This window comes from Odocoileus virginianus, chromosome 5, assembly GCF_023699985.2.
Source record: "Odocoileus virginianus isolate 20LAN1187 ecotype Illinois chromosome 5, Ovbor_1.2, whole genome shotgun sequence".
In the NCBI taxonomy this organism is placed as follows: Eukaryota; Metazoa; Chordata; class Mammalia; order Artiodactyla; family Cervidae; genus Odocoileus; species Odocoileus virginianus.
Window position 1 is genome coordinate 17,752,646 of NC_069678.1, and position 72,089 is coordinate 17,824,734.

General features: G+C 41.6%; 1 protein-coding gene and 1 pseudogene across 2 annotated transcripts; one reads left to right on the forward strand and one right to left on the reverse strand.

Moving 5' to 3' along the window:
- Window positions 1-14,554: 14,554 nt before the first annotated feature.
- On the reverse strand, window positions 14,555-54,981 carry SLAMF1 (signaling lymphocytic activation molecule family member 1). 2 transcript variants are annotated; one of them, XM_020915661.2, is made up of 7 exons: window positions 54,661-54,981; window positions 45,755-46,096; window positions 43,551-43,835; window positions 29,423-29,521; window positions 24,904-24,977; window positions 16,814-16,906; window positions 14,555-15,231 (listed from the first exon to the last, which is right to left on the reverse strand). In XM_020915661.2, exons 1-7 carry the CDS (start codon window positions 54,854-54,856, stop codon window positions 15,181-15,183), a joined length of 1,140 nt encoding a protein of 379 aa, XP_020771320.1. In that variant the 5' UTR covers window positions 54,857-54,981; the 3' UTR covers window positions 14,555-15,180. The 2 variants fall into 2 exon arrangements, with proteins under 2 accessions (XP_020771320.1, XP_020771321.1); XM_020915662.2 differs by lacking the exon at window positions 54,661-54,981 and adding an exon at window positions 54,299-54,479.
- Window positions 54,982-55,534: 553 nt separating this feature from the next.
- LOC139035336 (U6 spliceosomal RNA) lies at window positions 55,535-55,632 on the forward strand (annotated as a pseudogene).
- The last annotated feature ends 16,457 nt before the right edge of the window (window positions 55,633-72,089 follow it).

Below are 72,089 nucleotides of genomic sequence, written 5' to 3' on the forward strand. Positions count from 1 at the left end.
CACGATGGTGTGATTATCTGGTGTGACCCAGATAATCACTCACCTAGAGACAGACATCCTGGAATGTGAAGTCAAGTGGGCCTTAGAAAACATCACTATGAACAAAGCTAGTGGAGGTGATGGAATTCCAGTTGAGCTATTTCAAATCCTGAAAGATGGTGCTGTGAAGGTGCTGCACTCAATATGCCAGCAAATTTGGAAAACTCAGCAGTGGCCACAGAACTGGAAAAGGTCAGTTTTCATTCCAATCCCAAAGAAAGGCAATGCCGAAGAATGCTCAAACTACCGCATGATTGCACTCATCTCACACGCTAGTAAAGTAATGCTCAAAATTCTCAAAGTCTTCAGCAATACATGTACCATGTACTTCCAGATGTTTAAGCTGGTTTTAGAATAGGCAGAGGAACCAGAGATCAAATTGCCAACATCCATTGGATCATCAAAAAAGCAAGAGATTTCCAGAAACAAATCTATTTCTGCTTTATTAACTATGCCAAAGCCTTTGACTGTGTGGATCACAACAAACTGTAGAAAATTCTGAAAGAGATGGGAATACCGGACCACCTGACCTGCCTCTTGAGAAACCTATATGCAGGTCAGGAAGCAACAGTTAGAACTGGACATGGACCAACAGACTGGTTCCAAATAGGAAAAGGAGTACGTCAAGGCTGTCACCCTGCTTATTTAACTTATATGCAGAGTACATCATGAGAAACACTGGGCTGGAAGAAGCACAAGCTGGAATTAAGATTGCCAGGAGAAATATCAATAACTTCAGATATGCAGATGACACCACCCTTATGGCAGAAAGTGAAGAGGAACTAAAAAGCCTCCTGATGAAAGTGAAAGATGAGAGTGAAAAAGTTGGCTTAAAGCTCAACATTCAGAAAACTAAGATCATGGCATCTGGTCCCATCACTTCATGGGAAATAGATGGGGAAACAGTGGAAACGGTGTCAGATTTTATTTTGGGGGGCTCCAAAATCACTGCAGATAATGATTGCAGCCATGAAATTAAAAGACGCTTACTCCTTGAAAGGAAAGTTATGACCAACCTAGACAGCATATTAAAAAACAGAGACATTACTTTGCCAACAAAGGTCCCTCTAGTCAAGGCTATGGTTTTCCCAGTGGTCATGTATGGATGTGAGAGTTGGACTATGAAGAAAGCTGAGCACTGAAAAATTGATGCTTTTGAACTCTGGTGTTGGAGAAGACTCTTGAGAGTCCTTTGGACTGCAAGGAGATCCAACCAGTCCATCCTAAAGGAGACCAGGCCTGGGTGTTCATTGGAAGGACTGATGCTGAACCTGAAACTCCAATACTTTGGCCACCTCATGCAAAGAGCTGACTCATAGGAAAAGACCCTGATGCTGGGAGGGATTGGGGTCATGAGGAGAAGGGGACGACAGAGGATGAGATGGCTGGATGGCATTACCAACTTGATGGGCATGAGTCTGAGTAAACTCTGGGAGTTGGTGATAGACAGGTAAGCCTGGCGTGCTGCGATTCATGGGGTCGCAAAGAGTCGGACACGACTGAGCGACTGAACTGAACTCATTCAGGGACGTGAAGGTGGGAAAGAGAACAGGGTTGTGGTAGAAGGGGGAAAATAAGAAAAAAGTTAAAACAAGATATAAGAGATGTGGTACACGGACCATTGATGATTATCCACCATAAACTGAGGAATATGCTTAGTTATATTAACCCATTTCTGTAGACTTGAGTCCGACTTCAAAACCAAAAGATTGTATATTGCTCCTATCATGGAGGATAACAGTTCTTAGTCTACATTGGTATATTTACGTCTGAAGCAGAGTTCAATTTTGAGCAGCAAATTTTAAGAGCATTGAGAAATCTGACTGTGTTCAGGAGACCAGTCAGAACAGTGAGAAGGGCATGTCAGGGGCTTGTGTCATGCAACAGATAACTGAAGAAATGGAGACTTAGACAATAGAATTTTAGGAGAAGGAGACCTTTAATCTTCATTGTTACTTAAAATTTCTAAACTAAAATAAGCTTACTCTCCTCGCTGCTGAAGTCTGAGATTTGGGCCTCTCCTCTGTGCTCACTGTACAGCCCTGACCCTCTCTGTCATCAGGGTGACTACAGACTCTAATTTGCCTAGCCATTGCCACAGTATAATTATTAATAGCACTTCCTTTTACTTTTGAGTGGTCCCAGGAGATCAGGTGGCTGCCTACCTGTGGCAATATTTTATTCATTTATTTTAATTTTATTGCAGTATAGTTGGTTTGGATTGTTGGTTTCAGGTGTAGAGCGAAGTGACTCAGCTATACATATATTTATTCTTTTTTAGATTATTTTCTCACATAGGTTATCACAGAATATTGAGTAGAGTTCCCTGTGCTATACAGTAGGTCCTTGTTGATTATCGATCTTATAGGTAGTCGTCATACCAAGCTTCCAGTTTATCCCTCCTCCTCACAATGTTTCCCTTTTGGTAACCATTAAGTTTGTTTTCAATATTTGTAAGTCTATTTCTGTTTTGTAAATAAATTATTTGTATCTTTTTAAAATATTAATTCCACTTATGAGTGATATCATATGACATTTGTCATATGACATTTGACATTTGTCATATGACATTTGACATAAGTCAGAGAACTGTCTGACTTACTTAGTATGAAAACCTTTAGGTCCACATTGCAACAAATGGCATTATTTATTCTTTTTTATGGCTGAGCAATATTCCACTGTATATATGTACCACAGAGGCTTCTCCAGTGGCTCAGAGGTAAAGAACCCACCTGCAATGCAGGAGATGCGGGTTCAATCCCTGGGTCAGGAAAGCCCTCTGGAGAAGGCAATGACAATTCCCTCTAGTATTCTTGCCTGGAAAATCTTGTGGTCAGAGGAACTTGGTGGGCTACAGTCCATAAAATTGCAAAGAGTCGGAGTGGCTGAGCACACATGCACTGGATGACAATCCCTAACACTTAGTAGAAGCTTAATTTTGTGTGTGTTTTTAAAAAATTACTTTATTTTTGGCTGCGCTGGGTCTTTGTTGCTGCGCAGGCTTTTCCTCTAGCTGCGGTGAGCAGGGGCAACTCTCTATTGCAGGGCTTCTCGTTGTGGGGGCTTCCCTTGTTGCAGGAGCGCCGCTTCCAAAGATGCAGGCTTCAGCAGTTGCAGCACTTGGCTTAGTAGTTATGGCTCCCAGGCTCTAGAACACAGGCTTAGAAGTTGTGGGATCTTCCCAGACCAAGGATCGAACCCACGTCTCCAGAATTGGCAGGCAGGTAGATTCTTTGCCACTGAGCCACCAGGGAAGCCCAGAAACTATTTGCTGAATGAGTCCGGCACTGAGGAGAATTAGGAGTTCTGTGAGATAAACTTTTGGCAGTCAACTTTGATTAAAGTCTGTCACAAACCCACACTGTATCTCATTATCTCTAAGGGAACGGATCAACTCTCCCTCCAGCAGGTAAATGTTGTGAACTGGTGAGAATTCAGCCACAGTTTCAGCCAGTCCATGATTGCATCCTTCAAATACTGGCAAAGTGTTGTTGGGGATGCAGGTGTAGGGTGGATTGAATTGCTCTATCTCCCTCTAGTGGCTGCTCTGTGGAACTCTTCACAAAATCCTTCCTGGCTATAATCATAGCCTGTTAAGTTCTACAGATCTTCTACAGATCTTCACCCAGACATCATTCAGGTTTGAGGTAGGGTTTGGGCAAGGAGCTCGATGTAGATAACCATCATAATACCGGCAGATGTGGGTCATTCTTTTTTTTTTTATTCTTTTTTTTTTATGATTTTTTTTCCATTTATTTTTATTAGTTGGAGGCTAATTACTTTACATCATTACAGTAGTTTTTGTTATACATTGAAATGAATTAGCCATGGATTTACATGTATTCCCCATCCCAGTCCCCCCTCACACCTCGCTCTCCACCCGATGCCTCTGGGTCTTCCCAGTGCACCAGGCCCGAGCACTTGTCTCATGTACCCAACCTGGGCTGGTTATCTGTTTCACCCTAGATAATATACATGTTTCAATGCTGTTCTCTTGAAACATCCCACCCTCGCCTTCTCCCAGAGTCCACAAGTCTGTTCTATACATCTGAGTCTCTTTTTCTGTTTTGCATATAAGGTTATCGTTACAATCTTTCTAAAGTCCATATATATGTGTCAGTATACTGTAATGGTCTTTATCTTTCTGGCTTACTTCGCTCTGTATAATGGGCTCCAGTTTCATCCATCTCATTAGAACTGATTCAAATGAATTCTTTTTAATGGCTGAGTAATATTCCATGGTGTATATGTACCACAGCTTCCTCATCCATTCATCTGCTGATGGGCATCTGGGTTGCTTCCATGTCCTGGCTATTATAAACAGTGCTGTGATGAACATTGGGGTGCACGTGTCTCTTTCAGATCTGGTTTCCTTGGTGTGTATGCCCAGAAGTGGGATTGCTGGGTCATATGGCAGTTCTATTTCCAGCTTTTTAAGAAATCTCCACACTGTTTTCCATAGTGGCTGTACTAATTTGCATTCCCACCAACAGTGTAAGAGGGTTCCCTTTTCTCCACACCCTCTCCAGCATTTATTGCTTGTAGACTTTTGGATAGCAGCCATCCTGACTGGCATATAATGGTACCTCATTGTGGTTTTGATTTGCATTTCTCTGATGATGAGTGATGTTGAGCATCTTTTCATGTGTTTGTTAGCCATCTGTATGTCTTCCTTGGAGAAATGTCTATTGAGTTCTTTGGCCCATTTTTTGATTGGGTCATTTATTTTTCTGGAGTTGAGCTGGAGGAGTTGCTTGTATATTTTTGAGATTAATCCTTTGTCTGTTGCTTCGTTTGCTATTATTTTCTCCCAATCTGAGGGCTGTCTTTTCACCTTGCTTATAGTTTCCTTTGTTGTGCAAAAGCTTTTAAGTTTCATTAGGTCCCATTTGTTTATTTTTGCTTTTATTTCTAAAATTCTGGGATGTGGGTCATAGAGGATCCTGCTGTGATTTATGTCGGAGAGTGTTTTGCCTATGTTCTCCTCTAGGAGTTTTATAGTTTCTGGTCTTACATTTAGATCTTTAATCCATTTTGAGTTTATTTTTGTGTATGGTGTTAGAAAGTGTTCTAGTTTCATTCTTTTACAGGTGGTTGACCAGTTTTCCCAGCACCACTTGTTAAAGAGGTTATCTTTTTTCCATTGTATATCCTTGCCTCCTTTGTCGAAGATAAGGTGACCATAGGTTCGTGGACTTATCTCTGGGCTTTCTATTCTGTTCCATTGATCTATATTTCTGTCTTTGTGCCAGTACCATACTGTCTTGATGACTGTGGCTTTGTAGTAGAGCCTGAAGTTAGGCAGATTGATTCCTCCAGTTCCATTCTTCTTTCTCAGGATTACTTTGGCTATTCGAGGTTTTTTGTATTTCCATACAAATTGTGAAATTATTTGTTCTAGTTCTGTGAAAAATACCGTTGGTAGTTTGATAGGGATTGCATTGAATCTATAGATTACTTTGGGTAGTATAGCCATTTTGACAATATTGATTCTTTCAATCCATGAACATGATATATTTCTCCATCTGTTTGTGTCCTCTTTGATTTCTTTCATCAGTGTTTTATAGTTTTCTATGTATAGGTCTTTTGTTTCTTTAGGTAGATATACTCCTAAGTATTTTATTCTTTTTGTTGCAATGGTGAATGATATTGTTTCCTTAATTTCTCTTTCTGTTTTCTCATTGTTAGTGTATAGGAATGCAAGAGATTTCTGTGTGTTAATTTTATATCCTGCAACTTTACTGTATTCATTGATTAGCTCTAGTAATTTTCTGGTAGAGTCTTTAGGGTTTTCTATGTAGAGGATCATGTCATCTGCAAACAGAGAGAGTTTCACTTCTTCTTTTCCTATCTGGATTCCTTTTACTTCTTTTTCTGCCCTGATTGCTGTGGCCAAAACTTCCAAAACTATGTTGAATAGTAGTGGTGAGAGTGGGCACCCTTGTCTTGTTCCTGATTTCAGGGGAAATGCTTTCAATTTTTCACCATTGAGGGTGATGCTTGCTGTGGGTTTGTCATATATAGCTTTTATTATGTTGAGGTATGTTCCTTCTATTCCTGCTTTCTGGAGAGTTTTAATCATAAATGGATGTTGAATTTTGTCAAAGGCTTTTTCTGCATCTATTGAGATAATCATATGGTTTTTATCTTTCAATTTGTTAATGTGGTGTATTACATTGATTGACTTGCGGATATTAAAGAATCCTTGCATTCCTGGGATAAAGCCCACTTGGTCATGATGAATGATTTTTTTAATATGTTGTTGGATTCTGTTTGCTAGAATTTTGTTAAGGATTTTTGCATCTATGTTCATCAGTGATATTGGCCTGTAGTTTTCTTTTTTTGTGGCATCTTTGTCTGGTTTTGGAATTAGGGTGATGGTGGCCTCATAGAATGAGTTTGGAAGTTTCCCTTCTTCTGCAATTTTCTGGAAGAGTTTGAGTAAGATAGGTGTTAGCTCTTCTCTAAATTTTTGGTAGAATTCAGCTGTGAAGCCATCTGGTCCTGGGCTTTTGTTTGCTGGAAGATTTCTGATTACAGTTTCGATTTCCTTGCTTGTGATTGTTTTGTTAAGATCTTCTATTTCTTCCTGGTTCAGTTTTGGAAAGTTATACTTCTCTAAGAACTTGTCCATTTCTTCCAAGTTGTCCATTTTATTGGCATAGAGCTGCTGGTAGTAGTCTCTTATGATCCTTTGTATTTCAGTGTTGTCTGTTGTGATCTCTCCATTTTCATTTCTAATTTTGTTAGTTTGGTTCTTCTCCCTTTGTTTCTTAATGAGTCTTGCTAATGGTTTGTCAATTTTGTTTATTTTTTCAAAAAACCAGCTTTTAGCTTTGTTAATTTTTGCTATGATCTCTTTAGTTTCTTTTGCATTTATTTCTGCCCTAATTTTTAAGATTTCTTTCCTTCTGCTAACCCTGGGGTTTTTCATTTCTTCTTCCTCTAGTTGCTTTAGGTGTAGAGTTAGGTTATTTATTTGGCTTTTTTCTTGTTTCTTGAGGTAGGCCTGTAATGCTATGAATCTTCCCCTTAGCACTGCTTTTACAGTGTCCCATAGGTTTTGGGTTGTTGTGTTTTCATTTTCATTCATTTCTATGCATATTTTGATTTCTTTTTTGATTTCTTCTATGATTTGTTGGTTATTCAGAAGCGTGTTGTTTAGCCTCCATATGTTTGAATTTTTAATAATTTTTTTCCTGTAACTGAGATCTAATCTTACTGCACTGTGGTCAGAAAAGATGACTGGAATGATTTCAATCTTTTTGAATTTACCAAGACTAGATTTATGGCCCAGGACGTGATCTATTCTGGAGAAGGTTCCGTGTGCACTTGAGAAAAAGGTGAAGTTGATTGTTTTGGGGTGAATCGTCCTATAGATGTCAATTAGGTCTAGCTGGTCCATTGTGTCTGTTAAAGTTTGTGTTTCCTTGTTCATTTTCTGTTTAGTTGATATATCCATAGTTGTGAGTGGGGTATTAAAGTCTCCTACTATTATTGTGTTACTATTAATTTCCTCTTTCATACTCTTTAGCGTTTGCCTTACATATTGCGGTGCTCCTATGTTGGGTGCATATATATTTATAATTGTTATATCTTCTTCTTGGATTGATCCTTTGATCATTATGTAGTGTCCATCTTTGTCTCTTTTCACAGACTTAATTTGAAAGTCTATTTTATCTGATATGAGTATTGCGACTCCTGCTTTCTTTTGGTCTCCGTTTGCGTGGAATATTTTTTTCCAGCCCTTCACTTTTAGTCTGTATGTGTCCCTTGCTTTGAGGTGGGTCTCTTGTAGACAGCATATATAGGGGTCTTGTTTTTGTATCCATTCAGCCAGCCTTTGTCTTTTGGTTGGGGCATTCAACCCATTTACATTTAAGGTAATTATTGATAGGTATGGTCCCGTTGCCATTTATTTTGTTGTTTGGGGTTCACTTTTATACCACCTTTCTGTGTTTCCTGTCTAGAGAAGATCCTTTAGTATTTGTTGAAGAGCTGGTTTGGTGGTGCTGAATTCTCTCAGCTTTTGCTTGTCTGTAAAGCTTTTGAGTTCTCCTTCATATCTGAATGAGATCCTTGCTGGGTACAGTAGTCTAGGTTGTAGGTTATTCTCTTTCATTACTTTAAGTATGTCCTGCCATTCCCTTCTGGCCTGAAGGGTTTCTATTGATAGATCAGCTGTTATCCTTATGGGAATCCCTTTGTGTGTTATTTGTTGTTTCTCCCTTGCTGCTTTTAATATTTGTTCTTTGTGTTTGATCTTTGTTAATTTGATTAATATGTGTCTTGGGGTGTTTCGCCTTGGGTTTATCCTGTTTGGGACTCTCTGGGTTTCTTGGACTTGGTTGGCTATTTCCTTCCCCATTTTAGGGAAGTTTTCAGCTATTATCTCCTCGAGTATCTTCTCATGGCCTTTCTTTTTGTCTTCTTCTTCTGGGACTCCTATGATTCGAATGTTGGGGCGTTTCACATTGTCCCAGAGGTCCCTGAGGTTGTCCTCATTTTTTTTGATTCTTTTTTCTTTTTTCCTCTCTGCTTCATTTATTTCCACCATTTTATCTTGTAACTCACTTATCCTATCTTCTGTCTCTGTTATTCTACTCATGGTTCCCTCCAGAGTGTTTTTGATCTCATTTATTTCATTATTAATTTTTAATTGATTTTTTAAAATTTCTTCTAGGTCCTTGTTAAACATTTCTTGCATCTTCTCAATCTTTGTCTCCAGGCTATTTATTTGTATCTCCATTTTGTTTTCAAGATTTTGGATCATTTTTATTATCATTATTCTAAATTCTTTTTCAGGTAGATTCCCTATTTCCTCCTCTTTTGTTTGACTTGGTGGGCTTTTTTCATGTTCCTTTAGCTGTTGGGTATTTCTCTGCCTTTTCATGTTTAGATTGCTGTGTCTGGAGTGGGCTTTCTGTATTCTTGTGGTCTGAGGTTCCTTTTTATTGTGGAGGTTTCACCCAGTGGGTAGGGTTGGACGATTGGTTTGTCAAGGTTTCCTGGTTAGGGAAGCTTGTGTCAGTGTTCTGGTGTGTGGAATTGGATTTCTTCTCTCTGGAGTGCAATGGAGTGTCCAGTAATGAGTTTTGTGATGGGTCTCTGTGTTAGGTGTGACTTTGGAGAGCCTGTATGTTGAAACTCAGGTCTATGTTCCTGCGTTGCTAAAGAATTTGCGTGGTATGTCTTGTACTGGAGCTTATTGGCTCTTGGGTGGTGGTTGGTTTTGGTGTAGGTATGGAAGCTTTTGGATGGTCTCTTATTCCTTAATGTTCCGTGTAGTCAGGAGTTTTCTGGTTTTCTCAGGATTTGGGCTCAAGTCTCCTGCCTCTGGATTTCAGTTTTATTCTTCCAATAGTCTCAAGGCTTCTCCAACTATACAGCACTGACAATAAAACTTCTAGGTTAATGGTGAAAAGATTCTCCACCGTGAGGGACAACCAGAGAGGTTCACAGAGTTACATGAAGAATAGGAAAGGGAGGAAGGAGATAGAGGTGAGCAGGAGGAGAAAAAGGGGACTCAAGGGGAGAGAGACAGATCTACGCAGTTATCTGTTCCCAAAGTGTTCTCCATAGCCCAGACACCCACAAAGATTCACAGAGTTGGATTGGGAAGAGAAGGGGAATGGAGGAAATAGAGGTGTTCTGAGGTAGAAAACAGAGAGTCAAAAGTGGGAGAGTATCATCACACTCCTGAATAGAAATGGGAACTGAATTTTGGATTCTTAAATGACCAAAATTTATATCACATACTACTGAAAAACAAAGATTGAAAATCTAGTGTAGAGGTTAGACTCTTTGAAATACAATATTTAAAAACAAAAACACAAAAAAAATTTAGAACTGTATATGAGGTTCAGTTTAAAAATAGGGTTTCTCTCTCTCTCTTTTTTTTTTTTGGCAAGGTTATAGTGAAATGAAAATGAAAGTTAAGGAATAATAGAGGAGTATTAGAGGACTCTAAAAGGAAATAGGAGAGAAAAACAAGAAAAAGAAAAAAAAAAGAAAAAAATTTTTTTTCTCCTAATTAAAAAAATCATAAAAATATATGAAAATGAAAGTTGAGGAGTAATGGGGGAGTAATAGGGAATTATAAAAGAAAATAAAAGAGAAAAAATAAAAAAATTTAAAAAAAAAGGAAAGAAAAAAAATTTTTTTTTTAATTAAAAAAAAAATGTACATATATATCTAGGAATTTCTCTGAGGTTGTTGCGGTCGGCGTAGGTTCAGTTCAATTTCAGATAGCTTCTTTTCTTTCCAGCTTACACTTCTCGTTATCTGTAGGCCCCTTTCCCGTGTAGTCGGTGTTACCTTCAGGGATTTTAATCTGTTGCACCGGTCCTTTCTGAAGCGGTTCCCTTTGTTTATTTGGCTTCTGTTTGCCGTCTCTTCGGTGTCTAATTTCCGCCCTGACACAGGCGGGCGGAGCTGATCTCTTATTTAGGTTCTCTAGTTCAGTTCAGTCCTGCTACGGGGAGGGCGGGGCGCTGCAGACAGATACCGCTCCGTGTGGATAGCACTCACCGTGTTCCGGCCACACTGGGTTTGCCCCGCTCACGGGTGTCTGTGCTTTCGCCGTCTACACTGCTCAGGCTCCCGGCTGCTCTATATGGAGCGGGCCCTGCGTTGAGTGCGGTTCCAGTTTTCGTGTACTCCAGAAAAGCGCAGATTCGGTTGCTCCTGCGTTTTGTGCCTTCCCCGGCCTGAGCGGTTCAGGCAGCCAGAGGCTTGGGCGCACTCTCCCGGGTGCAGCACGCCTTTTCCCTCCGCGGCGAGCGGCCCAGGCAGCCAGAGGCTTGGGCGCCCTCTCTCCCCGGGTACGGCGCGCTTTTTCCCTCCGCGGCCCCAGCACGCACCGCCAGTCGGGTCTCAGGAAGTCTTTAGCTAGAACCCGGAGGCCTGTTTGCAGTGTGGGAGGGGGTGGCTTCTCAGGGGCTAAGTTTGCCCTTTTCCCCTCCCCCGTGCCTCCTACCTCCAGCGGGGATGGGCCGGCTCTTCTCTGGAGATTCTCAGTCCCTTTGTTTTTCGAACCACCGGCAGTGTGTTCGGGCCGGTTAATTTTGACCCTTGCTATCCCACAGTTTAAAAAAGCTCCCTCCGATTGCTCTCAGGGTCTTCGGGCCGGTCCTCACCCTAAGCAATGCCGCCCGCTCCTCTCCGTTCCGCCCCGCTTGTTGCTGGCGGTTACGGGCGTCTGGGGTACTTTTCTGCTGGGAGTTGCTTTTAGGCACGTAATCTGTGGGCCTTGTTTAATTTTTCCTCCCAGTTAGAATGCAGAAAACTTCCCCTAGTCCCGCCAGTGAGAGGGTTTCCTGGTGATTGGAAACTTCCTCTATTACTCCCTTCCCGGGACGGGTCTCCGTCCGTAGCTCTTTTGACTCCCTTATTATCGTTTATATTTTGTCCTACCTCCCTTCGAAGACAATGGGCTGCTTTTCTGGGCGCCTGATGTCCTCTGCTAGCGATCAGAAGTTGTTTTGTGAAATTTGCTCAGCGTTCAAATGTTCTTTCGATGAATTTGTAGGAGAGAAAGTGGTCTCTCCGTCCTATTCCTCCGCCATCTTGGCTCCTCCTCTCTGGGTCATTCTTAAGTGACTAGGTGGCCACTTTCAAAATATGATTTTTTAAAAAATTTATTTTCTTATTGAAGGATAATTGCTTTACAGAGTTTTGCTGTTTTCTGTCAAACCTCAACATAAATCAGCCATAGGTATACATATATCCCCTCCCTTTTGAAGCTCCCTCCCATCTCCCTCCCCATTCTACCCGTCTAGGATGATACAGTGCCCCTGTTTGAGTTTCCTGAGCCATACAGCAAATTCCTGTTGACTATCCTTCATTTGCCTTTCCTACTGTTCTTTTCCCCTTGTAGTTAATCTTTAATGTATATAGAAAATATGATTTTTGATAGATCCACTTCTTGGTATATTCATGTATATTTAGTCTAAGCAAAGATGACTAGATGGCCAGTATGTTTCTAGATCAGTTGTTCTCAATTTGGGGGTTCTCAGTCAGTAGGAAGATTTTTCCCTGCAAAAATATCTGGTAATGTCAGGAAGCATCTTTGATTGTCGTGACCAGGGACAGGGAATGTGCTACTGGCATCTAATGGGCAGAGGCCAGGGATGCTGCTAAACATCATACGATGTACAGAACAGTCCGCCATATCAAGCAGTTATCTGAACCAAAATGTCAATAGTGCTGCAGTTGAGAAACCCAATCTAGATTTGCTCCACAAGGGGAAGTTGAAGAAATTCAGGGGAGGCAATAACTTTGGCAGTGACACAAATTAATCCTTTAAAAATTGTTTCTTCTCTGTGTGGAGTGTGACTCCTGACTTTTCCCCTAGGAAAAGGACAACCTCGCAGTTCATCAAATCAAACCAGCCACCTTCAAGCTTTACAACTATAGCGATAGAGACACAAGGTTGTGGAACCTGTTTTGCCACATTGCTATGTTACATATTCTCTGGGTAACAAAGATGAAAGTACAATTTCTTGGGTGGACTGTCTGTATTTTACTCTTTCCAGGAGGTAGAAACAGAATCTTGAGGAAGAGAAGAAACTTACTGTAGTCAGTGGTTTCACAGTCAGCATATGGACTCTTTATCAATCAGATCCTGGTTGTGTGACTACGGTAAGTGTCCTAAGGAAGCTTAAGGTTACGCCCAGTTTATTTCAGAACCCCAGCCCCTTAAAACTGAGAATGGGTCTGTTCCTCCTGAGTTCTCCAGAATTCAGATATGCTCAGTCAAAAGAAAACATTGGAGAAACACGGGGAAACCAGATTCTAAAGTATCAGTTTAATTTTTAATTTTTTTTTTTTAAGACTGAGGAAAAAGAAAGCTCCAGCTTAGCCACAATGCCTTAGGGGAAATCTGGGGAGCAGTAAAAGAATAATCTGAGGGGTTCTCTAGTTTTCGACTTGAATCTGGACCTGATGATGTAAGACATACACTGAATGTTATTTGAAGGATAGCCAAAAAGATTCCAAGATGTAGCCATTCTCCCAGTTAGCTCACAAGCCTTGGTAAGGGAATTTTGAAGGGATAGCCTCTTCTTTCCCTCATTTGTTTCTGCCCGTCTATCAGGTGAATTCAGCCACAGGAAAAACCCAACTGCTGGGAACTGAGCTGCTAAAAAGTCTGAGTTATAGTAAACGAGTGATTGCTCATCGCCCTGGGGTTTGCAAATCCTGATTAGCAGTTCCTCAGTTTTTGAGTATAGGCAGCTAATGAGCTTAAGACTATACACAGGTGGTATAGTGCTAAGTGTGTTTGTGTGTATGTGTGTGTGTGTGTGTGTGTGCGTGCGCCTGCCCAACATTGAATCCCACTCATTATGTTTGTGGAAGACCCAACCAAAACGATGAAAGTGGAAAATGCCAGAGGTTCAATTCCCAACCTCCCTTGGAAGTAGAACATGGACATATGACCTGGGATTGGTCGCTTGATCTTAGCTTCTCATTTAGAAACTAGAGAAGAAAAGATGAAGAATGGACCCTGGAGAAATCACTTTGGTATAGACAGTACAACAGCAGTTTGGAGTTTCCGAGTCTGGCTGAGGCAGGGAGGGAGTGGTGGAGTCTGGGTCTAGTGCTGGGAGGACAATAGGAGTACTGCCAGCACTGTCATCCCTGGGCTGGTTTTGTTATTCCGGCTGTAGTCCTAGCCACAGCCAAAGTCTCCCCGCTTCTTGCTCATTTTCAAACCATCATTTTACAGAACCTCCCAGTAGTTATGAACTAACCAGCATCTTTTCAGTAGATTCCTTTTCTATATAAAAAATTCAGTGTCAGTTCCTGTTCATCACAAATTGGAATACTACTGGAATTGGTTCTAAGAAATGAGATGCACTGAACAGCAGAACTAAAATGTGAATTGATTGACTAGAGAGGGTAAAGTATAAGGTTATGAGGACCTCAGAGTTTTGGGCCGGAAAGTTGGTGACCCCTGTTATGTAGTTGTAAGACTGCTGGCAGTTTCTTAAAGTGTTCACTGAGGTCATACAAGACCCTATCAGAAAGAAGAAGTGCTTAAATTCAAGAAGGCCTGTCTGAAACCAGAGACTAGAAGGGAAATAGGACTTCACTGGAAGAATCTCTTTCTGTCTGCAGCCTGTAGTTTAAACTATTAAGTATTCAATTAGTTGAAACTCTTAGACCAAAATATGTTAATTTTCTACTTCAGGATATGTTTAGTGGTGAGGAGAGGTGTGCAAAGATTAAGACTTGTTTGATAGAGACCCTGAAGACATGAGGCCATGGATGTAAAATGGTCTCAGAGTCAGTTTGCAGTCTTAGTTGAGGCTCCAGGTTTGTTGCTCAATGGAGTAAATAGAGAAGTAGGATTTAAAAATCATTTTGGGAAGTGAAAATCAAGTTCCTTTGTAATAGCATCACCAAACACTGGCCGATTTTCTTTAAATCCAACTGCCATTTCCACAAAACAGTACTCTTAAGAATCTTAGATTTTTTTCATTCTGTTATTCAAAGTTCAGAGACCTCAAAATCATGTTTTTAGTTTATTGACTCTTTAGCTTCCAGGTTTTACAAATAAAATACTTTAATAGCTTCTTTGATAGAATAATGTCAGAGTGTTTTACATACAATGAGGCATTCAGCCTTTACTGTCTATTCAGAGAGAGAAACAGGCACAGAGCCTTGATGAAGTCTACTTGGCGATCACAAGCAGCTCCCAGACTGAGTACGGGCAGACAAGGTGTAAGCGGTTCCAGACTCTGTGGCTGGTGGTCAGCTGTCTGAGACAGGTCCTAGGTGTCCTGTGCTGGCTTTCTGCCTTTAGCTGTCATCCAGCTGCGGCAAAAGGCAAGACACCTGAAGGTCCAGGCTGACTGCACCAGCATTATCCATTTCATCTGCCACACCCCAGAGATGTAAAGTTAGATCAACCAGCTCTCTGCTCTGAGCCTGTGCCACTCAGAGCTAAGCGCTTGGGAAGCCTCACTTCCGTATCCATGTCACAGGTAGATGTGGAAGAAGCATCACCGGGGAGCCGGGCCGAGAAGAAGGCACATATGCAGATGTCACAGAATACTTGGGATCTGGGACCAAGCTCAGTGTTTATTTTGCCTCTTCTATATTCCTTCAGAAAGTCCTTTCACTGAGTCTGTGATGTCAGCTCTCTGGAAGCGTCACACTGGCATAGACTGTGAAGGAGCCTGATTCCTGGGGGAAAACAGAACAGGTCTGTGAGTGGAGGGTCCAGCACTAGGTTTACAGGCTGTAAATGGAAAGTGTGATGCTCAGGAAAAGGAAAGGTTCTTGAGAATCAGGTAGCATTGCAACTTGCTCAGCATCTGTCACAGCTGGGTTTGTCAAGATCGTTTTGATATGAATCATTTTTAAAGTTTCTGTTGAGTTTATTTGCTTCCGATCTATGTTTTGGTTTTTGGGCCCTGAGGCATGTGGGATCTTAGCTCCCCAACCAGGGATTGATCGAATCCACATCCCCTGCATTGGAAGGCAAAGTACTAACCACCAGACCCCTGGGAAACCATAGAGCTAGAGGCAGCACTCAGGTCCCCAGGTTGTCTGCCTGCCCACAGATGGGCTACAGTTTCCTTCAAGCATATGCAAGCCAGCAGGGAGACTAGGAGAACTCACCCAGTCATCTGAGGACTGGCACTCACTTTAGAGCAGCCAAGAGAGTTCTAAAGTACCAAGTTTTAAAAAAGGGAAGATCAGTGATACCTAAAGGGAGAAGGAAGACGTGGTTCTGGTGGGAGAGAGATGGGGAGGAGATGAAGACTGTGAGCAAAGAACTCTCATAGGAGAGGAGATTCAAGAGTCAGAGACACAAAGAGACAGGAGTGGGGAATTCAGGTGGTTTTGCTGTAAAATGTGAATATATACCAAGTGCAGTGTTTCTTCCCCAAGAAAACATCATTAAAAATCTATATGATTTTTAAAGCTTTTAAAGTCAGGTTTATGTTTTTCCTTCCCTTTGGATAGGAGTGTTCTGTAACTAAACCTCAAAATGGAGACAAGGCATCCTCCCAGGCATTGCTGAGTATGTATACAGTAGGCTTGAAGGAAAATAGGTAAAAGTAGATATTTCTGTGGTCTTTTGATCCTCCATTATCTCCTAAAATGCTTTATTTAATAAAGCCCAAGTGGAGCCAAGACTTCAGCCCAGAATTTACTCCTGTTCATATAGTAAAAAGAAGATTTTTGTCAAGTAAACTTACTCCATTCTGATATTGCAACAGAATAAAACTGGTGGGCTAGGCGTCATATGCTTTACACGTTTGCAGAGCTCTACTCCTAAATATTCTGATAAATAGGGCTGAATGGAAACTAGGCATGGGCATTTTTACAAAGCTCCCCTGGCTATATGCAGCTGGAATCGAGAACTCCTGGACCCAAGATGCAATTCCTGAACTTAAGCATGCATCAGGATCACTTGGAAGATGTTGTTTTTTTAATGTGCAGATGCCTGGTGACCTGCTATAGACATTCTGATTGAACAGATCCTAGAGAGAAGTTCTCAGAATCTTTATTTTTAAGAAATATGCCAGCTGATTCTGATGTGGTCCTTAGACAGCTCTCAGAGAAACACTGGTGAAGAGACAGCGAGCAGGAACTGCACGTGAGAAGCCACGAGGGTTTTCCCAGAAGCCCTGCAGTCGAGGCTGCAGATGCTCCTTGCCACCTGCTTGCTAGGACCTGCGTTCTCCATTTCAGCTCTACACAGGTTCCACCCTTTTCCTGCCTCCACCTATCCCCTCTTTACAGAGCAACGCCTCACCTGGACGGGCTCTGGGACAGGCTCTGTGGCAGCGACGTAGATGGTGGTACAGGGGTCCTGTGCCGGCAGGGGGTCAGGTTTCTTCTGAACAGACTACAAGGGAAATAAAGTAGACAAGATGTCAGTTGAGCAGCGAGTTATTTCCATCTAATTCTGCTCATGCAGAAGCACAGAATCAAGAAGTTATGAGCTGAAAAGTTCTCTGGAGCCATTTGGTCCTTTTCAGGTGAAAACTCTCCCCTGGATTCCCTGGAACCCAATTCCCTGGTTTTTGCTTAAGGCTCCTCAAGTGACGTCTTGGAGCTTACAGCCTGTGAGCAGCCTGATTTACCATTACCACTTCTCAGCTGTGTTAAAAGTCTTCCTCATAGTGAACTGAAATTGGTGTGGCTCTTACACGGATAGCTGATGAGAATGAGATTTATACAGTATTTTAGTCTCACTTGTATCACCTAAATAGGACTTCTCTGATACTCAGACTATAAAAAATCTGCCTGCAGTGTAGGAGACCCAGGTTTGGATCCCTGGGAAGATCCCCTGGAGAAGGTAGTGGCAACACACTCCAGTATTCTTGCCTGGGAAATCCCATGAACAGAGCAGCCTGGCGGGCTACAGTCCATCTGGTTGCAAAGAGTCGGACATGACTGAGCGACTAACACACACACACACACACACACACACACACACACACACACATCACTCACAACATGCAGAGGTCCTGCTGTTCCTCACTCTCTTGGCTTCTCAGCAATTCTCTTTCCTATCTAAATATCGAGCTTAATAATAACCATACATATGCAAGTGTTTTAAGTTCACAAAGTTCTTCACATGTATCTTCCCATTTGTCTCACAACCACTCTGTATGTTAAATACTATTGTTACTCACGTTTCATAGATGAAGATGCTAAAGTCTAGAAAGATTTAGTGCTTTCTTAATGGCACATAGCAGAAGTATTAAAGCCAGGATTTTAACTTAAAGCACATGTACTTTCCATCATGCTGTTCTTCTTTGGTTACCCCAACTTATAATGACCTCTCCTTTACTTAAATTCCTTAGGTACTTAAAGTCTAATTCTCACATTATGGCACTTAACTGTACACTGTATACAAGACACTCTGTTATATTTATATGTTGCTTTTCCAAACAAGCCATCAGTTCCTGGACAAAGAGCCTATATATTTTTTTGCATTCCCTACAAAGCAGTGCTGGGCATACAAAAACCTTCAGTCGATGTTTGTTAATGTTACTTAGAATGAATTAAAATCTACAATACCAGGACAAAATCAGTGTAGGTGTTAACTGAGACCACATTTCTCTTAGATGGAGATGACATATCTGATGCCTGGAAAGTCATCCTTTCAACATACATGGGGCACTGGTGTAGGATAATGTTATACTCTCCCTTTCCTGAACATAGAGAAAGACTTAACGCTGAAGCCCATGGGTTTTATTGGGAGAGAACTTGGAATCTTGTCATCTGATGGAAGAGAGAAGAAATTGGAAAAGTTTACTAGAGGAAGAAGATTCAAGGTGTGACATGATCCTTCTTTTCATATATCTGATGAATTGCCATGTACAAGAGGAATTACATTGTTCTATAGAGTACTTTAGCTTTAAACCAAGGTTGGAAGCTTTAGGGCTAAGATTTTGATTCAGTATAATGAAGATCTTTCTAATAGTAAAAGAAAAGAAAGAAGATGTTAGTCGCTCAGTTGTGTCTGACTCTCTGCAACCCCGTGGGCTATAGCCCTCCAAGCTCCGCTATCCATGATATTCTCCAGGCAAGAGTACTGGAGTGGGTTGCCATTCTCTTCTCCAGAGGAGCTTCCTGACCCAGGGATTGAACCCAGGTCTCCTGCATTTCAGGCAGATTCTTTACCATCTGAGCCACCAGGGGAGTAAGAGGTGCTCAAACGTGGGATGAATTGTCTTGAGAGGCAGTGAATTCCCCACTACGGGAAGTGGTTGGGGTAGAGCAGGAATCCTCACACTTTAATGTGCATAAGAATTTCCTAGGGATCTTGTTAGAAGTTTGGTTCCATTTCAGAAGATCTGAGGTGGGAACTTTCTGCATTTCTAACTAGGTCCCAGGTAATGCTTTTAGTAAAAGATCATTTTAGTAAAAAGGAGCTAGCCAGCACTTTGCAAGTAATGTTGTAGAATATAATTCAAGCAGTAACTGGGTGAAATTAAAGAAGACCTAAATAAAGGAAAGGACATAACATTTTGTGAATTTAAAGTTCAGTGTTAAAACATACATGGTCTTCTCAAATTGATCAATGCAGTTCTAATTAAAATTCCAACAAAATTTTTAGGAGGATCTTGAAAATTGAATGTAAAATATATAGATGAAAATGCAAAGAACTAAAAATGGCCAAGAACTTGGAGAAGAACAAGAACAAGTGAAAAGAAAGAAAGTGTTAGTCACTCAGTTATGTCTGACTCTGCAACCCCATGAACTGTAGCTCCCCAGGCTCCTCTGTCCATAGGATTCTCTAGGCAAGAATACTGGAGTGGGTAGCCATTCCCTTCTCCAAGGGATCTTCCTGACCTAGGGATCGTACCTGGGTCTCCTGCATTGCAGGTAGATTCTTTACTATGTGAGCCACAGATTTATAATAAATCTGTAAGCACAGGTTTGTAAAGACAGTATGGTACTGGTGCAAGTGTAAAGAAATAGAACAATGCAGCAGAATAGAGAACTTCAAAATAGATCCACACATATATGGACCCTTGATTTATAATGATGTGGCACTGCAGTAGGTCAAGAACAGTCTTTTTAATATAGTCAATAGGATATCCATATGGAGAAATATAAAACAACCCATCTCATACCATACTCAAAACATTATTTTCAGGTACATAACAGGCATAAGTTTAAAAGTTAAACCACACTGTTTTTAGAAGACTATAGAAGAATATCTTCTAATATTCCTAACTGGAATATCTTCAAAATTTCTTAACCAGAATACAAAAAGTTTTATCTACAAAGGAAGAGATTACTAAATTGTTCTATGCTAAAATTGAGAATGTTCTTTTATCAAAATATATCTCTGAGAAATTTCAGAGGCAAGCCATAAGATGGGTGAAGGTATCTGCTAACATATAACTGCCAAAAAGCTAAAAATATTTAAGTATCTTATGATAATCCCACCCCAAATAGACTGAGACTCAAAGGAAAAATAAATAAGAGATTTTACAGCTGATTTAAGAAAGAGGATATTAATATGGCAATAAACAATATGAAAAATTGTTCAACTTGCTTAATAATTAGAGGATGCAGAAGAAAACTATAAAAAGGTATCCAACAGAATGACTAAAATTCAAAAGACTAATAAATAAGAAAGACTTCTTAAGTGAACAATGCAAAGAAATAGAGGAAAGCAGTAAAATGGGAAAGACTAGAAATCTCTTTAAGAAAACTGGAGATATCAAGGGAACATTTCATACAAGGATGGGCACAAGAGAGGGCAGAAATGCCAAGGAATTAAAGGAAACAAAAGAGATTAAGAAGAGGTGGCAAGAATCCACAGAATTATACCAAAGAAGTCTTAATGACCTGGATAACCATGATGGTGTGGTCACTCACCCAGAGCCAGGCAGTGTGAAATCAAGTGGGCCTTAGGAAACACTACTATGAACAGAGTTAGTGTAGGTGATGAATTCCAGGTGAGCTCTTTCAAATCCTAAAAGATGATGCTGTTAAAGTGTTGCACTCAATACGTCAGCAAATTTGGAAAGCTCAGCAGTGGTCACAGAACTGGAAAAGGTCAGTTTTCATTCCAATCCCAAAGAAAGGCAATGCCAAAGAATGTTCACACTACCACACAATTGCACTCATTTCACATGCTAGCAAGGTGAAACTTGCTAGAGAATGTCCAGATGTACAAGCTGGGTTTAGAAAGGCAGAGGAACTAGAGATCAAATTGCCACATTCATCAGACATTAGAGAAAGCAAGGGGATTCCAGAAAAGCATCTACTTCTGCTTCACTGACAATGCTAGAGCCTTTGACAATGTGGATCATGACAAACCATGGAAAATTCTTAAAGAGGTGGGAATACCAGACTACTTTACCTGTCTGCTGAGAAACCTGTATGCAGATCAAGAAGCAACAGTTAGAACTGGACATGGAACAACGGACTGGCTCCAAATTGGGAAAGGAGTACATCAAAGCTATATATTGTCACCCTACTTATTTAACTTATATGCAGAGTACATCATGAGAAATGCTGAACTAGATGGAATTACAAGCTGGAATCAAGATTGCCAGGAGAAATATGAACAACCTCAGATATGCAGATGATAACACTCTAGTGGCAGAAATAGAAGAAGGAACTAAAGAGCCTCTTGATGAAGGTGAAAGAGAAGAGTGAAAAAAGCTGGCTTAAAACTCAACATTCAAAAAGCTAAGATCATGGCATCTAGTCCCATCACTTCATGGCAAATAGTAGGGAAAAGTGGAAGCAGTGACAGATTTTATTTTCTTAGGCTCCAAAATCGCTGCAGGTGGTGATTGCAGCCATGAAATTAAAAGACACTTGCTCCTTGGAAGGAAAGCTATGACAAACCTAGATAATGTATTAAAAAGCAGAGATATCACTTTGCCGACAAAGGTCCATATAGTCAAAACTATGGTTTTTCCATGTATGTGTGTGAGAGTTGGACCATAAAGAAGGCTGAGTGCTAAAGAATTCATGCTTTTAAATTGTGGTGCTAGAGAAGACTCTTGAGAGTTCCTTAGGTTGCAAGAATCAAACCAGTCAGTCCTAAAGGAAATCAATCCTGAATATTCATTGGAAGGACTGATGGTGAATCTGAAGCTCCAATACTTTGGCCAACTAATGCAAAGAGCCAAACCATTGAAAAAGACCCTGATGCTGGGAAAAATTGAAGGCAAAAGGAGAAGTGGGTAGCAGAGGATAAGATGGTTAGATAGCAACACTTACTCAATGGACATGAATTTCAACAAACACCAGGATATAGCAAAGGACAAGGAAGCCTGGCATGCTATAGTCCATGGTACTGCAAAGTGTCAGACACAATTTAGTAATTGAAAAACACCACCACCAAGTTTTGATTAGAATGTGTAACAGCAGAAACTCTGGTATACAGGTGTAAAAAAGTAAATTGATATACATGTTTTGAAATACAGCTTGGCCTTGTCTAGTCAATATGAAGACATATATACTGTATGACTTAGCAATTCTACCTCTAGACATATCCTCAACAAAAAATATGTGCACGTATCTACCAAGAAGCGCACATATGAATACGAATAGCTGTATTTTTCATAATCCCTCAGACTAGAAACGAAGTAAATGTCCATCAATAGTTAATTGGAATAATAAAAACTCTAGTATATGCATACATTGGTATTCCATAAAGCAATGAATATGAATGCATTGTATCTAAGTTCAAAGACATGGATGTATCTTATAAAGGTAATACTAAGCAAAAGAAACCAGACATAGGGGGAAAAATACTGTAGGATTCCATTTTTATAAAGTCCAAAAAAAGAGTAAACTTTATTTTTAGGAAGTCAGGATACGGAATCTTTGAGGAGGAGAGAGAAGAGAGTGATTAGGAGACATACAAGGGGGTCTTCTAGGGGTCCGGATGATGTTCTGTTCCTTGATCTAGGGGTTAGTTTTATGGTCCTAAAAGACTCAATACTGAGAGATATAATTTCTCCTCAAATATAATAGATGTGCGACTCAGTGCAATCCTAATAGGGTTTTTCCTCATTTTGTGATGCTTGAGAAGCTGATTCTAAAATATATATGAAAGCACAAAGTGATAAGGATAGTCAAAACTCTTGAAGGAAAACAAGATGAGAAGACTTTATTAGATATGAAGATGGGATAATTCATTGAACTGACACTTTATAGATTGTGTATTGTTTAGTATGTATGTCATGCTGTTAATCACTCAGTCATGTCCGACTCTTTGCAATCCCATGGACTGTAGCCCACCAGGCTCCTCTGTCCATGAAATTCTCCAGGCAAGAATACTGGAGTGGGTTGCCATTTCCTCCTCCAGGAGATCTTCTGAACCCAGGGATTGAACCCAGGTGTCCTGCATTGCAGGCAGATTCTTTACCATCTGAGCCACCAGGAAGTAAAAAGAGAGATGCTATCAAAATGGGATAGAATAGATAGGGAAGGCACCATGGTAAACTTGAACCTGATTACCTGAAAGTGTAAAGGCTAAAGAGGTTGCTCTTGGGACTCATGTATTTAAAGGGAGTTTGGTTCTCAATGGTGGTCATGGCCTGGGTAATAAATCCTCCAGGCCTCTAGGGGACAGCAGAAAGAAGATTTTTGTCCAAGAATTAATCTCTGGTTTACAGAAATGCATTTACAGTCATCTGATGCAATTTCCCAAGGTGTTAATCAAAACTGTATTTACCTTCACATCTTTTACTCAAGAATTTGCCTTCCCCTATAGCCTAAAGGCCAGATTCTGGCTTATACATCACTTAGAATTGCTTTCAGTTCTGAAAAACTATAATATCTTCATCAGTTCAGTTCAGTCACTCAGTTGTGTCCTTCTTTTTGCGATCCCATGCATTGCATCACGCCAGGCTTCCCTGTCCATCACCAACTCCCAGAGACAAAATATCTTCATATCTAACCATTATCCTTTAGCCACCCTCTTACTTCTAACATATCTGCTCTTCAACTTTATCTTGACTCTTTTTTAAAATCCATCTCTTCCTGGAGAAGGAAATGGCAACCCACTCCAGTATTCTTGCCTGAAGAATCCCATGGACAGAGGAGCCTGGTGGGCTACAGTCCACTGGGTCGCAGAGTCGGATATGACTGAGCGACTTCACTTTCACTTTCACTTTCAACCCTCAGCTGAGAAGACTTTCAGCTCTTGTGTTTGCAATTGATTGTTTTCTTGAGTTCTCAAAGACCTGTGATCATATTTTTTTTTTAAGTTGCCTGTTTTCTAATTGCATCACTCTGCACACTGTTGCCTAATAATATGTGGTATTTAGAAGGCCTTAATTATTTTGAGCAGCCATTGCCTGTATTTTCTTAGCACCTCCTTGGTTTTCTTACGTGAACTCATCTGACAGGGAAATGCACCTTTTTTGTTTGCCCCCTCTGCATACTGGACCATCTGAGTCAGTGTTCTAACTAATCCCTGATGGTCTCTGAGCTACTGTTCTACCAGACAGCAGTTATGTGCTTCAGGAATTTTTTGGTAGAATTGGTCTTATTAGGAGACTCTTGGTGTCACCTTTGTTATCTTAAAAGCTGGTCCCTTTGCTGGGGCTCTTAATTTTTTGAAAACTTGATGCTATTTCAGCTGAAAAAAATCAGCAAGGCTATTTAAAAAATTAAGGGAAGCCATTTAAGAAATTGAAAAGTAATCACAAACAACATTGGGTAGTTGTGACTTTCAGTTCTGTATCAGTTGAATTTTTGTGCTCTTTTCCCTGTGTATGTGTGGTTCAATTTTTCTCCAATAAAACTTTTTATTAAAAAAAAAAAACAACAACCATTTCTTCCATTTCAATCTAACCATCGCTCCATCACAGTTCTGCTTTCATCTCCTGCCTACATATCCTCTTCCATCTGCCAGCCACTCTCTAGGCAAAATCCTCAAGATCCTCCTTCTTTATCTCTTTGATGTTTGCAAACTCTTAAACTCGGGTCAGACCATCACGTCACACAAAAGCCTTTCTCAACCATTCCCTCTCTCTTCAAGCTGCATCCTTTTCCTTAGAGAAGGAAAGAGTTTGATAACATGGAACTGTAAACTCCTAAAATGCCAGAGGGGGAAGGAGCCATACATTACATGTTTCTAGTGTCCTCATTTTTTTCCTATGAAGAAACAGATAGCTAGAAAAGAAACCAGTATTTCCCATCATTTCAAATAATAAATCATCCCATCTGACACTGAAGTTTAATGCCGTTTTAGAGAGCTCTTGTTGTTGCCTTCTGCTTTCCAAATTTCTTCTGCTTCATAACTCATGTAGAACAATGAATGTCAGACATGAAAAGTGAACTGGTTGGCCAGGGAGTCCATGGGAAACATGACAGGTTCACCCCAGACAAAGAAAGTATAGAACTTACACCTGATTTCTGGACTTGGGCATAGATAGTAAGGCTTTTTGCTTCCATTGTTGGCTGGCAATTGTCTGTTTTACCTGGGGAAAAGAAACCATAATGGTTATCTCTCGCTCTAGTTTCCAGCATGAACTCTCTGCTCAGATTTCTCTGGTCTTTGCATCTCGATGCATACCCACCTACCCCAGGAGTACCACAGAAAAGAGCACTGAGCCCCGGATCCCGTGCACATTTGTCCTATGACATTAGGTTAGTCACTTGATCTCTCTGGGCCTGATGTCCCCATCTGTGAAATTAGATTGAAATACCTGCCTCTCAGGGATGTTGTGATGATTACATGAGATATTGCCTGTAAAATGTATAGGATGGTGCCTGGCACATAGTGTTACATGTAATTGTCAGGTGTAATTGATATGCCTTTTGATTATTTTGATCTCTATTGTTTGATGTGCATATCTAGTCTCCTATTAGAATTCCAAGTTTTTTAAGGGTATGGAAAGTTATTTACACCTCTTTTGTATTCTTCAGTTCATAGAGGTTCATTCACAGTTTTCTCACCTCCTTGTTTCTGGAGAACCTGGTAGATGTGTAGTGGGAGGGGTATAAGACGGATGATCTGCCAGGGACTATTTGGAATAAAGCTGCCATGTCATTCTAATGCCTACCATCTTTTTTTTTTTTTCCCCCCTCAAAGTCCAGGGCCTCTGAAAATTAATATGTTGCAGAACATTTAAATTTTTAAATAGTTTTAAACTTTTTTCTTTTTAAATCTATAGAAATAATTCATTGTCACAAAAATTTAAGTAGTGGAGAGCAAAAAGTACTTCCTCCTTCCTCCTTCACCCAGTAACCAGTATGATTTCATTCTCGGAAGTAATAGTTTTAACAGTTTGATGTATCTCCTTCCAGATGAACTCTGTACAATAGAACTTCATCTTTGATGATGGAAATGTTCCCTATCAGCAATCTAATATGGTAGCCACAATTCTCAAGTGGCTACTGAGCACTTGAACGGAGGCTAATGCAACTGAGGAATTGAACCTTCAGTTCAACTCTTCAATTTTAAATTGCTTTCAATATGCTATGACAAAGAATATACATAAATGTATAACTGAATCACTGTGCTATACAGCAGAAATTAACACAACATTGTAAATCAACTATACTTCAATAAAAATTTTAAAACAAATACATGTAAATCCATGGCTAATTCATTTCAATGTATAACAAAAACTACTGTAATGATGTAAAGTAATTGGCCTCCAACTAATAAAAATAAATGGAAAAAAAATAATTCTAACTAATTTAAATTTAAACAGCCATATGCGGCTGGTGACCAACAAATTAGACAATGTGGTTCTGGACACTTGTATATATTTTTTCAATGCAAATATGGTCATTCCATACACACTTCTCTGCAATACGACCTTCTCCCTTACCATATATTGAGGACCTTTTCCTTGCTAAAGCAGTAGATCGATCTCATTCTTTCTGATGTTTCAAGGTATGCTTTGCATGCATCATGAAGTAGTGAGAATGATGGAGGGAAAAAACAGAAGCAAGGATGCCTGTTTTGGGGACTATGGCAAAGTCTAAGCCAAAGCAATAGGGCTTAATGCAGAGGAACTCACAGTCTTTAGGGAAGACTTATTTTAACACCAGTTACTTTATTCTCTTAAAAATCTAGACATGTCTCTGAGGAAATAACACTTAGGAAAGGTATATCTTTATTTGGAAGGAAAAGGCCTTGTGTGTATGTTCGTGATAAAGGTGGCAGAACGTGCTGCTTGAGGGTGTGACCCTTGGGGAGGAAATGATGGGCAGCCCCAGGAGAAGCTCAGAGAATTCAAAGAAACCAAAATATGGTTTTCCTGTGTGGGTGTGGGCATGGAGTGCTTACTTACCCGGTGGTTGCAACTTCCCTTTTTTGGTCTGAGTGGAGTGTGCATGTGTTTGGATATGGGAATGGAGAATAGAGATTGGGATGATTGGAGGAGATAACAGAGGGCTTGCAAGTTAGTTCTGTGAAAGACATCATTTCAGTTCAAATCCAGGGTGTCTGTACAGTTAGAACCCTCACTCAGCACTGACCTCAGTGTTGTAGGGGAACAGAGAGGGTACAGAATAACCTTAAGGACTTTCAGTCTTTCATGTCAGCTCACGCTGAAAATTATAGTAGAGGGGACAGTCTTAAACAGTCAGAGAGATGCAAAAGGCTGAACGCTGCTTCTCAAAAAGACTGCTGGATCAAGATAACCCAGTTTCGTGCTTTTTTCCCTCAATGCAGGGACAAGTTTTCATGAGCCAGCTCAACTCTAGTCACTGAGACCTTAGGATCTAATGAAAAAGTTCTTGGCCTTAGAATTGGGGCATCTACCTTCTAGTCCTCATTAGTTGTGTGGCATTAGATAACACATGTCATCTCAATGGATCTCTTCTCCTACCATCACTGTAAGATAAAGGAGTGGACTGTCTACTATTCTTTTTCAACTCTTACATGCGGCAATAAGTTGTCTTATGTCACTCCAACCTCAAGCATTGATACTTTAAATCCGCTCTGTGTGTTCTTCCCAGAGCCTTCCAGTGCTGCCCTCTTCTGGCAATAGGATTTAAATAGTAATGCCTACGTTAAAAACTTTATTTCTCTATGTAAGTATGTATCCATCCATCTATTTATCCATCTATCATGCATCACTTATCAGTGCTTTCTGGTATTGACTCTTGAATCCCCACAAAAATGCCATGAAGTATGTATTATTATCCCCATTTTGCAGAGGAGAAGTTAGATTATTTGTTTGATCACAGAACTCGTAAGTGGCAAAGTCTCTATTTGAAGGCTAAAATCTCTGTTCTTACCCAATGTACCTCCTGGGCCCAGAATTTCCAGAGAGTCCATTTGAAAACCTTCACATGGACTGCATTCTGGAAATGACACTGGTAGATGTGGCTAATAAAATCTCTTGAACAAAGTCTTATGGGGTTACAGTAATTAAGTATAGGTTTTAACCACAGATTTAAGGCAAGATTTTTGTGTGTTCCTGGCTTACAAAGAATACACAGTGATTAGAAACAAGGATGGGTACGTGTGTTGGGAAAAGTGATAGAGAATTACTGTGGGGTGAGGAGCACTATTCCCTTCAGAGGTGATAGCAGGATGTAGTTGAGGAAAGAGTGTGGATTAGGATCCCAGGACCTTTGCCAGCAGGGTTAATGCAGGCACGAATCTTGGTTTTCTCACTGCTAGTATTTCAGTGCTTCTTTATCATCTTAGCCAAAAGTGGTTACCGGGCCTCATCCCCATAAGCTTTCATCACGATGACTGTCTGAATCACCCCACCCCCTCCCAGTTCCTCCATAGCTACCTCTTAGATGGAGGAAATGAGACAAGGTAGGTGGCCTGCTATGACCTAGATAATTTTATATAAGCAAAACCAACAGCAGAGTGCTGAGGTAGGGCTTTTCCAAGAAGGTTATATGTGGAGAACACCAATCTGCTTGAGAATGACATTGGCCATCAGATCAGTTGTGTGAAGATCAGGTTCTGTCTTCCTCACGGGCAGACCAGCCCGGGGACCTGTCCTGATTGTGGAGCAGGAGCTTCTGCGGCTGGTGTGGGCGGGTGGGGGGTAGTGTGGCAGAGGAGAGCACATGGCCTTGAGATATTGAATCACAGGACAACGTGGAGGAGAAGCCAGGAGATACTAACGCTAGACATTGAAACTTCAAGGGAGTCATTGGACCGTAATTGTTTCAGTCTACCCTGGGTGACTTTCCATTAACTATTTAGTTTGGCTTTAAGTGACCTCATGGATTGCACACTTGACCAAGGTGAGTCAGAATATGTGCTAAATCATAGTAAAGTGTGTTCCCTCTGCTGTCTTCTGATGACCTGTGGGCCTTCCCAGAGGAACATACCCTGGCAGTGGGAACACACAGCTGCAGTTCTGATTCCCTCACCAACCACCTGGGTGAGCTTGCAGGAGTCACTTAGCCTCTCTGTGCCTTGGTTACCCCATTGCTAATTCACCTGGAAACAACTATCCCCTCCTTTTCTCAGAGACGTATCTTAAGCATAAAAAGAAATTATAGAAAGGTTTCAACCCTTGGGTAAAAACATCTTACTATAAGGTTCTTTTGATCAGTCAGTAGATATAGCTTCACTTGAACAAGATCCAAGACTCCTCTGAATTCTGCTCCTAGTTTCAGCCTCTTATCTTCAGCATCCTATACACACTTCAGCTGCAGTGCTTGTCATACTGAATTTAAATTATCTGTGTAATGTCTCCTATGTTATATACCTGTGGTTCATCTTTCCTTTCATCCCTATAGACTAGCGTGGGGGGATCAAGCAAGACATGTTGAATGAGGCTGAATTAAGCAAGGTTTCAGGATATGTTTATTTAGTGTTTTTGCAAAGGTGCTTGTTTCCTGCAGAAAGCCAAACTGGTGAGAGCAAGTGCTTGTGGGGAGAGCTCCCTGCTTACCACAGGGAGTCTGATAAGAATCTCTGTTGTCAGACACCTACCTCTTCTTCTCAACAGTAGTATCACCACTTGGAGAATCATGATAATGCCAACGATGCCCCCTAAGAAGAGCCCGGCATATAGTCCCCATTGTCTTGATTCTGAAAAAAAAAAAAAAAAAAGTTAAAGGGCAAACTCAAAAGCGCTGTGAGTTTAAAAACATCCCACGCAGAAGTGGGGAGACCTAGCCTCATGTTTTCTGCCTATGTTCCTTCTCAAGAGAGACATTAATTCTCATGGCTTTAGAGATCAAATTTAGCCCACTGAAGAGTTCCAGATCTGTTTCCTTATCCTGATTTCTGTCACTATACTTGACTTCCAGCCTCCTAGTTTTTGTAAAGACTCTTCTATTCAGATGTTTTATTTTTCATTTCACTTTACCTATTTTACCACGTGACTACCTGATGCTGGGAGGGATCGGGGGCAGGAGGAGAAGGGGACGACAGAGGATGAGATGGCTGGATGGCATCACCGACTCGATGGACTTGAGTTTGAGTAAACTCCAGGAGTTGTTGATGGACAGGGAGGCCTGGCGTGCTGCGATTCATGGGGTCACAAAGAGTCGGACACGACTGAGTGACTGAACTGAGCTGAACTGAAAGCTAAACTTATCTTTGTTTTTTCCTAAGTCAATTTCTCTACTAGGTCTCTCTGTTTTTAAATTTCTAATGTGTCCTGTATCCATTTCAGTAAAAAGAACATGATGGCTCCACATGCTGTCCCCATACTCCCACATAGTTCTCATGAGACCCCAGGAGGAAGGAGGATCTACCTTGTTTTTAAAATAAACACAGTAGTGCTATTATTGTCCTTCCATGCAAATAATTGTATTGAACCAACTAGACCTGAACTGAAAGAAAAGCATGTAGTTTTCTTCTGAATCACTGGAGTACCAGTCACTAAGTTAAAAATCAGAGAGCCAGTTTTCATTGCTTTCTCTCCTCTCCCTCCTTTACCAAATCCTTCTGAACCAGGAGCAGAGTCTTAGTAAATAAGACATTTAGCTCAATAAGATAATAATAGATAATTACTGAGCATTTACAATGGACCAAGCATTTTTAGTGCATCTTGTCTATTAATGCATTTAATCCTCAAAGCAATCCTATGAGGTAGATACTCATTACTCGCATTTTGTGGATAAGGAAGAGGGCACAGAGATCCTTGAGAACTATAGGTCGGTCTAAGAGTAGAAACATGGCTGAATATTGAAGACAGACTTCTTGGAGAGTCAGGGAGATGTATGGGCTTAGGGTTAAGTTACATCAGGGTAATGAACAGTGGCAGACAACCCAAAGCACTAGGGTTCCAAGTGAAGTAATAGCATTCACATTCTAAATAGAAAGACGAGTAATTTGTAAAGATGATTGTGGAATCAGGCTGTTTGTTGTTAAATCTGTGATGGATTTGTTGGGAAGTAACTGATAGAAAGGAATAAGTAGGGGACAGAAGGGCAGGTTACTTACAGACACAATTCAGACATTTACAAAGTTGGCCAGAGATATAGCCTGAAGTTGCAACAAACTGATAAAATGCATCCTGCCAAGATCCAGTTGGGCCTTCAGCCTGATAGGTGAGCAGAAGTTGCCTCCAGGGTTTGAAAAGATTTTTTTCTTTCTAGGTCTTTAACACATCAAGACATCCCAGGGAATCCCACTGAACTGGGGTTTTGTAAGCATCTTAATTATAGAGTTTCTTCCCAGAACTAAACATATTTTAACCCTGCCAGATAACAATTTAACAGTCACATGACCCCCAATCAGAAAGCAAGGGTGCAAGCAGAGTTGTAATGAGGCTTCTAAATTCACATAAAGTCTGAGATGTGAGGACAAAGTCGCGTGGGAGCTGGACTTGCCTTGTGAGCAGCTGTCACCTGAATGGCTGAGGGTTGCTGAGAGCCCACTTCACGTGTATGTGTGTGTGTATCTGAGGAACAGTGACAGATTGATTATTTAGTGCTTATGTTGCCAACACCAGAAAACTCATGGAGAAACCTTTCAAATCCCAAGATAAAGAAGCAGGGCCAGCGGCCTAAGTACCACCAGGTTTCTTCAACCCATGGGATGGACCCAGCAAACAGTTGTAGTAGCACTTAGTATTTCAAGACTGTTTCCTCTTTTTTCTTCCCTCATGTATTTTGAGACCGTCTAAAACAACAGTTAATTTAAGAACAAGCACTGCAACTACATAAGTGAATTTAAAAAATAGCATTTCTTTCAAATTTCTTTTATATAAAAAACCAATAAGGTGATGTACCTAAAACTAGAAAATAGCAAGATAGCTAAAGAAATTAATTAAAGTAAAACTAGAAAATAGAAGATGACATAAGTAACACCTGCCAAATGAGAGTTGCTTCTGTTGTGACAGCCCAGCCACCTACCTACTCACATAAACGAAACTGGGGCATATTACTGGGACTGGGGCATAACTGGCATAACTGGGGCATATTACTGGCCCAGAGGACATAATAGCAACAACTGTCTCTTTCTTTTCAGGGTCTCAGGAGGATGAAAGCTATCTGCTCCTCTTGTCCTCCTCCAAGGTCCTATACATGACCAATTTCTGCCAGGTCAGCCATATCTGAAAGGCAACCTGGTCACAGTCCTGAAAGATATTTCATAAGCCCTAATTTCCCCCCTAATCTTTGGATACAAATTGATATGAATCTATTGGAGGATTTAAGTTATAGGACCACTGACTTTTTTTTTTTAACTTTAAAGGAATTACAGAGCTTATCTGGCCCAGCTCACTCGTTTTATGTTGAGAAAACTGAGACTCAGGCAAGCATACCTAGAGTCACAGAAGAAGGCAATGGCCAAAACAGGTGAGAAGAGACCTGTAGGCTTTACAGTTTGTTTAATTCTATGGAGGTGAGGCCTCTTACAATGAGAGCAGCAGAAGGGTAGGATGCCTGGCAGACATTATGAGTCAAAAGCTCCCTGAGGTCCGAGCTCAACCCTTCACCAACCTTCATCCAACATCTGCAGGTACGCTCCATCCTCTACTTCCTCCCACTGCGCCTTCACCAGTCCCATTGCCTGCCCAGCGCTGACCCCAGGCCAGGCTTAATTCCTCTGTGTAACTTTTCCTTCCACTCCAGCTCCCATTCTCCCCTCTCCTTTGGACTCTGAAGCCCCTTGATTTATGTCCTACATCTTAAAATTATGTTTGCTGTGGACACTGTCTTCAGGGAGGGCACCTGGAGCCAGACAGATGGATTCAAATTCTGGGTCTACCACTTGATAGCTCTGTGACCTCCAGAGGCCTCATACCCTCTGGGGTCCCTGTTTCCTCAATGGCAAAACAAACATAAAAATATTCAGTTCTCAGAGTTGTTCTGATGAACCAATGAAATAACATATGGAAAGTGCTTAGAGCAATGCCTAGAATCTAGCATGTGGTACATGCATGATAAATCACTTCTGATTTATCACAACAAGGAGTTGTGTCCGACTCTTTGCAACCCTAAGAACTATAGCCCACCAGGCTCCTCTGTCCATGAAATTCTCCATCCCATGGATATTCTCCAGGTAAGAATACTGGAGTGGGTTGCCATGCCCTCACTCCAAGGGATCTTCCTAACCCAGGGATCAAGCCTGCATCTCCTGCATTGGCAGACGGGTTCTTTACTATTAGCACCACCTGGGAATCCTGAGGCAAGTGGAATTGATGATTATTCACCACATTCTTCCCAGGTGTAGCTTCTACACTTGGTGCTCATCTTTCTGGTGCTCTTATTCAATTATCATATGCATATGGAAACTAAATGTCATGGACTCTATGCCTTTGGGAATTTAAATAAATATGGACAGAAAGCTACTTTTACAGCTTGTGGGGGTCAGGCTGACCATGATCTCTTTAATTTCTATCAATAACTTCCTATAATCCCATGAGTTTTCTCTGCTGCAGCCCTTTAGTCTGAGCTGTCTCGAGTGTGAGGTTCAGTGCCGTCACCAGTTTCCACACACACAAAAAATAAAACAAAACCAAAAAACCTATACTAAGAATTCTGTTGGGGGACTTCCCTGGTGATTCAGTGGTTAAGACTCTATGCTTCCACTGCAAGGGGCATGAGCTCAGTAGCTGGTCTGGTAATTAAGATCCTGTATGCTGTGTGGTGTAGCAAAAACAAACAAACAAAAAGAATGTTGTGGGTTCAAATCCTCTACTGTATGTAGACTTGACAGTTCACAAAGAGCAGATTCCATCGTGAAAAGGGAAGCTTTCTAACACATGAGAGGCTCAGACCCTATCTTTCTCTTCCTATATCTGCACAAGCAACACCTTCCCCCATTATAACACAGAAGTATTTAACCTACAGCTGGATTCTTTGCAGGAGGGAGGTCTTATCTTCTGCTTTCCATAAAGAGCACCTTACACTCTTCATAAAGCATTTATGAAGCTCTTTATCCTAAAGAAACTCTGTTCCTTCCCCAAAAGGAATTCTAGTAGTGGTTTCTTTAATATGATCATGTTTTTCTAACCCAGTCAGGTGTAGGAATCCTATCTAGATGGTAAACTCCTTGAAGGTAGATCCTGTACCTTATGCTTCACATGCATTCCCCTTTCCACATGACACAGTAGAGGGCAGGGGGCACTCAATATACACATGATGGGCAAGTGATTTAAGTTAAATTAAATTAGGAGCCATAGCATGAAGCTGGGAGAAGACTGTCATATACCTTTGGCTAAGAATTATCAGAACTCTAGGTTCTGGTAATTCAGTGGTAAAGAATCCACCTTCCAGTGCAGGAGACACAGGAGATGCAGGTTTGATCCCTGGGTTGGGAAGATCCCCTGAGGGAGGAAATGACAACCCACTCTAGTATTCTTGCTGGGAAATTCCATGGACAGAGGAGCGTGGAGGGCCACAGTCTGTGGGGTGCAAAGAGTTGGACATGACTGAGCATGCATGCACATACACAAAAGTATAAGAAGGTCTCAGAAGGAACTCAGGGTCACCTTCTGAATGGCCCAAGGCAGGAGTAGAAGAGAACAATCAATGACCTACTTGGCAGTGCTTTTTTATAGCCAAATGGAACCAGAAAGGAGGTGTGCATCTGTGCTCTCAGCACCATCTGTGTTCCCATTTTCAAACAACCACTTCCTGTGGCAGAGACTCTGGCTCTTTTTGCTCTCCCTCTTTTTTGCTCAGTCATATAGTGAGGCCCCTCAGGATGACAATGCTCAGAAATCAGACCAATATTGTTCTGGGGTCCACAGGTCCCATTCTTCATCTAAAAAGAATCCTTATCTGAACAGTCTTCTTTAAAAAAAAATTCATTAAAAAAATCTTTATTGAATTTGTCACAACATTGTTGCTGCTTTATGTTTTGGTTTTTTGGCTGAAGGCACATGGGATCTTAGCTCTCCAGCCAGGGATCAAACCCACAGCCCCTGTGTTGGAAGGCAAATTCTCAACCACTGCCAGAAGTCCCTGAACATTCTTCAAGAGGAGAGTTAGGACTTTCCCCTTCCATGGAACCTCTTAGAGATAGCTGAGCAGGCTGGTTGAGAACTCCAGAGCCATTTATGAAGAGTTCTTTGCATGAGTTTCCAACCTTTAGTCTTCTATTTGATTGGCTATGGTTTAAACCTGACAACTTGGCAGGTAGCTACGCCTCTAAGGAAAAGGCTGAAGGGCCTTTTTTTATTTATCTCTGAAAGTCTGCTGCCACAGAAACACAAAAGTCTCTTTCAAGTCCCCAAACTCTAATTGTTTAAGGGAGATAAAGAAGAAAATAAAAAGAATCTGAGAAACAAATGTAGCTCACCCCAGGAGATACTGAGATGCTAATGTAACGGTCTGAGAGTGCCATATCTCTTTCCTGCCTTTCATGTGGTTCTGTCAGTAAGGCCGTCTGCCTGGAGCACATCAACTTGAAGAAGTCAGTCATCTTCAAGAGACACCTTTCTGTTGGTGGCAGTTTCCTCTCAGAATTGGGAGTGGGGGAAGGGTGGTCTCAAACCATACACTAATTTAAGATCTGGGACCACCCAAGTAAAAATTATTACAGAGTTCTCAGCTTCCAGAAAAATCCCTTACACTTGCCCATCCCACCCAGCATTGTGTTGTAGGGACTGCTGGGTGTAACCCCTGGGGCCATTTTCATTCTTCCCCGACAAAGCAAGTCTTGTCCAGTCACATGACTGCCCAGCTAAGGACTACATTTCTCAGCTTCCTGTGCAGCAGGTGTGGCCATGTGACAGGGCTCTGGTCTGTGAGAGGGGACAGGTTTCATCCTTCCAAGACTGTGGCCATGCTTCCTGGGTTGGGAGTTCCGGGGAGAGGGACTTGCCTGTACACAGAACAGCTAGATGACTCAGTAACAATGGGAGCTCCCTTTTGATGAAATGGCCTTGTTAGAAAGGGGGAGCCCCCGGAGCTCACTGGCAGGAGTCAGATTTTCCTTCCACTGAGCTAACCTAGACTTGCTGAGCCAATCTTTTTGCTAATCTACTGAAAGGGGTCCTCTTTTCAAAATGAGCTCCCAGGGGCATTCCCTCTGAGTTCAACTGTCTAAGGTTTAGTATTACTCATTACTGCACAGACAGAACTGTTTCAGAGCACAGTCATGAAGGATGGCAGCAAGTCACTTACTGTCCAGGGCTGACCCACATTGACATGACCTCAGAGAAGGCTTGGTAGCATCCCTCGATTTGGTTTTTTGTTGTTGTTTAGTCACTAAATCATGTCCAGCTCTTTGGGACCCTGTCTACTGTAGCCTGCCAGGCTCTTCTGTCCATGGATTTCCCAGGAGATTTTTCCATGGATCCCGGGAAAATACTGGAGTGGGTTGTCATTTTCTTCTCCAGGGAATCTTCTTGACCCAGAGATTGAACCCACGTCTCCTGTATTGGCAGGTGGATTTTTTTTTTTTCCCACCACTGAGCCACTAAGAAAGTACTTTCTAGTAAAGAGGCTCCATAACAATAGATATGAAGGTATTTCTTGCTGTAAAACACTGAGATAACAATTGGAATAAAGATGAATATATGATGGAGAGCCTGGACAATCGTTAAGAAAGAAAGATCTTGAGAAACAAATATGTTCTTGTATGGTTTAGTCTGAGTCCTGATGAGAACTTCTGCTGACATCATGTCACATTTGCTTTCATCACATCATTACCATTTGAAATTTTCATAAATGAAAGTGAAAAATGTCTTAAAATCACTGCTCTTATTATAGATGGCAAAGAGACCTCTAATAAATCCTCATACCCCACCACATCATCCCAAGCCTGGGATTTCCCTCCCTTGAATGGGATCTTTGTTACAGGAACAGCCAGTGCTCTGGCTCAGGACTCATCATCTCTTGATGGGTGACTGCAATAATAGGCCCTCCCCACAACTAGTTTCTTTTTCTTCTGCTTCTTCCCCACCACAGTCTACTGTCCACACCACTGAAAATTCTCTCTGAAATGCAAAGCTGATCACATTACTCTTCTATCTAAAACTATCTATTATTTCCCATCAGAATACCATAGGACAATACACAACAAGGCCCAGTTATATCTGCTTTTCTCTCTGCCTGGAGTGTCTTTCTCTTATCTGCTTGGATAATTTCTATTTATTCTTTAAAACCTAGTTTGTGTCACATTCTCCATGATGCTCTTTCTGATTTGCTTAAACAGTGTCAAGTATTCCCTCCTCTGGGTTAACTTGCACATCCCCTATCGCACTACTTAACCTGGAATAATAGTTTCTTATAGAGCTATTCCCTTTCTTAAGAGCAAAGATTGTGTCTTTTTTTTTTTTGTCTTTGTGTTGTCAGCACCTAACTCAACGTTGGAACACAGTAGAATCTCAGTAATGTTTTGTTTGTGAACTAAGCATGGTGTTTTAAAAATTAGTGGTATTCCTTTGCAAACCCAAGTCAATCAAATAATAAAATTCTGTTTTCCATATTTAGGCAATCTGGTGTACTGAAAATGGCATGCCATAGAGTAGCTGCATGATTTGGTTCTCGAATGCTGTGGTTCCCCATCCCTGGAGGCAGGGGAGGGGATCTCTGTTTGTGTTATGGGTTGACTGTGTTTCCCCAAAAATTCACAAGTTAAGTCCTTAGAATGTGACCTTATTTGGAGACTGGGTCTTTACAGAGGTAATCAAGTTAACATGAGGTCATTAGGGTGGATCCAAATCTAGTCTTACTAGTGTCCTTGTAAGAGGAAATCTGGGCATACAAAGAGTCGCTAGGGATGAACGTGAACACAGACCACATGAAGACACAGCAAGAAGACAGCCATCTACAAGCCAAGGAGAGAGGCCTCAGGAAAAAATCAACCCTTCCAACCTTTGATCTTGGACTTCTAGCCTTCTTTCTCCTGTGAGAATGTAAATTTCTGTTTTTTAAGCCACCTCATCTGGGGTGTTTTTGTTATGGCAACCCTAGCAAAGTAATTACAGGTGGGTCCTAATCTAACATGACTGATGTCATTTTAATAAGGGGAAATTTGGACAGATATATGCAGAGAGGGAAGACAATGTGAAGAGACAAAAGGAGAAGACAGCTATTTCCAAGCCAGGGAGAGAAGCCTAGAACAGATACTTCCCTCATGGTCCTCAGAAGAAACTTAACACTACTGACACTTTGATTTTGAACTTCTAGCCTCCAGAACTGTGAGACAATAAATTTTGGTTATGTAAGTCACTCAGTTTACAGCATCTTTTTACAAAACCCCTAGCAAATGAGTATACCTTGGTAATCCCTCATTAGCATTTCTTATTAATGTACATACAAATGGACTTATAGACTACTTACTCTGGAAAGAACTTCAGGAGTTCGCCCTTTTCAGTTTACATGTAATGAAACAGAGGTCCAAAAAGTGCAATCGCTGCTGAGTAGCTGCCTTAACACCTGAGTTGAGGTCCTGACAGTGTTTTCCCGTGGTTCCATGTTTCTGCCACTTCTTGTCCCTCCCATCTCATGAAAGCCTGCTCCATATCCAGTAAATCGGGTCACACTAGTGCATACTCAGTCCTCAAAGTGGTTTACATGGTCCACTCAAACATCTTTACATGTTTCTTTTTTCTTCCCTTTTTAAAATTTTATATTCAATTTTTTATTTTATTTTTTGGCCATGTCATGTGGCATGTGAGATCTTAGTTCCCTAGAAAGAAAGAAAGTGAAGTCGGTCAGTCGTGTCCAACTCTTTGTGACCCTGTGGACTACCCCATGGAGAAGCCCCCTACCAGGCTCCTCTGTCCATGGGATTTTCCAGGCAAGGGTACTGGAGAGGGTTGCCATCTCTTTCTCCAGGGGATCTTCCTGATCCAGGGATCAAACCTGGGTCTCCCGCACTGTAGGCAGATGCTTTATCCTCTGAGCTACATGCCCCCTTCAGTGGAAGTGCAGTCTTAACCACTGGACCACCAGAGAAGTCACTTTACATGTTTTTTTAAGAATGTCCTGAGCTAAGTGCCTCTAGCAGAACCTTTATGGCCAAGACTTTGAGATGCATTAGGTAAATTCTTGTTAAACCATACTGAGGAACTTTAAGAGAATTATTCTTCTTTTCTGAGATGGGTCAGGGTAAAACATTTGGTGCTCTTAAGGGGGTTGCTATGACCAGAGAAGGTTGTGCTGAGGTGAGGGCTACCACTTTCTCAGCCACAAAGGAAAAGCAAACATATTTATTATGATTTGTAAGGCATTTTAAAAGTGTATTATCTATTCCAATAGTACCCATGAGGATTTCAAGATCAGACAACTCAACTCTGCCACTTGCTCGGTGTATGACTTTTGCATATCTTTGTTTCCTCATCTGTAAGGTGGGGCTATTAATACTATTTGGTTGCTGTGAGGATTAAATGAGAGTTAACATAATTGACACATACTCAAGAAAAACTTTCAGGTATTATTTTAGATAAAGAATCTGAGTCTTAGGTTAAGTGGCTTATCTTTGTGAGTAAGAAGGGTAACACTGGATCTAGAGTTTACTTTCTGTGTGTTTTTGTTGGAGCATTTAATCCATTTACATTTAAAGTAATTATTGACATTTATGTTCCTATTGCTATTTTCTTAATTGTTTGGGGTTGATTTTGTAGATCTTTTTTCTTCCCTTGTATTTCTTGACTATATAGGTCCCTTTAACATTTGTTGTAAAGCTGGTTTGGTGGTACTGAATTCTCTTAACTTTTGCTTGTCTGAAAAGCTTTTTATTTCTCCATCAATTTTGAATAAGATCCTTGTCAGATACAGTAATCTTGGTTGTAGATTTTTCCCTTTCAGTACTTTAAATATATCCTGCCATTCCCTTTTGGCCTGCAGAGTTTCTGCAGAAAGATCAGCTGTTAAGTGTATGGGGTTTCCCTTGTATGATACCTGTTGCTTCTCCCTCGCTGCTTTTAATATTCTTTCTTTGTGTTTAGTCTTTGTTAGTTTGATTAGTATGTGTCTTGGCATTGTTTCTCCTTGGGTTTATCCTGTATGGGACTCTGTGCCTCTTTTCCATGTTGGGGAAATTTTCAACTCTAATCTCTTCAAAAATTTTCTCATACCCTTTCTTTTTCTCTTCTTCTTCTGGGATCCCTATAATTAGATTGTTGGAGCATTTGATATTGTCCCAGAGGTCTCTGAGATTGTCCTCAGTTCTTTTCATTCTTTTTACTTTATTCTGCTCTTCAGAAGTTATTTCTACCATTTTATCTTCCAGCTCACTGATTCGTTCTTCTGCTTCAGATGTTCTGCTATTGATTCCTTTTAGAGTATTTTTAATTTCAGTAATTGTGTTGTTTGTCTCTGTAGGTTTATTCTTTGATTCTTCTAGGTTTTTGTTAATTGATTCTTGCATTTTCTCCATTTTGTTTTCAAGGTTTTTGATCAACTTTACTATCACTATTCTGAATTCTTTTTCAGGTAGTTTGCCTATTTCCTCTTCATTTATTTGGACTTCTGTGTTTCTAGTGTGTCCCTTCATTTGTGTAGTATTTCTCTGCCTTTTCATTATTTTCTTTTAACTTACTGTGTTTGAGGTTTCCTTTTCCTGGGCGTCAAGGAAAGTTGAATTCTTTCCTTGAAGAAGGTTGAATTCTTTCTTCCTTTTGATTTTTGCCTTCCTGAGTTTGGTCTTCCCTGGTGGCTCAGATGGTAAAAGAGTCTGCCTACAATGGGGGAGACCTGGGTTCGATCCCTGGGTCGGGAAGATCCCCTGGAGAAGGAAATGGCAACCCACTCCAGTATTCTTGCCTGGAAAATCCCATGGATGGAGAAGCTTGGTAGGCTATAGTCCATGGGTTCGCAAAGAGTCAGACACGACTGAGTGAGTTCCCTTTCCCTAAGCTTGGTCCAGTGGTTTGTGTAAGCTTCATATAGGGTGAGATTTGTGTTGAGTTTTTGTTTGTTTGTTTGTTTGTTTTTCCTCTGATGGGCAAGGCTGAGTGAGGCAGTAATCTTGTCTGCTGATGACTGGGTTTGTATTTCTGTTTTGTTTGTTGTTTAGATGAGGCGTCCTGCACAGGGTGCTACTGGTGGTTGGGTGATGCTGGGTCTTGTATTCAAGTGGTTTCCTTTTGTGAGTTCTCACTATTTGATACTCCCTAGGGTTAGCTCTCTGGTCTAGGGTCTTGGAGACAGTGCTCTCACTCCAAAGGCTCAGGGTTTGATCTCTGCTATATATCAGGCTTGGTCTGTGACACTTGAGATCCAATAGTAATCCAAACAGAAAATGTTCCCCATGGTATTGTTTTCAAAGGTTAGTTCTGACTGCTTGTAGAGGATCGACTGCAGGGGGCCAAGGGTGGCAGTGGGGAGACCAGGAAGAAGGCTATTGTAGAAAACCAGGCAAAAGAGGACAGTAGTTGGAATCAATCGGGGTGGTAGCTCTGTGATGGTGCACTTTGGTATCCCCCTCAGCAACATCTGTGGGGACTCTGAGTGGGGTTGCAGGGTACAGGTACCTGAGATCAGGGTCAGGCAGGGATGAAGGGTCTGTGATCCCCTAGAATTTACATTCTGTAAACTCTACACTCATGAAAGACTGCTTTCTTGATCCCACCAGCATGTTCTGAATAGCTGGGGGAGAAACTCTGAATGTGGTTCATGTGCAAGGTAGGCAAGCAGCCAGACACCTCAAGTGAGTGGACAGGTGGCCGACTCTGCCATGAGTGGCTGGGGGAGGCAACTTGCAGTGGGTGAGTCTCACCAAGGAGCTCTTAGATGCAGAAGGCAGGTGGATTTCCCCAGCAGTGCATCTGGAATACCTCAGGGAAGTTGCTGACTGGACATGCTATGCTGAAGGGCATGACCTAGCTGGACTCTCCTGTCCCTGGATCCTTGGTTATCTAGAAAAGCCTTCCAAATATACATCAGGTTTACTGTAGGCAAGAGTCTCCTTAGAATGATTCCTGTTTACCCTCAGTGGGTGCAGAAGGAAGAATGTCAGGGCATAGGTAATGACTGGCAGGTCCAACACACTGGTTCTTCAGTCCCTGAACCTACCTGAGGCACGGACACAAGATCTTAGTGAAAAGGCTCAGTGGTCTGATTCCAGGCTGTTTCCAGTCTCAAGTGGAGAGATGGGCTTACTTAATCAGCCCTTCCCTCCTTTTGATAACAGAACAATGACACTTTATCTTTCCAGGGAAAGATTAGTCAGAAGATCTAGGTTTAGGTTCTGAAACTAAAAAGCCTCTTGATGAAAGTGAAAGAGGAGAGTGAAAAAGTTGGCTTAAAGCTTGACATTCAGAAAACTAAGATCATGGCATCTGGTCCCATCACTTCATGGGAAATAGATGGGGAGACAGTGGAAACAGTGTCAGACTTTATTTTTTTTGGTTCCAAAATCACTGCAGATGGTGACTACAGCCATGAAATTAAAAGACGCTTACTCCTTGGAAGGAAAGTTATGACCAACCTAGATAGCATATTAAAAAGCAGAGACATTACTTTGCCAACAAAGGTCCATCTGGTCAAGGCTATGATTTTTCCAGTGGTCATGTATGGATGTGAGAGTTGGACTGTGAAGAAAGCTGAGCACCAAAAAATTGATGCTTTTTAACTGTGGTGTTGGAGAAGACTCTTGAGAGTCCCCTGGACTTCAAGGAGATCCAACTAGTCCATCCTGAAGGAGATCAGTCCTGGGTGTTCACTGGAAGGACTGATGCTGAAGCTGAAACTCCAATACTTTGGCCACCTCATGTGAAGAGTTGACTCATTGGAAAAGACCCTGATGCTGGGAGGGATTGAGGTCACGAGGAGAAGGGGATGACAGAGGATGAGATGGCTGGATGGCATCACCGACTTGATGGGCATGAGTTTGAGTAGACTCCGGGGGTTTGTGATGGACAGGGAGGCCTGGTGTGCTGCGACTCACGGGGTCGCAAAGAGTCAGACATGACTGAGCGACTGAACTGAACTGAACCATTTATAACCTGAAAAAACTTGAGAAGCGTTCTTACAGGCTGTGAGCTTCAAGTTCCTAATCTGTAATAAAATGAGGATGATGACAACACTTATCTGATAAGGCCATTGTGAGGAACAGAAGAGATCATACAGTTGAAATGCTTTGTCAACAACAAATGCTATATGACTTACCACTTTCCCAAGCTTCACAGTCTAGGTCTTAGTCAGAGACCTGACTCCCCTGGCCCTCTGACCTGCTGTGGGAGTCACAGTCCATTTCATAAAATGTTTTCCTTTGTTACATCTTGCTTCTCATTACTGAGCACATGTTTCATGTATTATCTGGACAGGAGAGGTTGTATGTCATATCTGTTGCCAATTTCCTACAGCACATGTGGCTGATAAATACTTATTGATGGTGTAGAACTGTCCCACTGTGGAGCATGAACTTGGAAGTCAGGACCTGCTGCCTAACTCCCTTACCCCGCCAGCCTTGTAGGTTGGCGCCAAGGCAGGAGGGGAGGGGAGGGTTCACCCAGCACTCTGGGTCTAGTTCCATCATTTCTCACCAGTCTTCTCAACTATGAATGGAGCATAACAACATCTTGCTCATTATGAAGAGTAGCCACTCACTGCATGCACATGGGAGGCTTTTTACAAACCATAGAGAAAATATAAAGTGTTGCTCCCAAGGTGAAGGCCATGGTTATGGAAGCAGAGCATTGGTCCAGGTGGGGACTGCGTCCATATCATTAATGTGGCATAAAAGCTGCCTCTCAGACACTTACCTGGCGGACTGGAGCTGCAACTGGACCAAGGGATGAAGGTCTGAGAGCTGTTGCTGATGGGGTTGCTCACAGTGCAGATGTAGACGTTGTTGGCATGCTGAGGGCCAAGAGTGAGATACAGGAGGTGGGAGCTGTTGGCGGGACTCAGCAGGGGGGTGCCTGCTTCCTCGCTCCAGTTGTAAGTCACATGATCCCCTTTCTCCACCATGCAGGCCAGCTTGAGACTGCAGTTCCCATCTTCCTGGGTGGAGTTCAACACCTTAATTTGAGGAATGGAGACCTGCTCTGTCAAGAGGGGGAGGAAGGGAGCCATCACTGAAATGAATCCTCTGGAACGGTGATTTAACCTTTTTTGTTAGAAATAATGCAAACTAACAGCATCGTTCCCTCCCTACGGATCTGCGGTGTAATATATTTCTAGTAGGAACCTACTACCTCGCACCTTCCTTCCCCCTATTACCCCTCTATGCTCCTTTCCAGGACCAGGGATAAAGCAGAGAAGAGAAATATTGTCTTTTAGTTCCCTCCCACCAAGACTGTTAGGGCTCCCCTTGCATTCCTCTTGTTTCTAATTTAGGTTGCTCTCCTGTATTCCATCTGGGGAGTTTGCTCTCAGCTAATTTCCCCGTGGGTTTTAATGTCCTTGGTTAAACTATTACCTTCTATATCTAAAAGAATGACTTTTCAGTGGTGGGATTTCATCTGTACTGTGTGTGTGAGTGTGTGTGTATGGCAAGTGCTTTAGGATGCCTGAACTTGGGATAGCCACAGGCCTCACCAAACTTTTTCACTCTAATGATGTAAAATTGGCAAGGTAAAAGGGAAAGTCCTATTTATTTAGTAACTACTATAGGACAGGCAGAATACTAGAATTTCACACTCATCATGTTCTTTAATCTTTTCAACAACTTTCTCAACAATTATTATCCTAGTTCTAATTATTCTCATTTTATAGATGAGGAAGCTGAGTTCCAGAGAGGTAGCGTAATAATGCCACTCAACTTTTAACAGCCGAGCTGAGATCTGAAAGTATGTCTGTCTGATTCCAAAATCCAGACTCTTTCTTTGACTTGAGACAAAACCATGGTTTGCAGAGAACATATGTTTTAAGGTGAGAATTTTATCATAAAATATGATAAGATGTGACAAAGACAGTGAACTGTTCTAGAAAACCTATGTGTAACCTTTGTGCTTATGGCAGCCTTGCCCTGGGGACACTACTGGAATGATCAGAGAGCCCTGTTAGTTGGTGAAGGGCTGTGGGAATTCTGCAGGCATTGGAAGGGAGGATACCAAGGGAAGCCTGGGGAGGGAATTGCTGTCTTGTGGTACCTGAGGATTTTAAAGAAATGTGTGTATGGGGCTTCCTGACCCATCTTCAGAGATAAGAAAATCACTGTGAAGAAGCAGGACACCACACATGCCTGCCAGGTTCCCTGGGAATTCAAAGGAGCTTTGGGACTGAAGAGATAAACCCTGAGTGCATTCAAGAGGGGCTGGCAGTTAAAGAGGCTCAAAAACAAAAAGAAAACAAAACAAAAAACACTGGCCTTGGATTCAGCTGGACCTAGGTTTTAGTTTAAGTTCTGCAACTAGGCGATTTTTTTTGTAACCAGGGCCTTTGTTTAAGTGAGAAAACTATGCTTCTTCCATCGGGTAGATGCAATCCTCTGCCAGGGTGCAGGGCTTGGTGAGTGGTGTGTGGGCTGAGTTTCAGCTCTCCTTCTCCCAGGACCCCTAGTGTAGTGAACCACCTACGCAGATGTGAGTAGGCACATGCAAACCACTTATCTCTTGATTTCAGTGTCCTTGCCTATGAAAGAGAGGTTTTGCTTGATCAGTGGTATTCAAACTTTTAAAAATCAGAAGAAAAACCCACTTTTTTCAAACAAAATCTTATTTGTAAGATTGAGACTCTTGGGGCTCCAGGCCCTCTAGCTTACAGGAAGCTGGGCTCCTTTCCTTTAGAAAGTGGGGGTAAAGGTAACTAGTGCTAATCAGCTACTACTAATGTGCAATTTGGACCCCCCCCCAAAAGATTTGTGAACCTCTAAAACTTTCCCCTGAAACACTGTTTAACCCTAGACTGAGATGTCTTTCAAGTTGCTTCCAATTCGGAATACCCTTTGCTTCTGAGAGAAGCTTGAATTCTTAGGCAAGGCACTATGTCGTTCCTTGTGGGCCGCGGAAGCCACCGTCATTACCATAGAGCTTCAGCTGCAGGCTAAACTGCTGGACTGAAACATTTTCCTCCAGGCTCATAAAGTACCAGCCTTCATCCTCCTTTTTGCTCTTCAGGATCCTCAGGCTCAGGTTTTCCAGATGAAACTCATAGCCATCCTCCAGAGGACGTGGAGAGTCACCTTTCCGCAGATCTAGGGACACTATTTTCTTCTTGACAGTGTCTTTGGGTGATTCTGCCATTGTGACAAGGATGTGGATGCTCTTATTCATGCTCCTGCTTATCTCCTTAGATGCCAGGGGCAACAGCACGCTGCTTCCCAGCTGCCCGAGAATCATCTTTGTGGAACTGGTCAAGCCCTCACCTGTGGAAAGAAGGAGAGGGAAGTATCTTATCATAGAAGCCTTTGAGACTTATGTCCGTGCATCAGGAAAAACAGACAAGGATCTCTCTCTTCCTCTTGGCCAATCCCTGGGGTTGCCAGATCCTTACTAGTTTATAAGGACTGTCATGAGGATCTCACTCATTCTCAATATTAAAAAAATCCAGATGGAAGTCTTGTAATAGAACTGTATAGGCTAACTAGAATACTTGGTCTCTATGATCTAGGAGGGAATTCTATCAACTCAGATTTACAGTTAAGGTACGTAAGGCATAGAGAAGTTAAATGACATGCCTAAAGTCATATAACTAGTAACTAGATTAATTCCTCAGCCAGAGTTCTCACCACCACTGGATACCGTAAGTCCCCTACATATGAGTATTCAAGTTGTAAACTTTCAAAGATGTGAACGTGCCCTTATATGCCAACTGTTTACTGTATTGTGCTATTGTACTTTCCAAGGTACTATACTGTAAGATTAAAAATGTTTTCTTTTAATTTTATTTTTATTTTTAACACCAAAAATTTTGTATTGCGGTATAGCCAGTTAACAATGCTGATAGTTTCAGATGAACAGTGAAGGGACTCAGCCATACATATACATGTATCCATTCTCCCTCAACCCCCCTCCCATCCAGGCTGGCACATAACACTGAGCAGAGTTCCATGTGCTATACAATAGGTACTTTGTTGGTTATCCATTTTAAATATAGCAGTGTGTACATGACCTTCTCAAAATGCTTTTTATGTGTTTGTTTTTTAAAGCATTATTTGTGTGAAAAATATCATCAACCCAGTACAGTCCAGTACTATATAGCCGATCGTGTTAGTTGAGTACGTAGGCTAACTTTGTTGGGCCCACAAAGAAATAGGATTTATGAGCAAATTGGATTTACGAGCTCCCTCTCAGAATGTAACTCAATCACACATAGGGGACTTAACTCGTTCATACACAGGAGACTTACTCATAAATAGTATGAAGGAAGGAGGGTAACTGAAACTAACTCTGAGCTTGTGAGCCCAAGAGACCAAGGTTACAGAAGCATCGTTTCAAGTGAGAAGGAAAGAGAAAAGTCTGAGGGATGTAGAGTCAAGGAGAAGGTGAGCCTGTGGAATCTTATCTCTCCAAAAAGCCATTGAGATATTTAATAATGTTGAGGGAGAGAAATTATTTTATTTCTCTTTTTCAAAAATGCCGAACCAAAAAAAAAAAAAAAAAAAACCCAAACCTTTCAAACCACTGTAAGGGATCCTACTGCTGATTTTTTAACACCTCCTCTCTCCTCAAACCCACAACCTCAGTTGATGAACCTGCCTCTCATTTCACTGAAAAAAGAAAAGAAACAAAAGAGAACTTCCATTTGTTCTCACTACCAAGTCAACCTACATACTTGGATGGATGGTCTATGCTCTTGGGTAAGGCTAGCCTCTTCATGGAGCACTCACTCACTTTAAGGTTTGCTCCCTCAACTTCTGCCACCCCTTGCATCATCAATTTTGTTATTGTTATGGTACATTGAGGGTTATTTCTATTAACACCCAACATACCAACATGTAATTTCCCTTATCTTAAAAACCCTGATCCCAGGTCCATCCCCAGCCAATTCCCCATTTCTCTGTTTTCCTTTATCCTAAAGTTCTTTAATGTGTATTTATCCCTTCTGTTCTCATCTCCTGACTTATTTTTCCTTGTACTCACTTCAGAGAGGCCTTCTCCTTTACCCCTCACTGGAACCACTCTTGTCAAGGTCACTGTATATCCCATGATACTAAGTCAATTCTCCATCTTCATCTTGTTTTCTCAAGAGTGCTGAGAAAGTTCACATCCCCCTGTTGAAACACTGTCTTCATTTGGCCCAGAGAACAATACACTCTCTTGGTTTTCTTCCTATTTCATTGGCTGCCCTTTCTCAATCTCCTTGACTGAAACCTTCTGCTCTTAAAGACCTCTAAAATTGAAGCATTCCAGGGATCAGTACTCAGACTTCTCCTCTTTCCCAGCCACACTTATCTATTAATAGTTGCACAGTTTGACAGGTTTCTGGAATGCCTCCAGAGAGGTATCGCCCATCCAAATCCTTCACTGTACTCCAAACTGCCTACACCAATTACTATTAGTGTTTGTTTGGAGGTCTAAAGGGCATCTTAGACTTAGCAAATGAATTCTTGATTCTATAGCCTCTTCTGCAAATAACATTACAATTCCCAGGCCAAAACACTGGAATCACCCTTGCCTCCTTTCTTCCTTTCATATTCCATATTCAATCTATCAGCAAATCCTGTTGGCTCTGCCTTCAAAATGTATCCGACATCTGAGAACTTCCAACCCTCTTCATTTCTACCACCATCATCCCAGGCCTGGCTCTTCTTTTGTCTTCCAACAAATCTTCCTGCATCTATACAATGGACAGAGAAACCTTTTAAAACTATGTCAGATTTTGCCTCTCTTCAAAGAGAGACAAAATCCATAGTTCTTGTTATGGCTTCAAAGATTCTGAATAATCCAGTCCCTTGTACCTCTCTGACTCCATCTCCTGTCCACTCTTCACTCACTGCACTATGGCCACACCAGCTCCAGCTGGTCCATAACTCATCTGGAGCATTCTCATCTCATAGCTTTTGCATTTATTGTTCTATCTCTTTCTGGAAATCTCTTACGTATCTAAAGAGCTCATGCTCTCATTTTCTTTTAGATTTCAATTCAAGATTTCAATTTCAATTTCAATTCAAGATTTCAAAAAAATCATCTTTTCAGAAAAACCTGCTCTGATGATCCTATCTATCCTACCCTATCCTTTCTTGCTGCACTTATCACTGTCTGATGTTATACTGTATATTTGGTCATTTTTATTTTTGCCTCCCCCCCTACTATAATGCCAACTTCTCAAGAGGAAGAAGTTCGTGTTGTACATTGTTTTTTCCCTAGGACCTACAGCAGTGGTTGGCATACAATAGATTTTAAATAAATATCTGTTTAATTTATGAATGCTGAAAGCCATGTTACCTGACTAAAAATCTCTCTTATTTAGCTTTGACCCATATGTGGCTGAACTTAATAACTGAACTTAATCATAAGCTAATGTTCATAAAAGAAGGAGCCCATGACTCAAAGAGAGCACAGATTGTTCTAGTTGATAAGAAAGTCAAAAGAGCACAATAAAACTGTCTGCTTAAATAATGCAGACACCTAGAAAAGGCACAATTAACTTGTGGTTAAGATGTGTTGTTGGAAATTTGGGCAAACAGATTCAGATGTTCTTGATAGCAAAATGCTTTGATATCCTGCAAAGGGCCCTGCTGATATCAGACTAGAGATTTAAAGGTTGGGAAAAAGAAAAATTAGGATTTGAATGGTTGGCTCTTGTAAGTTTTTTTCCTATGCTATGTGATCTGTGGGATGTTAGTTCCCCAACCAGGGATTGAACCTCAGCCCCAGCAGTGAAAATGCTGAGTCCTAACTGTTGGATTGCTAGGGAATTCCTGGCACATAACTATTAAGGAATGGTGAAAAGACAATTAGCATTTGTTCTTTTGGATATGGCTATTAAATCAACTCTTGAAACAGAGTGCCTAATTAAACAGTTGCTTAATTTATTAGACAAAGAATGCTATTCTTGGTGCTGGTATTATTATTTTTACAAAGATATATAAGAGAACATGTTGAAATTCCTTCTAGTCGCACTTATGGATGCCTGGCTGTCCAGATAATGTGGTACATATGATACCTAAGAGAGTAACTCTTGAATCCTGAACCTAAACTTCTACCCATAAAGGGATGGCAGAAAACTAGAACCATCCATGCAAGTAGAAATATCACATGGTATACAGGCCCCCTAAATTGAATTTAGAATTCATATAGGTAAGCATATGTACATTTTTTCTAGGAGCATAGCCATGAATGTCACTTCTCAAAGGAGTCTGGGCTGCAAATCAAGGTTGAAAACTACCATCACATTGTTGATTTTTTTAGATTAGTTTTGATATGGAGAAGAAAAAAATGCAAATGATACCCACCTATAGACCATAAGCCTCCACCCTCTCTTGTGGCCTGTGTGTCCTTTCCACTCACCTAATCCAACAGACTCTTTACACCATGGTTGTTTTTGGAATTTAGAAATGGAAGGGAGTTGGGGGAAGAGGAGACAGAGGATGGGGCAAAGTAGCCAAAAAAAAGAAAAAAAAAAAAGAAAAAAATTTCTTTTTAAAGAAGAGGGAAAGAAAGAGAGAGCAGATGAGAATGACAGGATGAGTGGTTTAAGCAGACTTGGTCATGGGGAATGGAATCAAAACTTCATTAAGAACAGACCCTCACATGCCACAACCCACATAAAGAATGATGATGTAACAACTGAGTGTGTGAGTGGCTGGGTCTGTAGGGGGGTGTGTGTGACCTCACTGACACCCGAGCAAGAGTGGAAAAACAAGTGGGGACTTTAAAGTGGTTCATAAAACCCTGCAAGTAGAGTACCAGCTCCTGAAACATCCTACTGCCTGATGAGTGTTTTCCAGTGGGTTTGTGATTCAGTCAGACCCTGTTTACTAAAAGAGTCTGGAGGAAACATTTGCAGCTGTTAACACCAACTCACTTTCCTTCCAGGGCAATTCTACTTAGAAAGTAGAGTGATTCACATGAGCCCATGGATATTTTCCTGAAATTAGTAGCATTTAGCCAACCCTTTCATAAGGTGGGACTCTACCCAATGATAACATTTTTGGCGGGGGGGGGGGGGGCAGCCCCGACACTGGGCATCTTGCTACACCATTTCTTTCAGGGAGGACTCAGAACCCTCATAGTTCTTATGGGAAATCTGGGCTCACGAAGAAAAGATAATGTATCTTAGTCTCCTTCTTAAATTGAAGTCCTACCAGGTGTCCTTCTAGTCCCATTCTCTGATGCTGCTGGGTCTTTCCATCTTAGAATATTTGTGCTTACCGTTCCCCAGCCTGAAAGCCTGTCACTGCCCTTTATTTGCCTGGCTAACTGCCGTCCTCCAGGCCTCTACGTCTGGCCCCTGGCTGTGATATGGTTTCTCTGCTGTGTGCTACCAGTGCGCTTTGGGTCACTCCTTTCATATCACCCATCACACTTTTAACTCTTGTTCAATGCCTTTTATCCTTATGCAATTACAAGCGTCTAAGAGTAGGGTCTGTGTCTGTTTTGTTCACCACTGTAACAGGGAAACAAATCTCTCTTCAATACCCTTTTATACTGTTGAAGTTTTATAGACCTACATAGGATACTCCTCCATGAACAAACTAGTTAACAAAAAATTAAATTAAAAAACCACGTGATGGGGACTTCCCTGGTGGTCCAGTGGCTAAGACTCTGCACTTCCAGTGCATACAGCCTGGGTTCGATGCCTGGTCTGGGAACTAGATCCCACTAAGAGTTTGGATGCCACAAGTAAAGAGCCTGCCTGCTGCAACGTAGATCACACAGGATGCAATTAAGACCCAATGCAGTCAAATATAAATACTTTGGAAAAAATAAAATAAAATAAAATAAAAGTGATGACTACAAAAAAAAAAAAAAAACAACCCACGTGATGAAAGATGTTTCTATCTACTTTCCAAATCCCAGATCAAATACTTCCATATGCCTTCTACTTCCTTCTCTGATTTATCCAACTTCTCTCACCTTTTGTGAATTCCTATGTTTAATTTCAATTCAATTAAAATCAACTCACATGCTTCAATTATAGACAGCACAATCTAATTTTTCTGGATACAAATTTTAGGATTCTCCTCCCTAAACATAAGCTTATCCAGTTTCATTCCTTGAGGCCTCTGGAGTCAAGCTGTGTGATTAAGGAGAAATTACTAACTACTCTATGCCTCTTTTTCTTCTTTTATAAAATCATAATGTAGCAATACCAACTCATAGAGGTGGTATAATTAAATGAATAATACACATAAAGCACTTACAACAGTGTTGGATATATAGCAAGAAAATTCTGTACATACTGTTATTAATCATTCAACAAACACTTGTAGAAGGGCTCTCATGTGCCAGAGTCTGTGCCAAGTTCTGGGCAGAGACTGTGGTTGTTCATTTTACCCCACATGTCACCTAGTGCCAGCCATACCGTGTGTCCTTGACAGATAGTTGCTGAATGGGATTGTCCAAAGTCAATCTATGGAAAAAACCAAATAGCCCTGAAGTTCTGATTTCCAGTCTAACACCAGAGATAGGGAAGTCAGCGGCGTTATGTCACAGTATAAAAACTTTTGAGAAATAAAAATGCCTAGATCTAAATATTGGGGTAGAATGGGACAGTGAATACACAAGATTGGGCAAAGTCTAGAACCACTCTCCCAACTTGCCCCTCACTTCTCGCCTTATGTGTGTGATGAAAGTGGGGAGGACCTGAATGAAGGAATAAAAAATCATACTGGGGTAGATTCATCAGTTGTAACAGATGTACCAATCTGGTGGGAGATATTGATAATGGGAGAGGCTATGTGTATGTGGGGGCCCTGGGAAATTTCTGTACTTTTCAATCATTTTGCTGTGAACCCAAAACTGCTCTGAAAAAGTGAAGCCTATTAAAAAATGTATCACTGGGGGAAATGGAGAATTCAGTTCATTGGGGGAGGGGACGTGTGGACTTTTTAATTTTTACAGTTTTGACTGGGAATTGGAAGGTGAGCTGAGTAGAGATGGGAAGGGGAGTGGGTACTAATTTTACAAGAATTGGGCTTCTTGGTTGGGTAAATCTGTCATGGTTGACCTGTCCCATTTGCAAAGCATTTCTGTCTGGGTTTTATTGGGGTTTCACAAGAGAGTGCATGTTTAAAAATAAAAACAGTAAAATTTTTGTACATATTTCAGAGAAGACAGTCGTAAGAAAGATGAACACTGCTGATTGGATAGACACGCCTTTAAAGGGCTGGGCTGTTTCTTACTAACCAGTGACCTCCAAAGCTTTGCCTGCAGCAGCTGTCAGCAGAACCTGAGATGCCAGGGCCAGGCTGACCAGAAGACAAGTCAGCACAGGGACAGAAAAGTTCAGCTCACTGTTCAAACCCATCACTCCTGATAGGCACCAGAAAGTATTCCAAAAATGGTGGAATTGTGAATGGAGTGCCCCCAGGAAGGTTTGACTCTTCCTGAAGTGAAGTGTTAGTCACTCAGTCATGTCTAACTCTTTGCGAACCCGTGGCCTGTAGCTTGCCAGGCTCCACTGTCCATAGAATTCTCCAGGCAAGAATACTAGAGCGTGTCACCATTTTCTTCTCCAGGAGATCTTCCTGACCCAGGGATCAAAGCTGGGTCTCCTGCATTGCAGGCAGGTTCTTTATCATCTGAGCCATCTCATTATGGCTTAAAGTAGTTCCATATGGCTTTCTGAGCCCTGAGTTCAATCACTGCTCTCTGAGACCCTGGGCAGCAAGAGCCATCAGTCTGTCTGATTCTGAGGAAACGCAGGGCGAAGGAAGAGCTATTCATCTGGGAATCTGTCACAAGACCAATCTCAAGTGCAGCCCCTCAGATAACCTCAGCGTATCTCTGGGCTTCTCCTGGAAAAGTCCATAATGGATTTGCGGTCTTGAAAACCCCAAGAACAAAACATCCAGAGCCTCAGGATTTTCCCTCTTTCCCGAATGCCGCTTCCACTTTAGGCTGCCTCCCACAGTCTAAACAAAGTCTGAAGGCATTTAAGCAGAAAGGAGATGCTCATCCACTCCTTAGCGAGCCCAAAGTTTGCTCCTTGCTTGGCTTTTTCTTTCCCAAACACCTTTTCTCAAATCTCTAAACAGAGTAGTTCACAAAACTACTGAACAGAGAATGCCAGCAAACCAGACAGATAGTAGCAGAGTCCGTTTCCAAACACTTTGGCTCTACACTGGAGCTACCCTGACTGAGCATTCCTGCTTTGCATTTCTCACTAACTGTAACCAGCCCTGGGCTCCAAAAATCCTGGCCTCTTCCCCTCTTGCTGCCTTGGAACGCTACTTCCAGGAAAGCAGCCACCAGTACAACCACACTGGCCACTATCGGTTCCCAGCCATTGCCTGGGGTTTTCACGTTGACCCTGTCTTCCCGCTACAGCCCTTTCTTGTAGGTGGACCATGTTTGGTTTGTCTGCTTGTGTGTGTGAAGATCCCACCCAGGACAGGGCTGTAGGAGCAATTTTCCCCCAGAGCTCCCTCCCCCCAGCTGATTCCCAGAAGGATACTCACACAAAACCAACCACTCAGCCAGGACTTTGACTGCAGCCTCTGGCCCAGAGAGGCCGGTCTAGAATGTGACCGGCGTCTTGGACTGGAACTCCTGGTTTCCCTGGAAACTAGGATTGGCGGGGCTGAGCCTCGGACCCAGGAGCCCAGTAACTCACAATCTTCCTTCCTCTTCGACAGAGGCAGGAGGAACTCAGTCTCTGAGGAAGAGGCAGCAGATCACAGCCCTCCCCCTACCCCCCTGCCTCCTACCCACAGCCAAATAACAACCCCTGGCCGCCGAGCTCTCTCTTTGTCTAGGTGGCTATAGCTGATTCCTGATAGGTAATCCTAGGACCCAAGCCCTCAAACAGATGAACACTTACCTGTTCTGCAGCTCAGCTCAAAAATCAGAGAGAAAAACAGCAGGACATTCAAGGAGAGGAGCCCCTTGGGATCCATCAGCCAGTGAGGATAAGGAAGGGAGTCTGGCGAGAGCCGGGCCGCTGCTCTCAGACACCAGCCGGAGCAGAGAGAGCTCCGCGTCAGCCAAGTGCTGCCTCTACTGTCTAGTTTATGCATCAGAAACCAGCAGGCTTCCTGTCTCACTGGGGCTTTTTCTGCCTGTGCCTCGAGGATTGGTCATCTCTCTCTAGCCTGAAGTCACTCTGCTCTTCCCAAGAAGTCAGAGTCAGGTGCTTACACTGCAAGAGCCGGGAAGGGATCTGTGTAATCACCTCGGTCAAACCCCCAGCCTTGGCAGAGATGTCCCCCCACCCCCCTCCCTTTCTCAGCTGTCTCCGGGAAAGGGATGTCAAGCCTCTCTGAGCAGTTCTGTCTGGTAACTCTAATTACAGTGCAAAGAAAAGATGTAGTTGTGTCAGGCGACCCCAAATTTGGATAGGTTCGTTCAAGTTGTACTTGGATGATTGAATTTTTAAAAAAATTAGTTTATTTTTTTTGAAAGATAATTGCTTTACAGAATTTTGTTGTTTTCTGTCAAACCTCAAAATGAATCAGCCATAGGTATACAAATATCCGCTCCCTTTTGAACCTCCCTCCCATCTCCCTCCCCACCCGACCCCTCTAGGTTGATACAGAGGCCCTGTTTGAGTTTCCTGAGCCACACAGCAAATTCCCGTTGCCTATCTATTTTACATATGGTAATGTAAGTTTCCATGTTTGTCTTTCCATATATCTCACCCTCTCCTCCCCTCTCCTCATGTCCATATGTCTATTCTCTGCATCTGTTTCCCCATTGTTCCCCTGTAAATAAAATTGGAATGATACAGAGAAGATTAGCATGACCCCTGTGCAAGGATGATGGACATTTTACTTCTGATTTGTTCCATAATTTCAGAGAACATCTCTCCATGCAGTCAGGTCCTGGTGCCAAAATCACAGAGAGATGGAGGTGGGCAAGGGTGGGTCAGCTGGCAGAAACCCAATTTCCCTGCTGGGTACATTGCAGTAGAATTTAATGAGCCCTATGCTGTGTTTGGAGGGGCTACCTTATTTTAGATCTTGGAACTAATCTTTTTTTTTTTTTCTTTGCAACTAATCTTTTTGTTGAGGAGGAGGGACTAAAACTGACAGAAAGTCTTGTGCTTTTCCATAAGTTAATCAATAAATATGAAACACACTGTTATTGACTCACAAGGAAACTTTGAAATGCAGTTGTAACAGGTATCTTTTTGGGCTGCGCTGGGTCTCCACTGCTGGGCTCCGGCTTTCTCTGGCTGCGGGAGCAGGGGCTTCTGAACCTTGGTGCTCAGGCCTCTTGCTGTGCTGGCCTCTCTGGTCTCACGGCACGGGCTTCAGCAGCTGCGGCTCGCGTGCTCTAGGTGTGTGGGCGCGGCCACTGCGGGGCACGGGCTGAGTTGCCCCCTGGCGTGTGAGATCTCCCCATACTCGTTCCCCCGCACCATACTCGTTCCCCCGCACCACACGGTGGGTTCTTCCTGGACCATCAGGGAAGCTCCTGTAACAGGTATTTTTAAAGTCCACATAACAGGTCAAAGTCACTTTCCAATGGGCCTCCCTAAGAGGATAAGGGTAATAAGAGCTGGTGACATAGTGAAAGTGCTCTTTATTCTCATCATTCCCCTCTCCACATACATAAACACCTGACACCCATCTATCCTACCTACAACACTACCCAGCGATGTGCTGAAGTCAGCACATATCAACTCTCGAGAGCCGGTTGTTAAAGTTTCAGAAATCTTGTGAGCTGGTTATTGATAAACATTATGTTATTAAAAATGGAATTATATACATTTATAATTAAATAAATTACATCCAAAACTGAGGGAATTGAAAACTCAAAACTCATTACTTCTTTATTTTACATTTTACTATTCTCTATGCTCTTGAGAACATTACATCTATTGTACCTCTGTCATGGGAACAAAATATCTGATCATGGGTGCTGCTACACGGCTTTCCCCAGCTTTGCATTCAATGACATCATATATACCATGAAAAGAGGAAAACTATATAAATCAGAGTTTTGATTCATTGGGTTTTTAGAATATGTATTTATTTGGCTGCGTCAGGTCTTAGTTGCGCCATGCAGGGTCTTTCTTGTGGTGTGTGGACTCGAAGTAGTTGCATCGCTTGGGGTTAGTTGCTCTGTGGCATACAGGGTCTTAGCATTCTGACCAGAGATCCAGCCCACATCTCCTGAATTGCAAGGTGCATTCTTAACCACCAGACCATGAGGGAAGTCCCTTGATTTATTGTTTTGTTAATTATCTAGATGTAAGACAGTGAGAAAAAGATTAAACTTAAAAGTGTGTCATTGTGCACCCCAATGTTCATTGCAGCACTGTTTATAATAGCCAGGACATGGAAGCAACCTAGATGCCCATCAGCAGATGAATGGATGAGGAAGCTGTGGTACATATACACCATGGAATATTACTCAGCCATTAAAAAGAATTCATTTGAATCAGTTCTAATGAGATGGATGAAACTGGAGCCCATTATACAGAGCGAAGTAAGCCAGAAAGATAAAGACCATTACAGTATACTAACACATATATATGGAATTTAGAAAGATGGTAACGATAACCCTATATGCAAAACAGAAAAAGAGACTCAGATGTATAGAACAGACTTGTGGACTCTGTGGGAGAAGGTGAGGGTGGGATGTTTCAAGAGAACAGCATTGAAACATGTATATTATCTAGGGTGAAACAGATCACCAGCCCAGGTTGGATGCATGAGACAAGTGCTCGGGCCTGGTGCACTGGGAAGACCCAGAGGGATCGGGTGGAGAGGGAGGTGGGGGGGGGGACCGGGATGGGGAATACATGTAAATCCATGGCTAATTCATTTCAATGTATGACAAAAACCACTACAATGTTGTAATTAGCCTCCAACTAATAAAAATAAATGGAAGAAAAATAAAGTGTGTCATGACTGTAGTTTTAATTTTGACATGCATAAAAAGTTGAGGAAATATTTTCTAGTATTTAAAAACTTTTATTTTATTCAGCATAAAGTCACTAGTGTCACAATATATGTCTTCTATATATCTTCACATTTCTTTAACTTAAAAAGAATTAACTGCAAGCAACAATTGAGAATGGAATAAAACACTTTAAAGTGTTGAGAAAAAAACTTATATAATTATAACCACCAACTTATAATTTTCTGTATCCTGTGAAATTATTCTTCAAAAGTGAAGAAGAAATAAAGATATGTTCAGACAAACAAAGATGGAGGGAATTTGTTGCCATAGTTCTGACATGTAAGGAATGTTACAAGAATTTCTTTAGAGAGAAGGAAAATAATAAAGGTCAGAAACTCAAATCTACTGAGGAAGAGCATCAGAGATGGAATAAGTGAAGGTAAAAATAGAAGCTTTTATTCCTTTTATTCTTAATTGATCTAACAGATAACACATTGTTCAAAATAATAATAGCAACAATATATAAACAATATACCAAATTATGTATGCTTCTGCATATGTCTTGTGCATATATGCTTATATATAACTGAAACGAATGACAGCAATGATGCACAAGTCACAGGAGGGAGGAATTGGGATTATTTTGCTACTATTAAGTACTCATACTACCCATGAAGCAGTATAGTGTTATTTAAAACTGTGCTTGGATTAATTATAAATGTATATTGCAAAATCTATGGCAATCACTAAAAGAAGTTAAAAAAAGAAGTATAACTGACATACTAAGAAAGGAGAAAAAATGAAATCTTACAAAAGCTCAATCACAACCATAAAAGGCAGAAAAAGAGTGGAAGACAAAAAGCACAACAAAGAATGAGGTTAACAAATAGAAAATAGTAACAAACATGGTAGATATTACCCCAACAATATCAGTAAACACTTTGAATGTTAATAGTCTAAATGAACCAATTAAGAGGCAGAGACTGTCAGAGCGCATCCCAAAGCAAGACTTAACTATACATCTTCAAGAAACCCACTTTAAATATAAACACATAAAAAAATTAAAAGTAAATGAATGGAAAAAGAAAACAAATTAATACTAATCAAAAGAAAGCAGATGTGGCCACATTAATTTCTGACAGGCAAGCCATCAAAGTAAGGAAAGCTCTGAGGAATAAAGAGGAGTATTACATAATGACAAAGAAGTCTCCACAAAGGCATAATAATCCTTAACATGTATGCACCTAACAACAGAGCTCAAATAATGAGGCAAAAACTGTTAGAACTACAAGGAGGAAAAAAAAAAACTGTATACTTCCAACAAAATAGGATTTATCCCAGGTATGCAAGATTGGTTTAACATGTGAAAATCAATTAATCCATCATATCAACAGGCTAAAGAAGAAGACTCACATGATCATGTTAATGGATGCAGAAAAACATTTGACAAAATTGAACAGTTTTTCATGAGAAAAACTCTTGACCAGCTAGAAATGGGGGAAGCGGAATTTCTCAATTTGATAAAGAATATCCGCAAAATCTTATAGTTAAGCCATCAAGTTTGTGGTAATTTGTTATAGCTGCTTTGTTACAGCTGTCACAGGAAATTATTTTAAAGCCTAAGGGGCAAGGTGACTAACCTGAGGTTTGCAGTTATTAACTTGGTACACCAAGCTGCTTCGTCAGCTATAAAGAACAGACTCTGACAGATCAACAACAAAAGATACACCAGTGATAATGCTTTGTATTTACAGAGTCATTATAAAAAGCCTTCACATTGCACTGGACAAGGATCCCAACCAATCTTCATGCTTGTGATGATCAATAGCCCATTAGCCGTGGAACATTCCATTTGGCACAGAGACAAACATAGGCAACAGGAGCATCGGATGAGTACAATTTCTGCCCCACACATTCATCTCTTGTCACAAAGCACTACTTCCTTCCCTTTGCCTATGTGGAGCCCCTCCCTGAGAGCAAGGGGGACCATGTGTCTGTGAAAAAAACCCTCTGCAGACAATCTCAGGTGGGCTGCACAATGAGGTCATCTCCTGCTCTTAATCAGGACGGTGTAAATATCCCCCTGAGACTTGCTACTCTCTCTTCTGACACTTTAAGGTGAGACATGGCAAAGTGACCTGCCTGAAGGTTCATGGTTCTGGACTGCCCCTGAGCATTCCAACTTCCCAGCCAATGACCATTCTCCGGTCTCTGATCAGAGGTCCCTATAATATAAGCCAGCCCCGCAGGAAGGGTCACTGAGAAGCAATCCAGACCACCTGGCCACTCGGAGCCCATGATGAGTTCATTTATCTGGATAAGTAAAAAAAACAAAACAAAAAACAACAAATAAACAAAAACCCCACAAAAGCAAAATGAAAGTATGAAATTCCCCCAAACTCTGAAACATCTCCTAGGAGACCTGATTGCAGAGTCTAAAACTGGCCTGGGGAAAGCACTGGGAAAAACACCCTGGGGTCTGCCCTGTGGGGTGAGATGAGGAAGCTCAATGGGGACAGGTGTCTAATATGGAGGCTGAGCAGTCCAGTGTAACAAACAGCCCTGCCACAGCCTGGGGGTGTAGGGTTGAGGGGAGACGGGGGCGAAAACGAGACTATGAGGTGGCTGTCACTCAGATCTAGACCTAGGTTTTATCCAGCATCTTTCCCCTGAGAACTCAGGAAGTTACCTTCCTGAGCAGATTGACGTGCCCAGGCTCAAGGAGGGGAAGCTGGGTACATAGCCCAGAACAGCCTGTGATGATGCCCACTTGCAGCACCTTCTGACCCTTACCCAATCTGTGCTACTCAGATTGCCCACTTCAAGGGTTTTTACCAGATTTCCCACATCAGTGCCTTCTCTAGAGTTCAGATCTGGTTCAGATCACTGGAGCCTGGATGTTGAGGAGAGAGATCTATGAGCATATGTAACCTGAAGATTTTCTCTCCGAACTCTTCTCACTTCCCTGATGCTTTTGCCATCCTTCCAGACCTCAGAGCCAATGCGTGGAGATCTCTCCTTTTCTGAGACCTTTTTGGAACTTGACCCTGAACTTTTCATGTCCCTGAAGTCTCCGCCGCTCTTTGAGAAGCATTCTTGGTAGGGTGGGGGTACTCTTTAATGTCCCCCAAATTGCCCTACATGGCAACCATGTAGTTTGCTAGCTTGCTTTCTACAGGCATAAGCCACCAAAAAGAGGGAAATGCCCTTATCAGCCCACACCTTCTAGGAAGGAACAAGCCTCAGGAACCAGTAACAGTGGCTGTTGAGGCACCAACCTCAAACCTTTTTTTGTGCACCAAAAACTGCCTCCCATAACTCTGATCCACCTTCTCTCTCTCTGTCTTTTGCTGCACTGGGCCTTCCTTGTGACACTCTGCTCTTCGTTGCAGCTCATGGGCGAGCACACAGCTCAGTAGTTGTGGCATGCAGGCTTAGTTGCCCTGCAGCATGCGGGATCTTGGCTCCCTGATCAGGGATTGAACCCACATCCCCTGCATTGGAAGGTGAATTCTTAACCACTGGACCACCAGGGAAGTCCCTGATCTACCTTTTTAGACAAGAGAGATAAATATGACATAATCTGTGAAGTACTCTAGAAACCCTGAATAATCACTGTCAGCCTTTTTCTTCCCTCTATACAAAGCTCAATCCAAGGTCTCATTTTCAGTCATTCTGGAAGGCTCTTTGGTACATTTACTGAGCACTTCTCCTGCAAAGGTTGGCAAGGAGCAAAATGCTCCTTTCTCTCTGAATAGATCCAGTCTCCAACCACCGTGGCTTCCCTGAGAGACAGAGCTGGGGAAGGAGCACTGCACCTTCTGTGAGGTCATTTGATGATTGTCTGAGATGCTAATGGGCCATGTATGCAGCCCAGAACAGGGAATCCTGTGTCATCATGCCAGTGAAGTGGACTGACTTGAAGCGAGTCCAGGGAGAAGGGAGAAGTTAGGATACTAGCTGAGTTCTGAGAAAGTCAGTTTTTCCTCTTGCATATGTAGCCCCTAGAACTACATATGTTGGCTCACCCACCTGTTTGACTGTATTTATTTCCCAATAAAAGAAGGGCTCTTAGAGGCAGCAAACAAAACAAAAAAACCAACAATGAGCTACAGACTAGAAAGCTTCGGTGAAGACTCTAGCTGGGGCCGCTGGAGAGCACAATGAATTATGTGGACGGCCCCAGATGATGGATGGTAGAGGAAGTTTAGCAGCTTCCTCTTCTCCATCCACTTGCTTGCTCCAACACTAACCCTGAGAAAACCATTCCACTGGTTTAAAATATAATGACTCCAAATGTTCTTTTTTCACGTGATTGTATGAGGACTAACACATTTAATTATCAACTACTTGCTTGAATTATTTTATCAGATATCACTACTAGTTAAAAGCAGAATATTTAGGAAGTGGAGTTTTTAAATATTAGGATTCTGTCTCCTCTTTTAAAAATTGCAAATATAGCACAATATCGAAGAAAATTTTTAAAGAAAGAAAATAAAATCTTCTATAGTTTTCTAGCCTTGTCACAACTTTTCAAGTTTGCAAATCTCCTCTAAATCTTTGTTTATAAGGTGCTAGAGTGACTGGTTCACTTGACTTGGCATTTGCAGTAACATAGTTGTCATACTGAGTGAAGTAAGTCAGAGAAGGAGAAATTTTGTATGATATCCTTATATGTGGAATCTAAAAAGAAATGATACAAATGAGTTTACTCACAAAACAGAAACAGACTCACAGACTTTGAGAATGAGCTTATGGTTGCCAAGGAGTTGGGGAAAGTTGGGGGGAAGGAATAACTAGGGAGTTCGGTTGTGACTCAGCGGGTAAAGCATCTGCCTGCAATGCAGGAGACCTGGGTTTGATCCCTGGGTTGGGAAGATCCCCAGAGAAGGGAAAGGCTACCCACTCCAATATTCTGGCCTAGAGAATTCCATGGACTATATAGTCCATGGGGTTGTGAAGAGTCTGACACGACTGAGAGACTTTCACTTTCACACTTTCACTTTGGGATGAACATGTTCACACTACTATATTTAAAATGGATGAACAGTGAGGACCTACTGTATAGCACATGGAACTCTGCTCAATGTTATTCGGCAACCTGGATAGGAGGGGAGTTTGGGGAAGAATGGATACATGTATTTGTATAGCTGAGTCCCTTTGCTAGTCACCGGAAACTATCATATTTGTAGGCTAAACCCCAATACAAAATAAAAAGTTTTAGAAAGTTAAAAGAAAAAGCTCAGTTCTGTAGTCAGACAAACCTAAGGTTAAGTCCCTAGTCTGTTATTTATAAATCATATGACTTTGGCAAGTTATTTAATCTCTCTAAGCCTTTCTTTCTTCATCAGTAGCAGTGTTAAGATGAGCCACCATCTCATGGGGTTGTTGGGAGAACTAAAAGACCTAATTCAAGTAAGGTGTCCAGAGCAGTATTTGGTGAGCATTTTGCATTTGGCGTCTGTCATTTTCATTATTTCTTGAAAGTAGGTGTAAGTGATTAAATGACGAACCTCAAATAGCTGCAGCAGGTGAGGCACAGGGAGTATGACCTGTGGTCAAGACCAGGGACCATCCTCAGAGACCTGGGACAGACTGCTTCACACCCTCGGGAAAGGAACATCATTCCTGGGCTTCTTCATAAGACCGACAGTAAATTTCCAGCATAAGTTAGAGACAAAGCATGTGGTGAACCATTAAGAACGTTTAGCAATTGAAGACAGAAAGATAAATCTTCTGCAATCAATATTTAAAAACCCTGTTATAAAGCAATCAAAAATTCTCAGAACAGACTCTCACATTTGATCAAGAAAAATATCAGTGTATAAAACAGAACAGGAACAATAAAATATGAATCAGAATGGGAAATTTAAAACAGGATGAAAATATGAACTGAATCCTTAGCTACACCTGATACAGTTTTGCAAAACTCCAGTGTGAGAGGATTTGAAGACAATGTCAAAATCACACAGTATAATAACTGCATTTATTATTTACTGTAATTGTATAAAATACCTATAGGGGTCTTACTCTCATCCTGTAGTGTGGGTTTGGTCACCTCAACTCATTCTTTTGCTGTATTATGAGATTTCAATTAAAAATGCCTTTGGGTATCATCGTAAGTAAACATCTGATAGTTGGGCTGTGTGCTTGTGTGCTAAGTCACTTCAGTCACGCTCAACACTTTGTGACCCTATGGGCTGTAGCCCTCCAGGCTCCTCTGTCCATGGGGTTCTCTAGGCAAGCATACTGGACTGGGCTGCCATGCCCTCTTCCAGGGGATCTTTCAGACCCAGGGATTGAACCCACATCTCTTATGTATCCTGCATTGGCAGCTGGGTTCGTTACCACTAGCGCCTCTTGGGAAGCTCTTATAGTTGGGCTACTTCCAAATAATTACAATCAAGGTGCAGGCACACAGTATGCAGATGGTGGAAGCAACACTCCTTACTGTGCAGTGGCTTAAGTGAGGTATTTTCTTGCTACAGTGGGCTGCTCATTCTATAAGCACACATGTAACTAAAATGACAGGTATGCACACACTTTTGCTTTTTAAAATTTAACATAATACATAAAAATGTATTGCTATATCTGTTGCTTAGTTTATGAACACAGGCTTATTTATTTCCTCTGTGTGAAGATAATGTATTCTTTTTTTTTAATAATTGGAGGATAATTGCTTAGCAAAGTTGTGCTGGTTTCTGCTATATGACAGTGAGAATCAGCTGTGTCTATATATCCCGTCCCTCTTAAGCCTCCCTCCCACCCATCCCCATCCCACCCGTCTAGGTTGTCACAGAGCTCCACTACAGGGAGCACGGGTTCCATCCCTGGTCAGGGAACTGAGGTCCCACAGTTCCACTGAGGTCCCACTGGAAAAGAAATATTAGGATTGAAAAAAAAAAGAATATTATGTTAATTATCTTTGCCTTGAAAAGAGAGCAAAGGAAGATCATGAGACTGTTTAAATTGCTAAGTTTTAGAAGGTATTCTATGAGGTAAAAGAATTATAGACTGTAACCAGAGAAAGAGCTTTCCTTGTTTAGTTTTGCTGTTTCTAAACTTTATGTTGTTTAGCAAGACAACAGAATTAAAACAATAAGGAGCAGTTCCCATCGTATGACATTTTCCTGGGCATAAATAAATCAATTGAGAGGAGGTCTCTAAAACAAGTGTGTTAAGTGATTTCAGTCATGTCCAGCTCCTTGCGATCCTATGAACTGTAGCCCACCAGGCTCCTCTGTTCATGGGAATCTCTAGGCAAGAATACTGGAGTGAGTTACCATTTCCTCCTTCAGGAAATCTTTCTGATCCAGGGATCAAACTTGCGTCTCTTACATCTCTTGCAAAGAGGAAGCATCTATTTATGCTGTCTTAGAGGCTTCCCTGGTGGCTCAGAGGTTAAAGCGTCTGCCTGCAATGCGGGAGACCTGGGTTCGACCTGGAATCCTGACCCCCAGGGGTCAGGAAGATCCCCTGGAGAATGGAATGGCTACCCACTCCAGTATTCTTGCCTGGAGAATTCCACGGATGGAGGAGCCTGGTGGGCTATAGTCCAGGGGGTCGCAAAGAGTCGGACATGACTGAGTGACTTCACTATTCACTGTTCATCTTTAAGAAGGATGCTTCATAGCTCTGATGACAGAAGCAGGACATTAAATGCTGAATCTTGGTCTCATTGGGCCCCAAGTGGCTAGAATATTAAGTCCTACTTGCTCAGGCAACCTGAGCCCCAGCTCTCCTCAAATCTCCCACCAGCTAGAGCCTCCAGCAAGGGTGTCTGCAGATCTTCCCCCTAAATCTCAGAGTGTCCACTCTTCCTCCTGGGAGACTTTCACATGAGGGCAGAAAGCTGGGAGAAAGGCAGGCAATCGTGTTGCTTCCCGTGTTATTTACTAAACTCTCTAAAATATAAGAATCTACCTTAAGAGCCTGGGTTCTAAATTTGGTTTGTCCACACAGGTGTGTTAGGTCATGGGTGTGGAAGAATATGAGAATTCTAAAATAGAAACAGCTTATTTCTCTCATGAACTCTGCACCAGGCCTGGACATGACAGTTATTATCCCCAGTTTACACATGAAGAAATGAAGCTTAAAGAGTTAAATAATTTGCCTGAGGTCACACAGTAAATAAGTAGCAAGCACAGCACTTGAATGATAAGTTCTCCCACCTCCTGCCTCCACTGGCCTGGAATACATGCTTCCTATCAAAGCCATTATCAAATCCCTTTAATGTCTAGGGACAAGAAGGCCATGTAATGAGAGATCAGGGGAGAACAACTATGACCCCGGTGCCCTCATTCTATCGCATTCTTTCTGGGCTCTGCACCCTGTATTCTATGTATATATCTGCAAGTATCTATGACTCTTGACTTCTTTAGTATTTCCTGTCCTCTTCTTTGGAACTGCCTCCTTTTTGACCCTAGGCTCCCTCTTTCTCCCCCTCCCTCTGTCCCTCTCCTATTAGCGCTCTGAGCTCTCTAGCTCTCAGGATGTTTCTGGCCACTGGTCCAGGTCTGTGATTGCTGCTTTGCTGGATTTTTCAGCTGCCAGTTTTCTACAGACCCATTCTGGTCTTGCCATAAGCATGATCCCGCTTGCCTTGTCCTCAATTTCACATTGAGGCTCCATAGGTTCTGATTCTTACTCTGTCTTTACTCAGTAATCTCTAGGACTTCCTTTTTTTTCAGTTTAATTTTTACTTTATATTGGGGTATACAATAAGTCCCTCTACATACACACCTTCAAGTTGTAAACTTTCAAAGATGTGAACATGTCTCTGTATGCCAGCTGTTGTACTGTGTACTGTACTTTTCAAGGTATTTTACTGTAAGATTTAAAATGTTAATTTTTTGTGTTTTTAAAAAATGTAATATTTGTGTGGAAAGTGATATAAACCTATTACAGTACAGTTCTATATAGCTGATTGTGTTAGTTGGATACCTAGGCTAACTTTGTTGGACTTAATAACAAGTTGGACTTATGAATGCACTCTTGGGATGGAACTCTTTGGTATGTAGGGAACTTACTATAGTTGATGTACAATGTGTTAGTTTCAAGTGTACAGCGAAGCAACTCAGTTACACATATACATATATCTATTATTTTTCAGATTCTTTCCCATATAGGTTAGTGCAGAATATTGAGAAAGTTTCCTGTGCTACACAATAGTACCTTGTTGATTTTCTATCCTATGTATACTAGTGTGTGTATAGCAGTCCTGAACTCCTAATTTATCCTGCCACCCCAAGTTTCCCCTTTGGTAACCATACACTTGTTTTCAAAGTCTGTGAGTCTGTTTCTGTTTTGTAAATAAGTTCATTTGTATCATTTTTTTTTTTTTAGATTCCACATATAAATGATGTCAAATGATATTTGTATCTAAGACTTTCAATACCTGACCTAACTATTTCTCTAATTTTTCCTCAAAGGATTAATGTGTGTGACAGCTTATACTACCATTCAGGTATCTGAGGGTTCAAGTTTGACTTTACACTAACTAAATTTTTTTCCAGATTAGAAAAGTATAGGTAGTCAATGGAGGATGGAATCAGAAAAATACAAATTTGAGCCACAGAAGTTTCACTTACAACTAGTATAACCTCTAGGATAAGTCACATTATTGATGGAATGCAGATTTTCTACCTATAAAATAATGCACCACAACGTACCCAATGGATACCGTGATATGCTGCTCAGATCTCCTCAGAACCAAAGCAGTCATTCCCCAGTTGCTGGAAGCATTAGTTGTTGACAGCGCTCAGATGAGTCCCTCTCTAGGAACTGCCTTTAGCAAGTTCCTTCCCTGAGGGCCACGCACATCTAACTGGTCAGCTGGTCAATGAATATAGAAGTCCCATCTCTTTGCCTCAATTTAGAGCAGCCCCCGAGGAGCATCCCAGCTCCAGAGCTCCTCACAGAGTCAGCTGAGGCTTTACGCAATAAGTGCATCCAGAGTTCAACTTCTCTGTCTGCTCAGTTCTGCATTCCTTGCTTTCCACAGGTGTAGATTCCACAAGTACCCCCCAGTAAACTTTCTGCACACACATGTCCATCTCAGTCTATGCTGGGAAGGCCTGACCTAAGATATCTCATATATTTTTTGACTGTTGAAACAACATATGGCATATAAAGCATAGTATTTGATATAGCATGGATACTCAGTGTTTGCTCCTTCCCTCCTCTTCTTATTTTCTGTTCTTTCATTTCTTCCTAGTGATACTTGATCTAGTGAACCTAGGCTTTCCAACCTGATCAAAACTCCTTTTCACATTGGAGAAGGAAATGGCAACCCACTCCAGTACTCTTGCCTGGAAAATTCCATGGACTGAGGAGCCTGGTAAATACATGCTTGGAAAGTCTCTCATCCTCTTGGTGGGAGGCACCAAAAATTTTAAGTTGGTGAGTGACCAGGTCATATTACTGTTTAGAAAGATTACTTTGGCCATAGTGTGGGAGAAATTTCGGTAAAACTAGAGGTTGGGAGATGATTAGAAGAAATAATGGTCTCCACTAAGAAGTGGCAATGAGGTAGGGGAGAAGGAGGTCCATTGGAGAATTATTTTAAAGCTGGATTTGGTAGGGTTTGGCAACTGATAGGATGTGGGGTGTAAAGGAGAAGGGCCTTTAAAGTGGCCTTTAGACTTATGGTGTAGTTTCTAAGCATATAGAACAATGTCATTCTCTGAGATAGGAAGTATAAGAGGTGGAAATAGCTTTTGGACAAAATTTGGATCAAGAGCATGAATTACTCTGTTTGCTCAGGATATGTTCAGTTGAAGTGGTTATGGTTCATCCAGATGGAGACTTCCAGGGGGTACAAGAATATTTAGAGCTGAATGTCAGAAGAGAGGTACAATCTGGGGGAAAAAAAAAAAAAACAGCAACAAACAAAATGAAAAAAAAAAAAAAAACCTTAGAAGCCACCTTTCCAATTCCCTTATCTCACTCTCAGAAACCTGAGGTTTAGAGGTTAACACCTTTGAGGGACTTGCCAGAAGCCACATGGCTAGTTTCTGTCAAGCCATGACCAGAAATCAGGTCTCCAGGGTCAGTGCACCCATCCCTTAACTGAGTTTGCTCTATATTTATGTTTCCCCAATCTAACAACACCTGCCATACATAGAATGAACACACTAATTACAACCATTCTTTGAGGAAGGGCTGGCCTCTCCTCTCCACATCATCTCTGAAATTATAGTTCAGTGGCATGTTGGAAATCATCAGACCCAGGGAGGCCCTATTTATGGCATGTTGGAAATCATCAGACCCAGGGAGGCCCTATTTAGTCACCAAATTTGCATTTCCACAGGTGCCTCCCAGACCCTCTTCACTTCCTCTGAGAGTCAAATCTCTGTTGTGTAGGCGACACCCATGACAGTTTTTGTGTGGAGTCCACAGACATGAATGAAAAATTCATAAAAGCAAGAATAGAAAGAAGGTGTTATTGGGGGCACAGAAATCATGTAATCCATTTCTTCTTACTTTACATTTGGAGAAACTTAGGCTAAGATCTTGTTCTGGATAATTTATTGAGGTTGTCTTATTTAATCCCAGTAAAAAAAATTATCTACTTTTTTTAACACCAGGAAACTGAGACTAGAAAGTTTACCTTTCCTGAAGTTCTAAAACTGGTGGATTTGGAACTCAGATCTAGGACTGTCTGGTTCCAAAGGGTATCCTTTCTCCCTTATACTATGCAGTCTTCTAGAGGTTCCCATTGTGTGTGGTTCCAGGTCTTAAGTTCTAAGCATGGACACCAAACATGTTTATTCCAGAGCTTTCCCTAAGAGCCAGTAAGATCTTCAATGTTGCCATCTTAGCAGACCCTGCAGAATTCTGTGATCTGAGGTTTGGGAGAATCCAGGAGACTTTTATGAACATAAAATAGGGTCAAGCCCAAGGGAGGGCCTAGTGGGCATCAGCAAATCCCAAAGTAAGGAGAAAACATTTTTGGCTTTCAGCCTCAACTCTGCTGGTAACTTGTTACATGACCTTGGGTACACCACTTCCCTCTCTTGGTCTTCCAAGACTGAAGAAAATATGGGGAAATGTAAATTTTCTGGGCTTCCCTGATGATGATTTTCAAGTCTTCTCTGTAATAATCATCTCCATCCCAAGCGGATGGAAAAAGGTGATGTGTGGGGAGAGACTCATGCCTAAGAAGGGGTTTGGGGGCTTTAGAGAAGCAACAATTAGTTTGAATCTTGACAAATGAGTAGGAGTTTGTTAGGAGGGGGAGGGGAGATTCCAGGAAGTGTAATAGCTCGAGAAAAGGCACTGAGTGAGTTTGGGGAACTGCAAGTATTTTAGGAAGATTGCAGCACTTGCTGCAAAGGAAGGGGCCAGGCTAGAAATTAGACAAGAGAAATCCACAGAAGCCAAGTCATGCAGGCATTGATAGTAATCCTGAGGCCCTCTAAAGGGTTTATCCTTGAAGATTGTAAGCGTAGAAATGTCACAAACTAGTGTTTTTGTGTTTTTTTGAAAAAAACCCTTCTGCTCTGTATTTCTGCCCTCTGCCAGAAAATAGCACAGCCAAGAAAGGGTCTGCTCCTGCTGCCTGGGAACTGGAATGGAAAGACATCTGTGGAATAAGCCCTCCAGAGCCACAGCCCACCTGTAGCCCCTACCTATCTGTTATTCCATGGCAGCCCTTTTCTCTTCTTGATTGATTTGACAGAAAAATGTTAAGAGCACTGTTATCCACACCTTATAGAGCTGCAAAGTTAATTAACTGCCTCTAATTGTTTTTGAGAAACACTCCCAGAGGAAAGATTTTTACACTGTGTGATTTTCCAACCAGGTTTAATAAGGATGACTTTGCAGGTGAGGTCTTTCAAGGAGCCGCCATCAGATCAAATAAGGACAGCTCTCCGGGAATGAGGTTTTACAGGAGTCTGTAAAACCCTTCCTACTCCTTCAGTGGCTGCCAGGCTGCTGGTTTTTACCTTGATTGTGGACTTCTGGTTTTAGAAGCAACAGAGAGGCTAGAGACTGTAGAATGGGAAGAGAGTGGGTTAAAATACCTTAAAGCTCACTGTTCTTACTGGGATTCAGCCTTTTTTTTTTTTTTTTTTGGTTGTTGTTGTTTGTTTAATAAACATCCCTGAATTATTGTAAGCTTTTGGTCAATTTTTAGAATTTGGAAAAAGTTGATTCTGATCATTCCCCACTCACCCAGTTTTCTCATTGCTTTTATAGGTGAGAGCGTTTTAGGAGGTTCATATACTGTAACTTTTTGCTTACATCTACTATTTGTGAGTGTGTGCAATTGTCTTTCTACTAAGGAAATTCCCACCTACTAGGTTGATTTTTTTAAACTGTCATAAAGATCTTTTTATGACTACATCTTTTCTTCATTTATTGAAGTGATTGTATGCTTTTTCCCATTTAATGAGCCAAATGTGTTAATCACATAAATAGACTGTTAAAAGTTAAACCATCTTTTCATTCCTGGGATAAACCGAGGGTATATCTTTTAGAGTTAATGAATTCAGTTTGTTAATATTTTATTTAAAATTTCTATCCACAAGTGAGGTTGGCCTATAATACAGAGAACTGAACCATCACTCGGACAATTGAGCTCAGAGAAGTCTATAACCATGATGTGACTTGACTGTATGTACAAAAGTCAGCTCTAACTTTTAGTTGGTTCCTCTTGGGTAGCAGGTAAATCCATTTGAGGCTTCACATGCTGAATCAGTTAATGTTAGGATTAGATGAATTGAAAAATTGTGAAAAAGAGAGGCTTAAGCCAGATACATGTTTATTATTCCCTTAACTAGGCAGCTTGAGGAATGGGGAGTGTTATGGGCTGAACTGTATCCTCCCCAAGTTCATATGTTTAAGTACTTACCCCACCCCCACCACAGTACCTCATAAAATGTGACTGTATTTGAGATGGGGGTCTTTAAAGAAGCAGATAAGATAAAGTGAGGCCATTAGGGTGGGCCCTCATCCCCTAGGACTGGTGTCCTTGTAAGAAGAGACTGGGACACAGATACTTACAGAAGGAAGATGTCGTGAAGTCAGGGAGAAGATGGCCATCACAAGTCAAAGAGAGAAGCTTCAGCAGAAACCGACCATGCTGCCTGCTTGATCTCTGACTTATAACTTTCGGAATTGTGAGAAAATAGAGTTCTGTCGTTTAAGTCACCCAAACTGTGGTACTTAGTTTTGATAGCCGAAGCAGACTGATACAGGGAGTTATTGTTGATGACTGGGCTTCCCATGTGGCAATAGTGATAAAGAACCCACCTGTCAATGCAGGAGATGAAACAGTGGTGGGTTCAGTCCCTGGGTTGGGAAGAACCCTGCTGGAGGAGGGTAAGGCAACCCACTCCGGTGTTCTTGCCTGGAGAATCCTATGGACAGAGGAGCCTGATGGGCTATAGTTCA

Bases quoted from the DNA above. Each gene is read 5' to 3' on its own strand.
- SLAMF1 (XM_020915661.2), bottom strand. From the start codon at position 54,856: ATGCATAAACTAGACAGTAGAGGCAGCACTTGGCTGACGCGGAGCTCT. The intron at 43,836-45,754 runs GTAATGACGGTG...CCCTCTTGACAG, and splicing joins CCTGCAGCTGAAGCTCTATG to AGCAGGTCTCCATTCCTCAA. The intron at 15,232-16,813 runs GTGAGGCGTTGC...GTTTTCCCCCAG, and splicing joins CTGTCCCAGAGCCCGTCCAG to GAATCAGGCTCCTTCACAGT.